We start from the raw sequence: 72,089 nt of genomic DNA on the forward strand, positions 1-72,089 counted from the left end.
TTTTAAACTGTCTGGAAAATGCCTAAAATATGCCATTAAAATACAAAACATCAGGGATATCGGCCTGTAGTTTTCTTTTCTCGTGGTGTCTTTGTTTCCTTTTGGTATTAGAGAGATATGAGCTTCATAGAAACTGTTTGGGAGAGTTTCCATTTTTTCAATTTCCTGGAAAAGCTTGAGAAGTACTGGCAATAGATCCTCTTTAAATGTTTGGAAAAATTCTCTAGTGAATCCATCTGGACCTGGGCTTTTGTTTTTGGGAACACTTTTGATTGCAGTTTCTATTTCGTTGATGTTAATTGTTCTATTCAGATACACCAGATCTTCTTGATTCAGCTTTGGGAGATTATAGGAGTCCAGGAATTTGTCCATTTCTTCTAGGTTCTCTTGTTTCGTGGCATACAGACTTTCAAAGTAGTCTCTGATGATATTTTGGATTTCTTTGGTTTCTGTTGTGATAACCCCCTTCTCATTTCTGATTCGGTTTATTAGGGTTCTCTCTCTCTCTGTTTCTTTGTGAGTGTTGCTAGTGTTTTATCTATCTTGTTTATTTTCTCGAAGAACCAGCTCTTGGTTTCATTGATCTTTCGGATTGTTTCTTTGGTTTCCATGTCATTGATTTCTGCTCTAAGTTTTATGATCTCTTTCTTTCTGCCTGATTTAGGCTATTTCTGTTGATCCTTTTCTAAGGTCTTGAGCTGTGAGGGCGAGTTGTTTATGTGGGTCCCCTGTTCATGGATCAGGAGAATTAGCATTGTCAAAATGGCAATACTTCCCAAAGCACTGTATAAATTCAACACAATCCCTATTAGGATACCCATGACATTCTTCAAAGAAGTGGAGCAAACACTCCTGAAATTTATATGGAACAATAAGACCCCACGAATAGCTAAAGCAATTCTTGGGAAAAAGAAATTGGGAGGAATCAACCTCCCTAACTTCAAACTCTACTACAAGGCAGTAATAATCAAAACAGCATGGTACTGGAACAAAGGCAGAGCTGTAGACCAATGGAACAGGGTTGAATATACTGACATCTTCCCCCAAGCAAACGAGCATCTAATCTTCAATAAGGGGACAAGAAAAGTGAAGTGGAACAGGGAAAGCCTCTTTAACAAATTGTGGTGGCTAAACTGGACGCTACATGCAAAAAAAATGGGCTAAATCTCTGCCTAACTCCATGTACAAAAGTAAGATCTAAGTGGATTAAAGACCTCAACATCAGTCCTGAATCCATAGGTACATTGAGGAAAAAGTTTGCAAAACCCTCCATGACATAGAAGCTAATGGTGTCTTCAAATATGTCACACCGCTGGCCAAGCAAGTGAAAACAGAGATAGACAAAAGGGACTATCTCAAACTAAGAAGCTTCTGCACCTCAAAACAGTGACCAAAATACAAAGACAGTCTACAGAATGGGAAAGGATATTCACCAACTACACATCTGATAAGGGGTTAATGTCAAGGATATACAAATTACTGGTTGAACTCCACAAAAAGAAAACATTCAACCCCATCAAAAAATGGGGAGATGAAATGAATAGAAATTTTCACAAAGAAGAAATCCGAAAGGCTCAAAGGCACATGAGAAAATGCTCCACATCATTAATTATCAGGGAGATGCAGATCAAAGCCACAATGAGATATCATTTCACACCACAGAGACTCGCCATATCCATAAGAACAAAAGTAACCTGTGCTGGCGCGGATGTGGTGAGAAAGGGACACTCCTTCACTGTTGGTGGGAATGCCGACTGGTTCAGCCCTTTTGGAAAACAGTATGGACGATTCTCAAAAAATTAGAAATTGAGATCCCATTTGATCCAGCAATACCATTTCTGGGAATATATCCCAGAGAGGCAAAAAAGTATAGTCGAAGTGACATCTGCAATTGTTTGTTCATTGCAGCACTCTTTACAATAGCCAGAAACTGGAAGAAACCTGAATGCCCAAGAACAGATAACTGGTTGAAGAAACTTTGGTACATTTACACAATGGAGTACTATGTAGCTTTTAGAAAAGAGGAAGTCACGAAATTTACATACAAGTGGTACTACATGGAATGTATTATGTTAAGCGAAATGACTCAGAAAGAAAGGAATAGACATAGAAAGATTGCATTCAACTGGGGAACATAAAGTACCAAAATAGGAGACTAACTCCCAAGAATGGCCGAGATTAGTACCAGGAATTTTACTCCATGGCTTGCAGGCCAACCACACATACTAGGGGAAGAGGAAGCTCAGATAGAGAAGGGAACACCAAATAAAGGTGTTGAGAGTATTCTCCCAGGATGGGAGAAGCATGCGGAAAGTAGACTATAGACTAAACATGATTTTCACCCATTGCCTCTTGCAAACCACAACACCCAATAAGAGAGAGAGAACAAAAGGGAATGCCCTGCCACAGAGGCAGGGTAGGATGGGGGGGATGTGGGGTGGGAGGGATACGGGGATCCGTGGTGGTGGGAAATGGGCACTGGTGGAGGGATGGGTATTTGATCATTGTGTAGTTGAAACCCAAGCACAAAAATGTGCAAGTCTGCAACTGTACCTCATGATGTCTCAAAAAAAAAATTAAAAAAATACAAAACATAAAAATTAAAATACAAAACGTTTTCCTCTCAACTCTAAGTGATAAAAAATACTTTAAAGTATTTATTATAAATGTATGTAAGATAAAGTTAATTGCAAGTATAAGTAAATTATTTAGAGGTGTAAATAAATAAAATAACGTCAATGACATAGTAATTGGAACCTGCAATTTTTGTATCCATTGACTGAAAAAAAATTGTTTTATAGTTGAAATGTGCTACATAAATGTAATGTTAAGTTAAAGGAAGTATATGTCCACTCGAGGAAATCGATGAACAATGGGAGGACAGTGCTACAGTGCAGTGCTATATTATAATACCAAAATATTTCTGTGTGGCTGAAGAGGTAGCATACGTGTTAAGACTTTTGTCTTGAATGTAGCTGATCTAAGTGTGATCCTGGCACTACATGTGCCTTCAAACCAAGAGAGTGAGAAGTACAAACAAACAACAAAAAAATTTCTCCTTTATAATCATGATTTGTTTGAAAGATAGTTTAGCAGTAATGTGCTTGCTGTGTATGCAACAAACCTGGGTTCCTTTCCACATACTATATATGGTCCCCTGAGCACTGCCAGGACCAAAGAACCAAGAGTGAGCCTTGAGAATCCTCTGGTATGATACAAAAATTTAAAAAATGAAATAAATAAACAAAATAAAAGCAAATAGCTTCAATTTACTACATGATTTATATGTTTGAAAAAATGTGCATGCAATATTAAAAGTGCTCATTCCAGATGATTTTCATTCTTTTCTGTGTCACTGGATATACCTCTGAATAATTTGTAAATATTTCAAAAGTTATACATAATTCAAGGAATACCTGTATTCAATATTAAGATGTAATATTTGCAATCTCAAACTTTAAATTAACCTACTTCACCATCATTATTTAAACTATGATTTTAAATGAGATTTGGGAGGGGCTGGAGTGATAGCACAGCAGGTAGGGCATTTGCCTTGCACGTGGCCAACATGGGTTTGAATCCTGGCATCCCATAAGGTCTCCTGAGCACTGGCAGGAGTAATTCCTGAGTACATGATCCAGGAGTAACCCCTGTGCATTGCCGTTGTGGCCCATAAAAAATAATAATAAAATAAACAAATAAACGAGATTTGGAAGGGATCTGGAGAGTTCAGAGCTGGATCTGGGCGCCACTTTCAGAGATGTTCAACCAAGTTCCAAAGTTGGAGACACTCAAGTGCTTCATCCAACTGGTACCTGGAGGTCACCAAGACCACACTCAATAGTGCTCAGGGGTCATGTGATGTTGGGGATTCAACTCCTGACCTTGTGAATGCAAGTGACATTCCTATGACCCTTGAGGCACCTCCCCAGGTAGTAAGTAGATCTGTAGCTGATTAAAAAATATTGGGAATATTGCTGTAAAATTAACTTATCTCAAATAATTTACTATAAATCATTCTTTTAAAATATGACCAAAATATAAATTTTTTATTTATTTCTGGTAATTGTATTTGGTAGATAATATAATTTTGTCTTTACACAGAGATATTATTTCCTTAAAATGATTGATTTAGAATTACTCTCTCTCTCATACATGTTTATGGGCACAAATTATTGCTATCTCACTTTTTCCTCCATTATACACTTTCTTGTTGTTGGAGGAGGCTTTCCCTTAATGCTTAGCAAGATAAAATTTGGATCTGGAAGTGCTGAGGTAATCGTGTGGTCCCAGGTATCAAACTCAGGCTTCACGTATAAATGTCATAGTTTCTACTCCATTGTGTGCTCTCTCCAATTATCTATTTTATTTAATTTTAAAGTAATCTGGAGTGGCCAGAGGATAGTATAAGGGATAAGGTGCTTGCCTTGCACACAGACAATCTGAGTTCAATCCCCTGCACCCCACATGATTCCCCTAAACCAACCCCCTGCCAGGAGTATTCTCAGAGTCCAGTAGGTGTAGCCCCAAAACAAAGTAATATTTAAACATTTAGGCTTATTTAATCAAATCGTATTTTCCAATTATTTAAAAATAAATCTCAAAGTATTTGATTTCTCTAAATTCTCTATACTTCTAGCATGCATTGTTATTATTCTGAATTTTAGCATCTGTGTGAGGTCACACCAATGAGTAAGTAGTATGTGAATCCCCTTGTATCACTTGTATCACTTGTCATCCCATTGTTCATCGATTTGCTCGAGCGGGTGCCAGAAATGTCTCTGTTTGTCCTAGCCCTGAGATTTCAGCAGCCTCTCCTTATTCGTTCTTCCCAACGCTGCACATTGGGGACTCTTTTAGGGTCAGGGGAATGAGATCCGTTATTGTTACTGTTTTTGGCATATGGAATACATCATGTGTTGCTTGCCAAGCTCTGCTATGGCTAACTGATACCATGGGTAAACTTCTTCCACCAGTTACTATCTCAGAATATGAGGGAAAGAACAAACAAAATGTGTTTTTAAACTTATTCCATACTAGAAGAATTTCTAAAAGTGGTTCCTTTAATAAAGGTAAACTTTCCCTTGAAGGGGGAAGTGGCAGCCCTATATTTGATTAAGATGCTTTCAAACTTATGTATCTTTGTTCCATTTATGCCCCTGGATGTTACAAGGTGAAAATAAGTGAAGTAAAATGTTTTTTACTGAGACACTTGCCTTGAAATTCTTGAAATAAGATGGGCTGACATGAAAATAGAGATGAAAACACATTTAGGATACAAAGACAAAATTCTGGAGATGCACTAAAAGTGTGTGATCTGGTTGGCAGAACTGAAATATGAGATAAAAAGATGAAAAATTGCTGAGAAGATAAGTTGGGGTCTTGAGCTTTAAAAAGCCGAGTGTGATAAAGTCTTTCTAATATTGCATTTTGGTTCCTCTTCCTCCTCCCCATCTCTGCTGAAGGAGAGATTAATCCCTCAAAAAGAACATTGCTAACACTTCAGAAATCCAATTTGTGAACAATGTTCAAGTGTCTAAGAATACACATTTATAATCTTAACAACCTAGTCACTCTAAACCTGGAGAAACCTGTCATTCGTTTTCAAATATCCGAGGATGTCATATCCTGAAGAGAAAATTAACATCAAAAAGAAAGAGAATTTTTATGGAAAACTGGAGAAATAGCAGTAAAATATATATGTAATTCTGTCTCTCTGAGACAGGGGCAAAATATTTTCGATTTAATATTTTGGTAGGAAAAGGAGATGGTGACCTTTTCATGCTCTTTATTAAATACTTAAGAAAATGGAGATGGTCTACTTCAAGAGATTTAAAAGCAGGAGGAGAGATGCCTCAAAAGAAAAGTAATGAGCATGTTTAATATTTAAAATATGGTTTTGCATACCAGAATGCAGCTTTTCTAAAAATAAAATTAAGATTCTTAATCGAAACCTTTTAAAATTTTTAATAATGTCACTTTTCATTTTCTCATCAGCAAAATGATAGTAACAGTTGTCATAGTTGCTATGAAGATTAATAAGAATCCCTGCACATAATAGGTGCCTGGTCAGTGTCAGCTTTACTCCTACAACTAAATTTTTAGACAGTTATATTAGTAAGGTCTGTTGACTATTGGTATTATATTAAATATATTATTAACATGCCTTTTTGTTTGCCTTTAAAAATAATATAAAAATAATATTTTATAACTTGCCTTGTTTTCTTTTAAATTAACAACAATAGCATAAACATAGCACAAACACAACAAGAAATTCTATTTAAAAAAACTAAAAGAAGAAATGATGAATCACTTTATTTTATTAAAGGAAAGACAGACATAGAAATTTTTGGTGAGATAGTTCTCTGGAATTTATGTTAGCATATCTGGAAAAATTTTGACTTGTGTCATGACTATTTTATTTGACCGCAAAGGGTTTTAGAAAGCTACAAATGTTATCTGCTGTTGGTATTTTTCACACAAGTCTCAAAGTGACATTAGTTTTTAATTCCACTCTCTTTTCTATATGATTTAATTCTACCACAAAATCTAAGACACCTGGAGATGCATAATATGTCTTAATTATCTGTTGAAAGAAATTATGGTGCACATTAAAATAATGTAACTGATTTTTCTTATTAAACTCAAGATAATAACTAGAACAGCATGAATAAAAAATGGAAGGACAAGTGAATGATAGAAACTAGAAAAGGGAGTAATTGTTCCTTCTGAAATATTGGAAGGAACAAAAATCTAAAATGTCAAAATGAATTTCCTCAGAGTCAGACTTGCTTCTCTCTGATACCTTAGTTTTAATGTTCTAAGCTATATTAACCCTCACTTTCACTGCTGAGAATGGGCACCCCACAGATCCTAAGTTTACCATTTATATTTCCAATTGAGAGAGAGAGAGAGAGAGAGAGAGAGACTAAGCTCCCAATCCAATGTTCATAGGGGACATAAATGATTAGCACAGCGGGATGCATTAAAGTATCTTGTCTGATTAGTTGTGGCCAAAATGACAGTATCACATTGTACAACAATAGCACTTAATCTCTGGAGGTTAGAGAGGCAATTCTCAGGAACAAGAGGTCATTTTAAAAAGAAAAATATCCGCAAATGTATCTTTATCATCTAATATCATTCTTGACGCTGAATACCCCGTAGGTTGTGCTATACTTGCTACTTTCCAGAAATACCTATCCATGCCAAATGAATTTTTTAGTCTATACTTCCTTTGAAATGAGACCTACAACCACACTGCACATGGCAACCAACCTCCCTTTTCCCCACAGTCAAATAAATATTTAGAAATATTTTGCCATCCTTCGTGTATTCAATTGAGTAAAAGCAAACTGGAAAATAAAACTAATTTCTCCTATTTGTAGTTCTGTACTTGCTGTTTTCTAATTATAGTTTGTAAATGCCAATTAACAAGGTTATGTGTCTTTTACAGACAAGATTCCAGTTATGCTTCAGGCACAACAAACAATCAGATGATTTGGTTAGCCTAAAATGTTAGTCGGTGAGAAATATAACAAGCAGTCAAGCTAGTTGTATGCTATTCTATGGAGAGAACAGAATCATCAACAGTTCAAATAATCAGCTAATTGACTCAACTTCTATCATATGTAATGAAGAGGACTGAAGTAGTAGCAATAATAGAATCAAAGAATTTCCTGGTAGTTAAAATGCTCACTTTAAATTCCACTTAGTTAAAATGTGTGATATCCATCACAAGAGTCCCTCTCTTGGTTCCATGATCTCTGTGCAGGTTTTTGAAGCCCTCCATTTCTGTTGTTTGTTTTTTGTTTGGGGGCCACACTAAATAATTCTCAGAACTTACCCCTAGCTCTGCCCTCACGGTTGCTCCTGGAGGTTCTCAGGGGTACCATCTAGTGTGCCAGGAATAGAACCTGGGTCCGTAGCATATAAGGCAAGCTCTCTACCCTTTGTATTATGCTTCCAGTTCCAGTCCTCCATTTCTTTTGCTCTTGGTCTTCTTTACTTCAAATGGAGGTAAAAAGAAGTAAAACTAAATTAGATAATATGATCTGGTTCTTATGATGTGTCCCTTCAGTTTGTAAACTAAGTCATGAGTTAGGTCATTGCTTGCCTCTCAGATGGAAACTATGGGAACTGATAAAGATAATACAAAATCTATGACAGAGCCAAAGCAATAGTACAGGTTAGGGCATTTGTCCTGTATGCTGCTGGCCTATGTTCAATTCACGGTCCCTGGAGCATCGCCAGGAGTGATCCCTTAGCACAGAGTCAGGAAAAAGTCCAGAGCACTGCTGTGTGTGTCCCCCAAAGCAAAAATATTCAATTTATAAAAATCTGAGAAAATTTGAAATGGTTGATACTTCTGGTTTGAGGCAATTTTTAAATCTACTACAAAGCTTCTGATAAGAATTAAAATTTAAGGTTTCTATGAGAACAGAGGGATAACTTACTGCTTATATAAATAGTAATGCCTAAAAATGTGTATTTATATGGAAATAAATGGTTTACTCAAATTCACATCTGCATTTACATTATCTCCTAAATCTCGTGTATGAGAAATCAAATTATTCTCAAAATAAATGTTTTACCTGTAAAAGTTGTCTATAAGGTTATGCTAAAGAAATCTTTGTGGATGAGGTTTATCATAGCCTTTATGTCCAGTTTTTATTTTTGTCTTTGTAACTTTAAGTATTGGTGGTGCTCGGTTCTTATTCCTGGCTCTGTGATTAGGGATCACTATTGATGGTTCATAGGGGACCGTTTGTGATTTCTTGGACAAGACTCAGAGTCAGTAGCACATAAAGTAAGCACTATAACCCCTATACCATCTCTCCAACTCCAAACGCCTCTACTTTTGACTCCAGAATTAGGAAATATTTTATAATGTTTCCATAAAAACATTGTGGCAGTTATCCAATATATTTTTTCTCAGTGATAAATCAATTCTCAGATGCTTATTTTAGTGATGGTTCTGGAACTGAATACAATAAATATTGCTCCTTTGCTAACTAGAGCAGTGTCACCTTTCATAGAGTATGAAGGGTCTTTGGAAGTTCGTAGTAAAAGTAAGAGCTTTTGCTCTCTCTTTAACTTCTACCTTGTTCACTTTCAAATCCAGATATAATTTGAGTACCCCAAATTAATTGTTTTGGTATTCCTAGAATTCCAGTTTACAGTTAGTCTTTTTGAGATTTAGTAATAATTCACATTCCATTTGCCTGTTCAAATAGCCTATTGTGAACAAAAATGCATAGTGATATTTGAATAAGCTATACTTAAGGTTTAAATAACTATAATAAAAATAGATTGCAAATAAATGCTCATTTAAATTAACTTAATTGAAACTATTATTTCAAGTAGGTAGGATTGTTTGAATTAATGTTTATATTTTAGATCTCAGGGAACATTATAGAAAGGAAAGAATAGACCATTATAAATATAAAATATGTCCAATTAACTGTTATAATCTTTATTTAACTATGATAGAAACATCATGTCTATGCACAAATGGTTTCACGTACCGGAGAATTTTGAGCTTTATGTTACTATAAAATCACCCAGTGATATTCATTGCCATTATTTATGTATTGACTTCTGAAAAATAAAATCATAGAAATAAAACAGTTTACAGTTAATAAGATATTATTACCATGAATATATAACTTATAGATAGAACCTGTTAGACACTCCTGAAACTTATCAAATTTTTGTTTGATTTCTATTACTTCCTATATCATCACAGTATCACATAACTACTTTGGGTAGCTTTAAATCAAAGGTAATTTCACAAGATGTGAATAGCCCTTTATAGTAATGGAAAAGCTGCTTAAAGATGATATAATAAAATAACCCATCCTTCTCTGAAGGAGAAATCACTTACATTTAACAAATACATAGCAGTACTAACGTTAAAGTTCTCCTGAAAGGAGTTTTCTTAGAATTTATAGCTTCCATATATCTTCTCAACTCTCACTACTTGATTGTAATTGTGTTGTTCTCTAACCCACTCATATCATAACTGAATTTGGAAAATCTCCTTTTTTTACTGCAGGTGGCTGTTTCAGACCTATATCCTTCAAAATCTATCTGATGTCCTCATAGCCCTCTGAGGCCATTTCAGCAGGTAGTTGTTCTTCCTATTTTCCAGAGTCTGCTCCTGTTAGTTATTCATGTCTGACTATATAACTCCACCTTCTTCTCATTGCAGCATTCCCCAAAATCCCCTGCCATTAGTCATTAATCAATGCATAAAGTCAGTTTCCAAACTAAGCTTTACTATTATTCTAGCCATGAACATAACCATAAAATTTCCATGAAAATGAACTTTCTAAATGCATGAAAATATCTTTCTGAAGAATGCTAGCAAGTCAGTCTCTCTTTTCATAAAGAAAAAAAACATATTATACAATATTCTCTGCCAAGTCACATTTTCTTTATAATTCTTTTTTATAGGCAGGGATGCTGTCTCATTTGCCAACGCGTCGGAAATCAGATGGGCTGGACACATAACAAGATTTGGAGATGACTGCAGGACTACAGCATTACTGACTTGATTCCACAGGATGTCAAAAGATTGCATGGCCGCCCACCTATGAGATGGTCAGACTTCTTTGTCAAGACCCTGAACAATTGGTTTGATGCTCTTCATGTTCCTAGAACGAGTAGACACCACTGGGCTACACTAGCATGCTATAGGGACGAATGGAGACATTACTGGTATTCGATCTAACAAATGGATGAGTAACGAGATGCCAAGTGATTAAGTGATTTTTTTTAAGAGGCTGGGGGTGGGATGGGCACATCACATCGCATGGTGCTAAGGATTTATTCCTGGCTCTTTATTTTACTTTGTGGACTAGAAAAAAAAAATAAATCATAAGCAAAAGATATTGAGCAATTTATTGAAGGGATTTAAGGTAATTTGTGCATCAGAAACATTAAAATTATTCTAATGTTAGCATTATTGTAAACATATGACCCAAACTGAAATAATCTTTTTAAAGTTTATAAAAGGAAAGGATTAGGGTGGTGGTCAAAAGAAAAGAGTTTTAGTTAGCGTATGCTGAAACTGGTGGTGAATGTGGAGTAAAAGCACTGTTTAACTGAAACTCTATTAAGTACCATAATTTAAATGACTGTGTCTACATTTAAGAAAAATGAATTAAAATAATACATATCTCTGTGCTGCCGCTTTTGATCAAAACACATGGAAAATCCTGCATCCAAAGGCAACCCAATCAGAAACTCTGTTCATGAATACAAAACGGTAGCTGGACATTTTTGAAGGAAAATCACATCTTTGAGAAGTTTATCATATGTGGTTTGCAGGTTTATAAGGAACTTCAATATTGCCCAGAGTTCACAATATTTCTGCAGTAGCTTAGCTCTCTGTCAACCTTTGACTCCTTATATCTTTTTCCTCAGAATATTACTTTTCCTTGACTGCACTGATAAAAATAGAAGTTTTTATCAGATGCAAACCCTGCCAGCTTTCTTTCTCATATAAACAGAACTATATGCACTAATTTATTTTCTATCCTGAACTTACAATGTGTAAAAAAAAATGTCTTTTCTTATTCAGTTGTGCTGCCACACTCTTTGGAAATCTGAGGATTCCTTTAGTACTGAATTTCCTATCTTTCAAAGACAATTAAGTTCCATCAGCTTCCTTCCATAGAATTTTAACTTACTTTGCCAGTAGTTTTTATAATTCTGCATCTAGAATAAACATGAATGCCACTATTTGGATGCTCTCTTGAAGTTCTGGTTAATGGACCAGATATATCTTATATATCTTGGACCTTTTCAAAGGTCGAAAAATGTTTTGATCATCACACAATTAAAACTACCCCCACCCAGTATTTTGTGTTTTTCTTTCTATCATTTGATTATTTTTTTATCTATTCACAACAAAACTTTTCAAAAACCGATTTATACTACTTATCTAGATTGTGTCTATTATCATTGACTAAACTTTTAAACTCTTCACAAAGTCATTCTTACTAGGCACAGAATTGCCTGTCAGTAACTAAAATCAATGAGTACTTTTAGTCTTTATTTTACTTATTTCACAGCATTGGATACATGTTACTATTTTTGTAGTCACTATTACTTCCAAGAAAAGAAAAAACATATTTACCCTCTAATCCTATCTACAATTCTGTAAAAAGAATTGAAACTCTGCTGCCATTGGTGCTCTTCTAAATAATCTTTCACATTAGCACATGATTATGTTTTTAGAAATTAAAATGGGATGATTAAATTTTTCATAAAGTGTGACGTGGAATAACAATATAGCATTCAGACAGACTAAATCTAGCTTTGGGTTAAAATAACAAAGTTACATGTATCTTGTACGCTTCATTATCACCATCAGGGAAGGAGAAGATCACCATAGCATGGAAAAGATCACTACATGAGACTGGCAGATCAGGTACTTTTAAATGATTGCTTTGCATTGTGCCAACCAAAAATAGCTCCTACTTACATGTGACATCATTTCTGTCTTTGGCTCAAAGCTCAATAAGGCCATCACATGCATACATGCACACTCACACATACACACACACTCTTACCTTAGAACTGAAAATAAAAAACCTCATAGCACTAAATAGCCACTGAACAAGAAACATTGTAAAAGGACCCAATGCTTTATTTGTAATACAAAGTACATGTAACAGTTCTCAGAAAATCTGTGTATACGCTAAAATTTAATGACCTATATCATATGAATATGCCACAGGTAGTTACCCGTGGCATATTTGATATGCCAAAAACAGCAACAATAACAAGTCTCATTCCCCTGACCCTGAAAATGCCTCCAATATGGCAGCATTGGAAAAGGAGAAGCTGCTAAAATATCAGAGCTGGGACGAATAGAGATGTTACTGGCGCCCACTCGAGTAAATTGATGAACAATGGTATGACAGTAATACAGTGATCTTATGAAGTTCACAATAGACTTCAGAGCGAGACTAAAGTATGTATGGATGTGTATTATAATGATTGCAATATAGTATCCCAAAACATTACTTTTGTATGAAAGGTATGCTATTATTATTTCACTGGGAGTGAGGCGTGAACTAGTACTATTCAAAGTAAGCTAGGTTATAAGATAATTGAACGCATAAGCAATAAATGTTCAGGATTTTTAATGCCAGGTGGCTCATTTGTTTTAAAGACAAGATGAAACAGGTCTCTTGACTCCAGAGACTGTTCACTAGCCCTAATCTATATAAAATCTGTTTCTTAATTGTAAATAAAGATTTTATCATATTATATAGTATTCATAATCTATGCAAAACTCCTATTTTCTTCACTGTAAATAAAGTGTTCATTGTATTATATAGTTATAATAAAGACTTTTTTCCAAAATAAGAAACAGCTTTTATTTTAAATTTTGCATTGCAGACAGCAATTTGTGATCCAACTTATAATTTTAATGGCCATATGTTTCTAACCTGGCCTTTGAAAATGAAAATTTTTAGAAGTTAAAAAAAATGCTCTCAGAATTTCTCCTAGCAACTGTAACTATCCTAATAACACAAGGGCTATGCTGAAAATTCAGTATAACCCACAGTTTTATTCCACTATGACATATTCCAACTTCACATAGAATAGTGAAATATTTAATTATATTAGATTCAAATTATATGATAGAGAAGTCTGAATATTTCAGAGAATTATATACATTTTATAATTTTGTTATTCTATAATATGCTAGCACGTTTTTTTCCAGGTGGATGCTTTTTATTATTATCATAGACATAATGATTCTGATTTAATCTCTGAGTCAATTGAGTTCATGATGAAAGAACATGTTGTAGCAAAGAGAATAATATAAAAAGTGTTCTTTTGATGTATGACTATTATAAAAATACACGCAGCGGTCTGTAATCAGAAAAGAAAATAATGGTCTAAGCATCTGAACTGAAGATAAGCATCTGCTTATCTCTTCCAAAGAAGATAAGCAGATGGTTATATTGACCTATGGAAAAATTCTCCATATCAAAACTCATCAAAGAAATTATAGTACAGCACTTCAAATTAAGATCTGTTTTCCAGAATGGACAAAATCTATTGTCCAAATAGATTTTGGCAACACCAAATGCTGGCAACACAACATGCTGATATGGATGTGGTGCAATAGGAAACAAGACCTACCACTCAGAGGAACTGTGCAATACTCTAGCACGAGGTTCAACACATTTTAGTGCCAAAAAAAAAGTAATGAGAGTAGTCCTGACCCTACTTGACACTGGCACTGTAATTTTGGAGAGTTCAGGACAGAAAAGTCAGAGAATTAGTTACCTATCGTGAGCTTAGTCAGGCTGGGAAAATCTTTGCTAGCAGTATGGAGACAATGATTAGATTGTCTGTTCCTCAGTTGTACTTGATTGGCTTGGTCTGGAATGAAGTCTCTCCATTATTTTATTGTACTATTCATTGCAGAACTATTTAAAAAGTAAAGTAAAGGCCCTCCCGTTGATCATTGATTTGCTCGAGTGGGCCCAGTAACGTCTCCATTGGAGACTTTGTTGTTACTGTGTCTGGCATATCGAATACTCTCGGTAGCTTGCCTGGCTCTCCGAGAGGGGCGGAGGAATCGAACTCGGGTCGGCCATGTTGGCTGCGTGAAAGGCAGACGCCCTATCCGCTGTGCTATCGCTCCAGCCATTATTTGCAAATAATTGTTAATAAAGGTCAATAAAGAAATCATGGTATATATTACGTAATGGAATATAGCTCAGCTATAAGGAAAGATGAAATCCTGCAGATTGCTGCTAGTTGGATGGAACTAGAGGGATTGTGCTAAGTGAAATATGTTATATAGAGAAAGACAAACACAGGAATATCACACTTATATGTGTTATGTGATAAAAGCAATCTTGGAACCAAAAAATATATAATTAAAACAAACCTTTAGTCTTTGATATCAGGCCCAAGTTTACCAAAGAGGTGTGGTCATAGATGTGAAGAGGTTCTATAGACACTGATGGGAAGATATTGTCATATTAAAGTAGTAGGCATTGAGTGGTAAGATTGTATTGCTGACATGTACATAATTATATTATTATCAATCAATGTTACACCCACTAATTAAATATGCATAAATTAAAATTTAAAAAACAAAAATTTAACAAAAATAATTGATTCAACTTTTTATTCTTTGATCGCCTCTTTTCCTTGTGTGAGCTCTGATAATGACATACACATATTTTCATGGTCCCAGGTTTCTACTTAATTTACATCCTTATAAGAAAATGTTCAACATTACCAAGGTGCTTTAAAGAATTGGAACATTTGTTTTACATGTAGGATCTCCACGTTCTACCTCTGGCACCATATGGTCCTCAGTAAACTACTGGAGGCAATCCACAGCATCCTCAAATATTACTGGATGTTACCCTTAAACAAAAGCAAAGAGAATATTCATGTTAAATTTTCAAAAACATTAAAGTTTTAAATTTTTCCTGAATCTCAACATTAAATACTAAATGATACAGAGTGCATTAAATTGTAAGTCAATATAGAGGGATTAAAATATTTTAAATTATCAAATATTAATGTGATTAGTATTAAAATATTAATGTATTAAATATTAAAAATTATCAAATATTATTCTGTGACTATTACTATCGTTTTTCTCCTGGACAGAGCTGGTTTACCACTGTTTAGCCAACACTATCATTAATACTGCACTATATGAGAAAACATAGCTAAGAATAATAGAGCTGTATATATTTCTATAAACATTTCTCATATTTTACCTTATATTTTTGTTCTTCTATGGATATATTTCTACTATTAGATTTGTTATGATAGTTAAGTAATTTGAAATTTTTATGTATTTTTAGTTTTTTCACATAATTTATATTTTAAAATTTTACCACACTGAGAATCATTTTCTCAGCCCTCCAGCTGGTAAAGTTAGCTTCTTTACTAAATTGTTTTACAGACTGATGCATATAAATATCACTAAAGTACTTAAATAGAATTTATTTATTATTATCAAACTAATTTTTACATGTCTCTTATCTATTTGAAAATATGCTTCTCACAATTACTTACTCAATATTAGGCATATTTCTTTTTTGTGTGGGATAATCACAATTTAATTAACATTCCAGTTACTCCTCCTGTAATAAAAGGTGTTTAGCTTGGGATGATGACTGAGGGCAATACAACCTTGGTACCCATCCATGTAACCAGGGTTCATCGTTTTTCTCCTGGACAGAGCTGGTTTACCACTGTTTAGCCAACACTATCATTAATACTACACGTTTCACCTTTAACATGTGCTCCCTTTGGGCGAGAAATTGCATCTTTCTTTCTTTCTTTCCTTCCTTCCTTCCTTCCTTCCTTCCTTCCTTCCTTCCTTCCTTCCTTTCTTTCTTTAAAAAAATTTTTATTAGTGAATCACCATGGGGTACAGTTACAGACTTACAAACTTTAGTGCTTGCGTTTCAGTCATACAATGATGAAGTACCCATCCCTCTACCAGTGCCCATTCTCTACCACCAATGATATCAATATCCCTCCTATCACCCCTACCCCATCACCCCCTCCCACCTCGCCTCTGAGGCAGGGCATTTCCTTTTGTTCTTTCTTTCCTTATGGGTGTCGTAGTTTGCACTAGAGGTGTTGAGTGGCCATTGTTTGATCTATAATCTACATTCGGTTCACATCTACCAACCCAGGCTGGTCCTCCAAATACCCTTTACTTGGAGTTCCCTTCTTTATCTGAGCTATTAGGCATATTTCTATACTAGTTTTTTGCTGTTGATTTGCAAAGAGCTAGGAGGTTCTTATGTAATCCAGTATCTAGATTGTTATCATTTGATATTCTTTGGACTGAAGAATATATGTTTTGTTTCTAATCATATATCTCTTTAATCGTTTCTAGGATTTTAGTTTTAGTAAAATATTCTTCATTTGCATTTAAGCAAGTATAGATTTGGATTTTATATGAAAATAATAGATTTCTCTACACTTTATTTTATAACATGTACATGTTTTCCTCTGAAAAATATGTTAGTTCTTACTATCGTGTAGAAGAAAAGTATATAAGATAGATGATAGATAGATATGGTAGATAGATATATAAAACTCTCCAAGTCGAAACATTGAGACATATGTCTCTCACTGAATGAAATAGCACTTTATCTTATTTTATTTAACAGATTCGTTAGTTATAATATTGTTAAAATGTATAGATTTGATAAACAAAATTATTACACCACCAAAGTGCTCATGACCCTCCACCACTGTTCTAAAATAAAGCTTTTCATCTAATGTATCTTTCTAGAACTGAGATCTGAACTGCATATGATATTTTGTGGGTTTGTTCTATTGAATTCCAAAGCAATGCAATTCCAATTAATTAATTCCAATCAAATAATCATGTCATTAATTAATAATTTATTGACACTTATTGCTTCTCTTTTAATCTTTTTATCATACTGGAATATATTACTCTAACACAAATATTGAAGTAACTTATTCAAGGGGAATGGAGAAATTATTTTGTGAACCTACAATAAATTAGAGAATTTGTATATCTAAAAGAATGTTTTATTATAAACAGTATCTTGTCATATGTTCAGGCATCTTTTATATTCTTTACTAAAATTTTTAAAAGACATTTCAAATCTTTTTATAACAGATATTTAAATTTTGAGAGTTTATGCTGCATTGTAAATGGAATATTTTCAGAATTTTTATTTCTGATATATTTCTCACAAAATTTAATGACTACATTTACTTTAAACACTTGAAAATTATCAACTTATTTTATTTTTCTGGCAGCATTTTTGATAAAATTTCTCGTTTTCTAGGAATTTGATATAAGGGATGTAATATTAGTGGATAAACTAGGTGTTCCTTCCCAATATTGATGCTACTTATTTAGTTCTCTTGCAAATGCATCTGTTAGAATCACTGGGACTATATTAAGTCAGTACAGGTGGCGTCATTGGAACGATTCTGATTTTAATTAAAATAATTTTGAGTACTCAACATTGCTGGAAGAGCTCCATAAATTAATTATAATAATATTATATTACCTTTTCTTTATACCTATAGTGTTTGATATATATTTTAAATTTTGAAAATATTTTATTTTTTTATATATTTGCCCTTTGTGTATCAGTCTATTAGCTTTCTTTGTGTACATGTATCCTATTTTAAACTTTAAACATTATTTACAGAAGGATTAATTATATGCTTTTTTTTTTACTTTTCACACAATTTTTCTTACTCTTCATAGAAATCCTGCTTCTTAACTTCTTATCTGGTATTTAACTCAAGCACTAAATTTCTTAGCTTAACAGAATAATAGTAAAAATATCTCAGGAGTAAAGCTAAAAGTTGTACACTGCTATATGGCTCTTGCATTCAGTTATAAGATATGCACTAATGTCATTTTTTTTACAAAATAAGTAAATTATTGACGGCATCTTCCCATGTTGCTGCAACAGAGCCAAAGAGTTCCCAGTTGGTGGTTGTTCTGGGAGTCTTCTTCTTAAACCTTGCATTCTTTTCTCCTCGTTCTGTGAGGTAGAATTTTGCACGAAGAAGACGGTGGTCTGATCCCGTTTGGAATTTTGGGACAACAGCAACATCGGTTAGGCAAAACCGCCGATTGAATATGATGTGGTCTATTTCATTGTGGAACCGTCCATCGGGAGACTCCCATGTCCAACGTTTAGATTCAGCCTTTTGGAATTGTGAGTTACCATGGAAGGTTTTGGTTGACATGATGAACTCAGACAGTCTGTCACCTTGTTCGTTCCATTCCAGGCCATGGGTTCCGATGTGGAGTTCATCGACTGATCTTCTTGGTCCTATCTTGGCATTAAAATCACCGACAATGATCTTGTAGAAGGTGTGATCTTCTTTATAGAACTTCTCCAGCTCCATGTAGAATTTCTCAGTTTCTTTTTCACCATAACTGGATGTTGGTGCGTAGACAACAAAGATAGAAACTGCCGGTAGTGAGCCACATTTATTCAAGTGTAATCGTCCGATTCGGGTTGTTAGGCATTCAAATGAATCAATGCTTGTGACTAAGTTTGTGTTGACAAGGATACCGACACCACCGACGCCTCTTTTATCACATGTTCCAAGGAACAGTTCTTCTCCAGTGTCGAAAACAGCATGATGGGATTGATGTCTTCTCGTTTCGGTCAGACCAATGATGTCGTACTTGATCTTTCGTGCTTGTACCATAAGGTCTTCAATGGATGCAGCAGATGCCAGCGTACGAGCATTAAAAGTACAGACAATCATTTTTGTTTTTCTGCGTTTTGGCAGCCCATGTCTGCCTTGGTGTTTTATCAGCTTCTCCTTCCATATCCTTCTCGACTCTGCATAATCAGGGCTAGGGGAATGAGATCCATTTATTACTGGATTTGGCATATCAATTTGGTCTATTTGGCATAGATCACGGATAGCTTGCCAGGCTCTGCCGTGTGGGTTGGATATTTAAGGATATTTAAGGTATCCTGAAAATTATTAAATAAATAGTCGCGCGGCCGCAAATGCGGCCGCGTGCTCCCGGGAGCTTGTTGTGATAATCTTTGGATCCTGGCCTTTGTTGGGGTTACACGGCAGTTGGAGGGTGTAACTGTTTAGCTACTGACAGGTCCAGTCCCAAACCGTGTAGGCTTAGAGATCTCAGTCCCGGGTCCCACACACCTGGGTTCCTCTGCCAGTTCGGTTATGTCTGAGGCTTATCCAAGTGTGTGGAGAGTGGCTCCAGTAAGGCCTTGGTTGGGGCCTGGAAGTCTTCAGCTGTTGGGCCCTGGCGAGGATAGTCAGACACAGGGTAGGAGACTCTGCCTTGTGCTCTCCCGGGAGCTTGTTGTGATAATCTTTGGATCCTGGCCTTTGTTGGGGTTACACGGCAGTTGGAGGGTGTAACTGTTTAGCTACTGACAGGTCCAGTCCCAAACCGTGTAGGCTTAGAGATCTCAGTCCCGGGTCCCACACACCTGGGTTCCTCTGCCAGTTCGGTTATGTCTGAGGCTTATCCAAGTGTGTGGAGAGTGGCTCCAGTAAGGCCTTGGTTGGGGCCTGGAAGTCTTCAGCTGTTGGGCCCTGGCGAGGATAGTCAGACACAGGGTAGGAGACTCTGCCTTGTGCTCTCCCGGGAGCTTGTTGTGATAATCTTTGGATCCTGGCCTTTGTTGGGGTTACACGGCAGTTGGAGGGTGTAACTGTTTAGCTACTGACAGGTCCAGTCCCAAACCGTGCAGGCTTAGAGATCTCAGTCCCGGGTCCCACACACCTGGGTTCCTCTGCCAGTTCGGTTATGTCTGAGGCTTATCCAAGTGTGTGGAGAGTGGCTCCAGTAAGGCCTTGGTTGGGGCCTGGAAGTCTTCAGCTGTTGGGCCCTGGCGAGGATAGTCAGACACAGGGTAGGAGACTCTGCCTTGTGCTCTCCCGGGAGCTTGTTGGAAGATGGGAAGATGCCGTCATTGACAACATTGATGAGGAATATGATCGAATGATTCAGCACCTCCATGATTGTGCAAGGAATGCCAAGAGAGAGATAACCACAAAAAACCGTCTTTCTTCGAACACTCTTGAACTTATTCGCCAACGTGGCGTGGCACGTGCCTCAGGCAACCACAAGCAAACGTCCGAACTGGCAAAACAGTGCAGAAAAGCCATCAAGGATGACCTCAAAAACAGGAGAGCAGCAGTACTGGTAGATGCAGCAGAAGCTGGGAAAAACATTCGTAATGCCCGCCTGTCCTTCACCAACTACAAAACCAAGATGACTGCCCTCCAACATCATGATGGATCTATCACATCTTCCAGAAGGGCAATGGAGAAGATTATTCATGAATTCTACTCAGATCTCTTTAATAGCCACATCCACTTGCCCACATACCACATACCACATGATGGATATGTCGTTCCCAATGTTCTCCCTTCCGAAATCCAACATGCCATCTCGTCGGTAAAGAAACAAAAAGCACCTGGCCCAGACAAGATCAGACCTGAACACCTGAAGAACTTACCATCAGTACTCATCAATACATTAGCTCGACTCTTCACACGCTACCTGTCTGAATGCAAGGTTCCATCCCAATGGAAAACCAGCAAGACTGTACTACTATACAAGAAAGGAGACATCCACGACATTGGCAACTATCGCCCAATCTGCCTATTGTCTGTCATCTACAAACTATTCACTCGAGTCATCCTGAATAGGATTAGCAGAACACTAGATGAAGGACAACCATGTGAACAAGCTGGATTCCGAAAAGGATTCAGTACCATCGACCATATCCACACAATAACCAAGCTCATTGAGGTATCTCGGGAGTTCAAGATGCCGCTCTGTCTAACGTTCATTGATTTAAAGAAGGCCTTTGATTCTGTTGAGACGGAAGCAGTCATGGAAGCCCTAGCCAATCAGGGCGTACAAACTCAATACATCAGGATCCTTCGTAAGCTCTATTGCGGATTCACTACCAAGATCTCACCATTCTACAAAGAAGTAATCATCCATATCAAGAGAGGGGTTCGGCAGGGTGATACCATTTCACCAAAACTCTTCAGTGCCACCCTCGAGAACATCATGCGACGACTAGAATGGGAAAACATGGGAGTGAAGATAGATGGTCGGCAACTACACCACCTCCGCTTTGCTGATGACATCGTTTTAATAACACCAAACATCAGCCAAGCGGCACAAATGCTTGCGGACTTTGACCGTGAGTGTGGAAAGGTTGGACTACAGCTGAATCTTACGAAGACAATGTTTATGAGAAACAGCCTTGTTCCTGACGCTCCATTCACTCTCAATGGAACCACCATGTCCGAATGCAACAGTTATATATACTTAGGTCGAGAAATCAACATGATGAATGACCTGGCACCTGAGTTACGCAGGAGGAAGAGAGCGGCTTGGAATGCCTTCAAGAGCATTGAAGAAATAACTAAAAGGACAAAGAACCTCCAACTACGAGCACATCTCTTTGATTCCACTATTCTTCCTGCATTAACATATGCCTCAGAGACCTGGACCCTACGAAAATAGGATGAGAACACTATTCGGGTCTCTCAAAGAGGAATCGAAAGAACTATGCTTGGAATATCACGATTCACTCAAATGAGAGATAGAATCCGGAGTTCTGATCTTCGTCAACGCTCAAGAATCAGAGACGCTGTCTCATTTGCCAAGACATCAAAAATCAGATGGGCTGGACATGTAATGAGGTTTACAGACAACCGCTGGACTAGAGCCATTACTGATTAGATTCCACGAGACATCAAAAGATCACGTGGACGCCCACCTATAAGATGGTCAGACTTCTTCGTCAAGACCCTAAATGATCGGTTTGAGGCTCTACATGTTCCTAAAACGAACAGATACCATTGGGCTACGCTAGCACGCAACCGGGATGAATGGAGACGTTACTGGCACCCGCTCGAATAAATCGATGAATAACGGGGATTAAGTGATTAAGTGATTAAGTGAAGTAAATTATTTGTAGGAACAATAACAGCAGTAAATCAATACATGGTATCAACTAAAACTGGTTATCTGAAGATTACAGTGGTTTTTCTTCACATAAACCAGCCATTTTTTTCAGTTATGTCCTTCAACTTACTTATCTGAAGGTATCTCTTACAGTTCATTAGTGATGGCAACATACTATTCTATGAAATAGAATATACTACCTAACATATTTACTCCCTTTCCAGCCTTCTCCATTTCCTCTTATCCCTTAGGAATTTCAATAATGACAACCTGTGCTCTAGTTAGCACAGGTGTCACTCCAGCAGTATCTAGTAAATTATTTCTCAGAATGTTTGTTGAAATGATTTCCTTTGCTATCCTATTCACAAAATCTCCAGTTAAAACATCATAAACAACTTCTTAAGAATTCTTCAAAAACTTTCCCTATAATCAATAATCCTTCAACACCTGCATTCTTAGCATAAGTGATTGCAGAAATCTTGAGAGTCCTTTTAATAACTGGTATGCCAATTTTCTGATGTTCATCAGTGGCCATTAATGAGTCTGGAATGCACTGAAGTGGGGTAAGGCTCCCTTTAGAACAATGCCTACATCCATAGTAATTTGTGTAGCATTGAGTTTATTTGTAACACTTTTCATTCAATTCAACATCTTTTTCCCCACTAACCTTTGGCACAGCCATATCAGAGAGTTTTGCCAGACTTTTATTTAGATTTTTTGTTTCCATATTCACTATTGGAATATATCTAACTGCTTGGTGATCTCTTGAATATGTTTTCCTGTTTGAGTCTTACAAGCTTATTCTGTCACGAGTATGGCATCACCTTTGATTACAATGACTTCTCCAACTTTTGTTTTTTTAAGTCATGTGGCTGACCATCCCCAATATTGAGAGACTAACCTTTTATGAATACAGCACCATACATAGAAATAGCCGTGTCTTTAGACTGATTCTTTTTTTGTCACCAAAATTTGGAATTTGGGTTACAACTTGAAGAGCAACTTCTAACCTGTTTAAAACAAGTGTAAAAACTGAAGAGCTTCTCCATCAAGGTCTTCAGCAGTTATGACCAAGGGTTTACCATGAGTGTTGTTGGTTTCAAGAAGAGGTATAATGGATTAAACACTATTTCACTCATTGGAACAGGGGTATCTTGGAACTCACATTTCTGACATTTTGAGTATTAATAAAATATGGGAAAATATAGCCTTGGTCATACTTCATTCTATCAGTAATTTCTAACTCTTCAATTCTTTACTGTGGTGACACCCTTCCTTTCAATCTTTTTCATTGCATCAGAAATGATGTAGCCAATTTGTTTGTCTCCATTTTCAGAAATCATAGCAACCTGAGCAATTTCTTCAGGAGTTGGTTATCAGTGGTTTAGATGTCTTTGAGTTCAGCAGTTGTAGCATCAACAGCTAGCATATGAACAGAACCTCTTCTGTGCCCTCTGCATTAGCTCCTTTGTTACTCTTTTCAAAGTCCTTTTTGGAAATATATCATTCCAGGAAAGTAGCAGGAATGGCAATATCCCAATCTCTTCCTCTATGTTATTGGCAACATCTTGACCATGTTTGGCACTGTTTTTATATTTGGTATTATGGACTTAGCAGCAGTCACACCATCTTCGGTTTCTCTAGGACTTCCCTGATTCTGCTTAAAATCACTGTTCTTCTTTTCGGACCTGTCATAATGGCTAGGCATCAGCTTGAAGTTTTGTACCTTGAAGCATTAGTGCCCACATATCTGAACCACCTTTGGCCAATTTACATGAGGAGCCAGTGCCGTGGACCCTGATCTGATGTGGTGAAGAAATGTAGGTCACTGAAGAACTTCAATGGGACAGCGGCAGGGTCAGAGGGCAGCAAAACAGGCTGTTGGCAGCAAGTTAGGGGCATACACATGGACTTTTATGATAATATCCACCCATTTCCAAAATTAAATATCTTCTTCAGTGTATTATTCTTAATAAATGACTTTCAACTTTACCACCTTCAACATTTCAGGAGTCATTAAGGTCAGTGTATTTAGAATTTATTGATTCTACTTGGTGATTCCATAGTATATAAACCCAGGATCAATATACTTCAAAGCACAAAAGTTTAAAATTCAGTATTAAAGCATCCTCAAAGTATTCAGAGAAAAATCAGACAAATAGATATGTGAAATCATTCATTATATTATTGTTGACAAAAAACAAATAGGGGGAGAAAAATGTAAACAATGATGATGTGATTTTCAAGGTGCTTTGAAGTGTCTCTGTCTTCTGAACTATATATGTTCAGGTTTAGTACCTGACAAAAAATAGGGTGTCTATGACATTGTTCTACCATCATAGCTGTCATGTTTTATAATTAGATAGCTACCATACTCTATCAATATTTTAAAGACCTTACTGATAAGTGCCTTCTGACAGAGAATTTCAGTAAAGAATGAAAAGGGTATAAAATTACTGATTTTTAAAAAAATATTTAAGTGAGTAAATAAATCATAAAATCAGGAAGCATATTGAGAAATTATTAAAGTAAAGAACTCATTTAAAATTATGTTTATATTAATAAATATAATTTAATAAAATATTCCCTAAACTTTAATTTTATAGCAAGATATAAATCCATGCCCTTTTATGTCTTGCTACTAGAAAAATATATGAAAGGGATAATGCTTCTAAACCATTTACTAAGAAAGTAACTTCAAAAGAATCTCAAAAAGATTTCCAAAGCAGAGAAAATATTTCAAGTATCATATTTGGCATTCCAAAGTTTATCTCTGAAGTTCTAGGATATAAGTTATCTTTCATTACATGAGAAAGATGTTATCATTTTTGAATTATGCATATTCATATTAGGAATATTTGTTCAAAAATTTTATTACAGAAGCTAATTAATTTTTTTAATTATACATCACTGTCATCCCATTGTTCATAGATATACTCAAGCAGGGTCCAGTAACGTCTCCATTTGCACCAGCCCTGAGACTTTAGCAGCCTCTCCTTACTCATCTTGTCCAATGCTGCTGTATTGGAGGCTCTTTCAGGGTCAGGGGAATGAGACCCATTGTTGTTGCTGTTTTTGGGATATCGAATATGCCACAGATAGCTTGTCAGGCTCTGTCGTGTGGGCAGGATACTCTGGGTAGCTCACCAGTCTCTCTGAAAGGCATATATATGTATATATTTTTTCCTCTATGATTTGTTACCTGCTGTCTGAACCCCATCAATATGCATATGTAAACAAATATTTTGACATACAGTTTATTACAAAGTTGATTATTCATTATTTTATAGATATTTATGTGTAGTAGTATTATATTTATATAACCCATACTTATAAATATATGATCATTTCTTATATAAAATAAAATAGAAGAGTATTAATTGCTTTGTTATTTGATAGGTTCATAGAAATTTTAGTTATTTTTTATGAAAACTCTCAGTTAGGGACTAGGGATGCATTTTATTGGTGTAATATATGCTTGACTTGTCTGAGTTTATTCTCCAGGACCAAAAACAAACAATAAAGTCATCAATCATACTGAGTTTACTTAATAGGACAATGTTGAGATTATTTTAAAGAATTTATGTAATTATTACTACTTTTTTAAACATTTTCTCTTTTTGGGAATAAAAGGTTGGTTGACTCTCCAAGAAAGATATAATCAAGAAGACTGTGACAGATCTCATAGTTTCTTTCTTTTGGGTACTATTTGGGAAATTGCCAAAGAGAATATATTCATAGCTTGAGTAGCATCTCAAAATTAAGTTACCAAAGTATCTCTAGATACTCTGGGAAACATTGAAACTGACTACTTTGAGCAATTAAAACCCTTAACTCAGATGAACAGAGAGAGAAAAACATGCCTCTGGAGAAATTGGAGGAAAATGGTAATTTTTTATATTGCTTTAATTTGGGTAAGTTTGCCAAACAAAAAATATGGATCTTCTTCAATCAGCAATGATGCTTCTTTGGCCTTTAGGGCCACACAGGTCCCAATAGGTTAATAGATTTCTCTATAACAAAGAGAGACTGAAATCGATTAGAGCACTTCATCATGTCAAGATTTTTTTTTCCAGTGAAGGAAGTATAATGATCATTTTTTACATGCCTTGCCATTCCTTATTAAAAAAGAGTTTATGAACAGCTGAGTTCCTTCATGAAGATGAAGGCTAGCAAGTAACAGCTTTGATAGCATAAAGGACATGAAGATAATCATTTCATTTATCAAAACGTCTGTTTTTTCACTTTGTAAAGAAAATTGCATGACTTGTCAGACATTGCACATAGTTTGCAGACAAATGTCAGCATTGATTTTATTCCTAGGACTCTCTACTATGGCATCAGCAGAACACACATAGTTACAGGAAACAAATTTAAGACTATAGATGAGATGAGTTTGCAATTTGTTTCTCACTAGACTTTTTAAAAAAAAATACTAAAAATGAACTTTTAGGTTTTCTGTGAGTTAAAATGAATGAGAGGATTGAAGACTGAGTAATATTCCATGTTTGGCAGCAGGAAGCCACATAGAGATTTTGTGTTTGACTATAGTTCTTAACTATCAGTTTATTATGGTTCTATGTACTTTTTTATTGGAGAAAGACAGCATAAAGTGAAAGTGAAAACAGCTTCATGGGCACTAGGACTTCAAGTTACCTCCCTGATTTTGTATTTTGAATTTGATTTCATAAAATATACTTATGTTGCATGTCACTGTCATTGTCACTGCCCTCCCATTGTTCATCGATTTGCTCTAGAGGGCCCAGTAACCTCTCCATTGTGACAATCGTTACTGTGTTGGTATATTGAATACGTCTTGTGTAGCTTGCCAGGTTTTGCCGTGAGGGAGAGATACTCTCGGTAGCTTGCCTAGCTCTTGAGACGGGCGGAGGAATCAATCTTGGGTCAGCCATATTGGCTGCTTGCAAAGCAAACACCCTACCTTCTGTGCTATCACTCCAGCCCATGTTGCATGAAAAGCAACACTTTTGCAATCTTGCAACAATCTGGATATTCCTCCATAATTTAACTAATAGATATCTGTTTTTGTTTCAAGGTTTGTTGAGTTCAGAATTATTTTTTATAAGAGTTTGACTTTATTTTTTCAAAAACTAGACAATTATACTAAAATATGTTACATAATAAATAGCCCCATTATTTTGATAGCTTTTATATATTTATAGCGCTTATTTTTATTCAAAATTCTTTATTTTAAGATATTTAAATTCTTCATTTAAATATATAAATATATCTATATATAACATATATAGATATATAATGGTTATGATCCAAGCATTATACAATCTTTTCTTATAAAGTCAAGTTTAAGCCATTTCAGATAAGAAAGAAAATGAGTTCATTTTGAAAGTATGTAGCTGACATAATTTATTTTCATACACATTTTCACTTACTTATCCTATATATGACTGCATTTGGCACTCTTTGTCTACAGTAATTTTAGTAACAACCCATAGACATATATATTGGAAAGGGAATGATTAACTCAAATCTGTATGTGCTCAGGAAATAGTTTTCTGCCATATTTTGTGTACTTTATTTCTAAAACAATTATAGTATAAATATAGGGTTTATGCCCGTATACATGTCTTTTATCCAACACCTGATAATAGTTTTGATTTCATTTATGGTAATACTTATAACAATTCTACCAGGTAGTATATACTTAGTAACAACAAAAAAATCCATCTTGAAATCTTGTTTTCTTACTTCATAACATATTTTGTTTTGCTTTTCATTCTCTTTTCACTATTGACAGCTTGGACGAAAGTCATATATTTGGAAACAAAAAGTAATGAAAATTATGCAATACATACCAGTAAATGGGTTGAAAATGGTTTTTTGATTGACCCTTTCTTTATAACTATGACTTGGGATTTCAGTAATGGTATACTGCAAATGCCACCCAGAGCATTCAGTAAATGTTACCTTCTCTCAAAGAAAACAACTCAGGATTTAAATGTAATTCAAGTAAAAGGAATTGTGAGGAAATATCTTATAAATGACACTTTAGCATTTCACTCTTGATTGATTTCAATTTTGAGTTTAAGAACAATACTAATTCATTTGCAAGCAAAGTTTATTTCTAGTTTTATGCAACTATGGTTTTCATTTTACACTAAAAATTACAGTTTCTTCTAGTAAAGCCTGACTTTTTTTTTATTATAAAGGTAAGGTAAGGTAAGGTAAAGGCCCTCCCGTTGATCGTCGATTTGCTCGAGCGGGCCCAGTAACGTCTCCATTGGAGACTTTGTTGTTACTGTGTCTGGCATATCGAATACTCTCGTAAATCTTAAACTTTGGATAAACATCTCTGAAATCTTAACTTTTTCTGTTAAGATTTTTTATGCTCTTTATCCTTCCACGTAAGCAAGAAAGGTATCTGGAGATTCCTTTAGCAAGTTTTTCTTCCTTTCCTAAAGAGGTATTCACTTAATCACTGTCACTGTCCTCCTGTTGTTCATTGATTTTCTCGAGTGGGCCCAGTAACATTGTAAGACTTGTTAGAGTGTTTGACATATCAAATACGTCATGGATTGCTTGCCAGGTTTTGCCATGAGGGTGAGATGTTCTTGATAGCTTGCCAGGCTCTCTGAGAGAGGCAGAAGAATCGAACTTGGGTCGACCATGCCGGACGCATGCAAGGCAAACGCCATACCCACTGTGCTATAATAGAACTTATTATAGCCCATACTTTCAAAGAAGGAAAAAATCCACTCAAGTTTTCTTTTAATTTTCTCTTTGGCTCTATTAATACTTTTGTAATAACAGGGAACCACAATGATAAAATCTGCATCTATAATATTTTTAGACATATATGTATATTATAAATGTATATAATTATAGAATCTCAGTGAACTGAGCAATAACACAGAGGGTAGGGTGGTTGCCTTGCACATGGCCGACCCAGGTTTGATTCCTCCATCTTTCTTGAAGAGCCCGGCAAGCTACCAAGAGTATCCTGCCCGCACAACAGAGTCAGCAAACTCCCTGTGGTGTATTCAATATGCCAAAAACAGTGACAGCAAGTTTCACAATAAAGATGTTATTGGTGCCCACTCGAGCAAATCGATGAACAACGGGGTGACAGTGCTGCAGTGCTACATAGAATCTCAATAAGCTAACCATATAACTCAAAATCACATTCTCAACACAGCCTAAAATTATATTTACTTCCATTGATCATCTTTTTTTGTTTTTTTTCTTAGTCACATTCTCTTATCACAGTAAACAAACATTAATTTTTTTAAATTGCACTGAGATTTGGAATATTCTAATCTAAATTTTGGCAATGATTCAATGACCTGAAAAAGTTTAGCTAACCAAATCAAGATTACCTTATGCAAAGTGTTGTGCTATGGATGGATTAGGAAAGGCCAAGGAAGGGCACTCAACAAAGATAACCACTGAGCTTCTGAAAAATTTTTCAGAAGTTTCTGAGTCTCTTGTACAGTGACTCTTATAAATTCAACTACAACATCTACAGTCTCTAAATATTATATGGTTCTTGCACAGTGCCCTTTCAGATTTTGAAATCAGGAAAAAATACAATGTGTGAAATTCCTTGGTTTTGAATACCTCTGACTATCTATTTGCATACCAGCCAGAATGAATAGATGAATTTAAAGATTCGTGCAATTATATCAGACACGTCATTTCCCGTGATTAACTCAGCCAGTTGATGGGAAACATTACATTGCAAAAACTGATATTGTTAAACAACATCATATAATCGTGGGTAAGATGGTTTCTTTTATCTATGTGGTTGAAGGTTATGTTAAAAGGTCTTGGAGGACAATTTAGAGTTTGTATAGCACTGGATTTGACTTTCCCTTCCCCACATAGTATAAACAGCCAATATCATTCTACAAACAGAATTATATGAGTGTGCTTCCTTACACACTCAACCAAAGATGCTAAACGTGCTCCATTTCACCTGACAGAGTTCTGTCAGAGTTTCAGCAGAGATTTGGTTTGGCAACCGAAAAACACTATAGAGACTTGAAAAAATGGAAGAAGATGGGTGTATGAATGATCTATGAACCCTTTCCAAGTTGAAAGCAGAGTTTGGCGGGATCTTCCACCATCCAGTAGCAAAATATTTTGTCAAAATGTGTGAGACAAGCACTCTTGTATTCACCAGAAGTGATACTAGTTGTGTTGGAGCAATAGTACAGGAGGGAGTTTGCCTTGCACGCAGGTGACCGATTCAATTCCCAGCATCCCATATAGTCCCCCAATGAATGCCAGCAGTGGTTCCTGAGTGCAGAGCCAGGAATAACCCCTGTGCATTGCTGGGTGTGACCCAAAAAGAAAAAAAAAAGTGATGTCAGGAGAACCGGTGAAGTACTAACTTTGAAAGAGGGTAACTGCCTGCTGAAAAAAAAATTGCATATGATGTAGTACTTTTGCATAACATAGTACCCCAAATATTTATAGTATTTTCTAAACACATTTGTGTTTTACATGCGTGTACACACACACATACACACACAAGCACACACATCCACAATGTATGCCTGTAATCAGAAAACTCACAACTTTCACATCTTTTAGTGAAAGATCCAAACACAAGATGCATTTGGCTGATTGAAAGTATGTTTCCCAACCAAAATTTTCAAGTAACATCATAAAAATGCATCGGTAGGTAATTATAAACCTTGTTGACACTAGTGAAATAATAGGAAGTGATAGCAAAAAAATAAGATCATTAAGAAGAATATAAAAAACAATCATGTCTGAGAAATAGAGTAAATCATATAAAAAAGAAAACCACTTGTGTCATTGAGCCCAATAGCATGGTAGTAATGATAAAAAGTGAAAAATAGATGAAAGAGAAGAGAGGAAGGAGGGAGGGAAAGAAGGAAGGAGGAAGGAAGGACGGCTCTAATTTTGGATTGACCAAATTAAATCCTACAGAGACTTTGCAATTTCAGGCATCACCTGCAGAAATGTTTTGAAAGACAATATATAAAATGCCTAGAGAGTAGACTATAAGGACAAAAGAGGAGAAAAAGCATATAAAGTGTCAGCATCTAAAAAATAGTTCAGTGCTTTTGACAGGTTAGTCAATGGCGATACTCACCTTTTGCCTATCAGACTTGAAAATACCTAGAGTCAGCAGGTTGACAGTTCTCAGTGACTATCTAAGTCAATGAGAAAAGAGGAGAAATGTGGTTTCTGGTTCGTTAAATTGGGCTTTAAAATTTCAGACAGTATTGGAACAACTCAACCTAGTGTTCATACTTTCATTGTTATAGCAACAAAAACAACCAAAAAAATAGAACATTTGGTTTTAGCAGTTTAAAATAATAACTTTGCAGTAATTTAGCAGTGATGAATAACTCAGAAATCAGCATATTTTAACTGAGCCGTGATGCCATTTTTCTCTACATGTAATTTCTGACTACTTTGTTTTTTATTGGAAATATTTTAAAAATCTTACTATAAAAGGCATAAAAGCCTCTAATTTCAGCAAGGCGATTTAGAAAACCACATTATGATCATACTTAAATCGCAATATATCTTTATTTTCTCAGATAAAAATCTCAGAGGATAAGCAAGGAAAACTAGGATGAAAAAGTCTTTAGATGTACTGTTAAAATGGTAGCTTTGAGAATTGCACAGTTCAAATATCACCAGTCTCACATGAGTTGTGCTTAAGTGAAAATAAATATTTCCAATGTAAACATTTTAATAATTGACAGTAATCAAGTTTGAATTTAAATTAACTTGAAGATAATGAATTCAACCATATATATTAATGGCATTATCTTCACTTTCTACCAAGAACTAGAATCTAGAAAATATTAAACTGTTTTGTGATTCATATTAAATTTCTATTGTATTATATTCATCTTTATAATACTCACAGTTATTCCATTTACCAGACCCTTTGATCTTGTAGAAACATAAATTTGGTAGTGAAAGTTTATATTATCAGAAGGAGACTGCCAAACAAAACAATAGTCACTTTTCTCAGTACTCTGGAAGTGAATCCTAAGAACTAACTCTGACAACCTCATCCTAATCACCATCACCTTGGAAAATTGTGAGCAGGAAGAACATATAGTAACTCTATATATTCCAACTTCGATTTTCTATAGATATTGTATTTTTCACTGTGAACCTTTTTGGCCCCTACATTTCTAAAACATATTATTGATTAAATACTAGGGGAAAGGAGAGGAACTGACACAGAATAACCTTTAACAGCCTTCATCTTCATCAAGTCTATGACTCTACCAGTTATGCCCACATATTTCATCCTCACACACCGTAGAGGAAAATAGAGAGCCTGGAAACAGCCAAAATCTTTAGTTGAACAACTGGTAATAAAAATGCCAACAATATGCCAAAATACTTTAATAATCTTGTCCCTTCTAGAAGATTAATGACTACTTATTAAATAGTATCCTCTTCCACAGTTTTTAATTATGCTTTTTTTGGGAGTTCCATAGCAAATGTTAAATTGTGTCATACTGTAAGTAAAATGAAACATTTACTCTTGTCTCTTTTTTTTTTAACTCTAAGTCTGCTAATAAAAACGTTGATTGCCTTCCTCTGAGCTAGAACAGTTAAAATTGATAAGGTCTTACTGTCTTCTGTTTACAATTATTTAGTCATAATTTAACTTGCCAACTTGGTATCAATAGAGCCTTTTTGTGAACTGCTTTCATAAGAACCAGATCAGAAACAAGAGTGTGAGGATCAAAAAATTTCTGTGCATGCAGTCAACCTGAGTTCAGTCCCCAGTACCTTATATGGTATCAGGTATTAAAGACTGATTCAACATATGAAAATCAAGTAATATAATCCATCACATCACACAAATAAAAAGAAAAATCACATAGTAATATGAATAGTACAGAAAAAGAAGCATTTGACAAAATCCCAATATTTAATCATTATATATATATATATATTTAAATATATATATATATATAATATGTGTATAGGAAAAAAGGGATAGTATCATCTGCCCTAAATCCTATGAGTGGCATCATACCTAACAATGAAAAATTCATAGCCTACTTAAAATCAAGTATTGGGCATGAACATTCCTTGTTGCTATTTATTTTTAAACTTCAGAAAAACTAGCTAATGCAAAAACCATTACAAAACAAAAAAAATATACAAATTATGAAACAAAAATAAAAACTTATTTCATAGATGACAGGATAATGCATGTAATAAATCTAAAAAAAAAGTCTTCTTGGAATTGGGCCCCAAAATAGGAATCAGTGGTAGAGCAAGTTTCTTGCAGTTGTAAGACCCTGAATGCAGTTTTTGATGCTGCATGATCTCTTACCCTACTCAGAGAATGACCCCCAAGCTCTGACCCAGGATATTACCAGATACAGTTTTTTGTTTTAATAAATAAATAACAGAAAAGAATTACTTTTGAAACTAATAGAAAATGATAGCAAGTTTTCAGAATACAAAATTTCTATACAAAAATAGTCCATCACTTTTGTAAATATCAGCAATAAAAATCAGAATTTTAACTTAAAATGTAAATGTGTATATTAACACATGCAATGGTGAAATACCAATGTACAAATTCAACAAAATGTGTATAATATATGTTTGCAATATAGATATTGTTAAGGTGGAAGGTCTTCCCAAATCCAGTATTCCCAAACTGATCCATAGATTCATTATAATCCCAACCAAATTTCTAGTCATTTTTGTGAGCATATTAACAAACTGATTCTAAAGTTTATATGTGATTCAAGTATTAAAGCACATGCCTTACATTTGTGGTCCTGGTTGGCTCTCTATTGTGTGGTCCTGGGTTACTTTCCTGACACCAAACACATTTGGATGTACCAGTTGCATTATCAATAGATGTTTTTCCCAGAACTGCAAGTTTGTCTTTATGTTCATTTGTTTTTGTTTTGTTTTGTTTTGTTTTGGGTTGTTAACAGAATCCATCATTTTAGAACTTAGTAAATTCTAAAAACAGAAACTTAAGTGTTCTTAGTGTCACTGATATATTTGACTATTACATTTCTAGGAGAAACTAAAATAATGTTTCCAATTAGACATGGCAAAATCCTCTTAACTTGATCAGCAACTGCTTCAGTTTTTATTTATGTAACCGCATCCTGCTGTGATGAATATCCAAAGATACCCCATGCCTTAGGCACACACACACACACAAATACTATTCAAATTCCTATAGCATTCCCTTCAGTTATGTGGAAAGTGCTATTTCCTGCAGAAACTAGCCCCACTTTCGTTGAATGTAGGTATATTTCTGTTGACATTATCAAATAAACTCTTTAAAAGTGTAGCAGACATCTGTCAATTGTCTCACCTCTTCCACTTCTCCTTTTTCTGTCAACACGATTCAATATACCCATCTTCGGCTATTTTATCTAAGAGGGGTAAATTACCTGAAAAGCTTCCTCCTGGCCACTGAAATTTAACTTGAATCAATCGAAATAAGGAATATAGAAAATTTGAATATGTATGAACAACCATATATGTATATATGTATATATATATATGAAAAGATACAAGCTACTTTTTCCTTTACTATAAAGTACAAAAATGTGTGTCTTTATAAGATAAGTAACTTTGCTCTAAGTCTCCTAAGAGGACTCTTGAATGAATACTGGTCATATTGAGCTCAATGAAGAGTCAGAGACATTGGTTCCTGGGGAATATTGTGTCAGTTACTGAATCTTGTTTTGCCTGACTAATTTTCATGTGAGTAAACTGATAAAATTTCTCCTTTATTTATTTATTTTTAAAAAAATTTTATTAGTGAAACACCATGAGGTTCAGTTGTCACTGTCACTGTCACTGTCCTCCCGTTGTTCATCGATTTTATCGAGCGGGCCCAGCAGCGTCTCCATTGGAGACTTTGTTGTTACTGTGTTTGGCATATCAAATAGATCATGGGTAGCTTGCCAGGCTCTCCGAGAGAGGCAGAGGAATAAAACTCGGGTCGGCCATGTTGGCTGCGTGCAAGGCAAATGCCCTACCACTGTGCTATCGCTCCAGCCCGAGGTTCAGTTGTAGACTTAAAAATTTTTGTGCTTGGGTTTTAATTATTTAATTCTCCATTATTTATTTCAATTTGAACTCTACTTGTATTAAACTGAAGTTGAAAACCTCCCGTTACAAATAAGATCTGACCAAAGGACATAGAAAATAAGGTAAAAATTCAGAAGAACTATCATTTTGCTGACTACATAGTCACACCAATTCATGACTATTCTATTTCTGCCAACTTTGGCCCAGCCACGTGACAAGAAAAAGACCTAATAGTCTGGGAGATGTGGACTTGACAATATTCATACATAACATCAGAGTCAGGCATGGTGCTCTTCAAAGGGCAGGTCTTTGATTGAGAATGGAATGAAAAAGGCTAGTCCAGAGGGTATTAGGAGGTTTGAAGTAAAATAAATAGAATTGAGAACTAAGAAATGTTTTTCTCTGCTGGGACAATCTCAACTGTGAGAGCAACTAAATCACCAATTTTCTTGCTTGTTTAGGGTATTTTCTAATACCAAAGAAAAACATTTGAAAAATTTGTAAATGTTCTGTTTGAAAATTAAGGAAATATGAGCCTTTTAAGAGATGATGGTAGCCTGTCTGCATTATATGAAGGAAACACTAATAGCAACATTTTATTGCTTACTGATTCTGTTTCAGTGCTTATGTTTATTTTATCCCACTCTTACAAGTAGCACTGTAGCAATGTAGCACTGTCCTCTGATTGTTCATCAATTTATTCTATTGGGCACCAGTAAGAGACTTGTTGTTACTGTTTTTGGCATATTTACTACACCAAGGGGAGAATGCAAGGCTCTGCCATGTGGGCAGAGCACTCTCGGTAGTTTGCCAGACTCTCTGAGAGGGACGGAGGACTCAAACCTGGGTCAGCCACATGCAAGGCAAACACCCTACCTGCTGTGCTGTTGCTCCAGCCCACTCTAATAAGTATGCATAATTATTATCATTTCAATACTTGGATTAGAAAGAGGTATGAAAGATGACTTTCTCAATTTCCCCCAATTTTATTGACAAAACGAAAGAAGATTTGAATCCGTATCTTTGACCTTTCATAAAATGTACATAAGTACTAGTCCAGAGTCCAGAGATCATCAGTATTTCTGAAAAATGGAATCTAAGTATCAGTTTGCTTCTCAAGTATTTGGAAATAGATAGTGAAAGGTGTATTGAGGTCATGAGTGCATTGAGATAGGTCAGAGAAGGACAAACAATATTAATAGACTGACTGGTAGCGAGGCTCTAAGCCAGAGAACAGATCCTAATTTACGTGGTAAAGAGGCTTTACAGGAGTTTTTGAATAAGTTCTCTCTTGATGTTAAAACCAGTAGGAGCAAGCATTAAGTCAGACCTGAGACCACTGAGAGAACTCTCCCTCATTATCTGATCATTATAATTCTTTACCTTATCACTATCACGCCCAGCTGCTCCATGACAGTTCAGAGTTTCCATGGCAACTCAAGAAAGAGGCCAAATAGAATCTGGACTTTAGATCCCAACGAGTGGATGAGTGGGTGAAAACAGAAAAAAAAAAAGGAAGTCTGAAAACATAAAAAGAGGTAGAACAAAGAGAGCCTGGGTGTACCCCTTTGGACACCATCTCTCTGTAGCAACAAGTACTTGTTTTTGATATTTTTTTATGTTCTCCATAATTTTGGTGGGAAGGGGATGAAATGATTAGGGCAAAGGAAGCAGTAAACACTGGAGCTCCAGCCCCCGAGGGCATTGTTATCAAGGAAGCTCTGAAGGGGAAAAATATGTATGTATATATATATGCATATGCACATATATATGTATATATATATATATATATTTGGTGAGTAGCCAGTGATTTGGGATTTTTGCATAAATTCCTTCTCTGAATAGATATTCAAACCCCACCATACCCATAGATGTGGCCATTAAACCGCACCTTAGACATTCTTAATATGTGCTTCTGTGTAGAGAGTGGTTCTAAAGAGGAAGCCTTAGTCTCCTTTGCCAACTGATGTGGATAGCCCCATTTTATTAGTTATTTTCATGTTAAGCATTCCTCTGAATCTCTGGACTCTTTCTGAGAATTACGTTTATTATTTCCCTAAAATCATAAATCTTGCCCCAGACTGGGTTTCAAAGAATAAAATATAAAGGACAATTAGAAGGCTAATGGTAAAATAGATAATCTAAAAGGCCCTAAACTAGAACACTTGATAATTAAATGAAAACCTTCCCACTCTTTAAAAGTGATTGTACGTTAAGCACACAAAGATACAGTTTAAATACAAAAACCCAACCCAAACCAAAACAAACAACAACTGAAAGGAAACCAACCATATCTATATTAGTCTTATACTAAGTTCCTCCCTGGCTGGGGAGTATCTTTCTTTTCCTTTCCAGTGAAATCCTCACCCACCCCCTGCCCCGCCCCCACTATGTCAAACTCTGACTTTGAGATCTTTATTATACAACATTTACATAGTTGAAAATATCAAAGAATCTGGGACCCTAAATAAACACCTTCCATCACCGCTCCTGCATTGCTGCCTACCGCCCAAATGTTCTTGCTTCTCAGGCTAAAGGGAGATTATGATCTTCACAGAAAAAGAAAACATAACTCCTAATTTTGGAGAGCAAGGAAAGAATATGTATTTAAGAGAGAACATGGGCTTCAAAACAGTGGATAAAAAGCCTTCTCAAGGTTCTTTGTCTTTATACACAAAAAGGAATTTCAGTATAATGCAAAATTGTGCAGAGGTCAAGTTTTACTAAGGGATAACGAGACAAATAAGAGAACCGGGCACTCATTTGTGGACTATAAAATAACATATGAGACTAACACCCAAGGACAGTAGAGACAAGGGTCAGAGGATTGCTCCACAGTTGTAATCCTGCCTCATGAGCTGGGGGAGAAGGTAGCTTAAGGATAGAAAAAGGATCACTAAGTCAATGACGGTTGGAGTTCTCACTTGGGATGGGAGATGTGTCCTGAAAGTAGATGAAGGACCAAACATGATCACCTCTCAGTATCTGTATTGCAAACTATAATGCCCCACAGTAGAGAGAAAGTAAGAAAATTATCTGCCATAAAGACAGGGGGTGGGATTAGTCGGGGATAGCGGGAGAGATACTGGGAACACTGGTGTTGGAAAATGAACACTGGTGGAGGGATGGGTATTCGATCATTGTATGACCAAAACTCAATCATGTAAGCTTTGTAACTATATCTCTATAACTATGATTCAATTAAAAATTAATTGATTTAATTAAGTGGACACCAATAACGTCTCCAATATGAGACTTGTTACTGTTTTGGGCATATCAAATATGTCATGGGTAAGGTAAAGGTAAAGGCCCTCCCGTTGATCGTCGATTTGCTCGAGCGGGCCCAGTAACGTCTCCATTGGAGACTTTGTTGTTACTGTGTCTGGCATATCCAATACTCTCGGTAGCTTGCCGGGCTCTCCGAGAGGGGCGGAGGAATCGAACTCGGGTAAAAAATAATAATAAAACAGCACTGTATCACTGTCCTTCCCTTGTTCATCGATTTGCTAGAGCAGGCACCAATAACGTCTCACAACAAATTGTGAGACTTGTTGTTACTGTTTTTGACATTAGGAATACATCACAGGGAGCTTGCCAGGCTTTGCCGTGCTGGCACAATACTCTCGGTAGTTTGCCTGGCTCTCTGAGAGGGGCAGAGGAATCAAACCCAGGTCAGCCGTGTGCAAGGCAAGTGCTCTTTGACATGTCACCCCATTGATTGCCAGGGTTGATTTGGCTAATCTGACTGGCTAGACAGGTGTCCTTTTCTTCCCTCACCACTCCATGTGTGTCCCTCCCAAAGCTGCGTGCTCGATTGCAGAGGACAGTGTTCCCCAAATAGAGACGGATCAGTCTTTGGTTGAGATTATACAAATAGCTGTGCTCCCCTGCTAGAACCTCCAAACAAAATGTATGTAGCTATTTAAAAAAATTATTAAGGACAAAGCCCAAAAGAGAAGGAAGATGATGCCATAGAGTATGGTTTACAAAACTGATGATTTAGGAGTTTTCCAAACTGCCATGGTCTGTACATCTTTGTAGAAACTGTTGCTTGGGCATTTCAAGGAAAAAAGCCTACAAACTTTGAAAATTTTCTTCATTAAGTCTAACCCCAAGTTTTGTTCCTGCTGACTCCTCTCTTGATGGTCTTAGGACCTGAGTTGGGGTCTGGTCTGAAGGAAGAAGCTCCGCTTTAGATTGTATCTTGGCTTTTTTTTTTGTAACTTGGATTTATGACTTCTAAATTAAAATATAAAAATCCTCATCAGAAGATTTATTTTGTAACTTATTTAAACTTGCTCTATTTTAAGAACTAATATTTGTACTGATAATACATACAAGTTTTTCATGAACTTATACTTAATGGTAAAATAGGCAAATAAATAAATGTATAATATTAGCATACTTATGAATGGGATAAAATGGTGGACAGACAGCAATGACAAAAATGTGAAAGGAAAGTGATCAAAGGTTTTATTTTTTAAGATCTAAATTATTTTTCATTTTTATTAGTGAAACACCATGAGGTACAATTGTAGACTTACAAAATTTTTGTGCTTGGGTTTCAGTTATACAATGATTGAGTATCCAATCCTCCACCAGTGCCCATTCCCCACTTCCAGTGCTTCTAGCATCCCTCCCACTCCCCAACCCCCCTCATCCCAACCCACCCCTATGGCAGGGCATTCCCTTTTGTTCTCTCTCTCCTGATGGATGCTGTGGTTTGCACAAGAGGCATTGAGTGGCAATCATATTCAGTCTATAGTCTACTTTCAGCATGCATCTCATCCTGGGAGGATCCTCCCAACAGCCTTTACTTGGAGCTCTCCTCTCTATCTGAGCTGTCATTTCCCCCAACATGTGTGGTTGGCCTCTAAGCCATGGAGTGAACTTCCTTACTTATCTTGGCTATTCTTGGGTGTTAGTCTCCCGTTTTGTTACTTTATATTCCCCAGATGAATGCAATCTTTCTATGTCTGTCCCTCTCTTTCTGACTCATTTCACTTAGCATGATACTTTCCATGTAGTACCACTTGTATGTAAATTTCATGACTTCATGAGATCTAAAATTGAGGAAAGATTTAACCAAAACAATAAAACCTTTAAAATATGTAGAGGATTAAAAATCATGAAATACTATGTTTTTTAATCTTTAAAACTGACATTAATAGAACTGTAAATAAAAACAATATCACAAAAGAATAAGTGATGTGAAGATAGAAGATGAGATTCAAAAGTTGATAATTTAGAGGGACAAGCAAAGCAAGTAAAATTCTTACCTTGTAAATAGCCAACGCGGGTGAAATCTCAGCACCACATATGGACCCCTGAGCACCTTTAAGAGTGATCTCTAAGCACAGACCCTGACAATGGCTGGTGTGACTCAAAACAAACAAAAACCTTATAACGGAGATTTGTATCATGCATGAAATTGTAAGATGTATTTATGCATTTAGAATTTTTTCAAGTTTTTGTAAAAAAAAGTTTAATTAAGTGTGCCAAGATATTAAAAGTTTTTCTGTAGTTTTTAAAAATGAGTTGCCAACGTAATCAATTTGAAAATGAGTATAAAATTTTAAAACTTGTTTTCTTAAAGGATATTTGTTAGTTTCTAGTAAATGCTGATTCTTTAAGACCTATTAAACTGTCATGCTACTTTTATATATTTGAGAAATTTAAATTCATACAACTTTCTACCACACGTTTTTCTGGACACGGTCATGAGTGACTCCAGAGCACAGATCCAAGTATAGTCACTAAGCACTATCAGGTATACTTTTCCTAAAATTAGCTAAGATGTGAAATAAAAATTGGGGCTGGAGCAATAGCACAGTGGGTAGAGCGTTTGCCTTGCATGCGGCTGACCCGGATTGATTCCCAGCATATGGTCAGGTGTGACCCAAAAAGCAAAAAATAAATAAATAAATAAATAAAAATTACTTTTTAGAAATCACAGTGATTTATATCATTCAAGGCAGACAATGTAAAGATAAAATCCTACCCTTTATCAGTATCCACAATGAAAGATACTATATATATTATATATTTTTCCTTTTTGGGTCACACCCAGCAATGCTCAGGGGTTACTCCTGAATTTACACTCAGGAATTACTCCTGGCAGTGCTCAGGGGACCATATGGGATGCCGGAGATCGAACCAAGGTCAGTTGTGTGCAAAGCAAACGCCCTACCTGCTGTGCTATCACTCTGGCCCAAAGATACTATATTGTTTTTTAAAAAACTTATTAGACATTATAAACTAACTTCGATGAAATATGTTTTCCTTTATATTTTGATTTATTCAAGCAAACTCTTCTTTTAGAAAATATAACTATCATCTATTTCATATTTACCTCAATATGAACAAACTTATTTTTTCATATTGAGGTAAGAGGCTCATGGGGTTGTATATACTTTAGGAGTGTAACTTGACAGCTCTTCAAATTGTATGTTACATACTTAGTTCACCACCCAAGTACCAATACCCCTTCATCACTTTGCATTGCATCCTCCATTCTTCCCCCAATCTTCTTATTTTGAGAACCAGAATTCTGCAGTAGGAACCTGAATATTAGTTTTTATTTGGTTTTATCTGAGCCCTTGAATGTTTATTTACATTCATATAACAATATTTTCCCTTTTTTATGTTCACAAGTACTGATTATGAATTAAGAAAAATAAAAACTATCTGTATATTAAATATGCATATATGCTATAACATACTGAAGGGCTATGTTCATGGCAAAAACATAATAACTCAAATCATGCAAATATCTTCCATTACTAATGATTATAAAATCTGATTAAGGTATAGAAACAGTACTTTGATGGCAACAAAAATTAAGCACATTAAGGGGCATGTGGTTGCCATGCATGTGGTCGACCCGTTTAATCCCTTGCATCCCATAGGAACCTCTAAGCACTTCCAGGAGTAATTCAGTGCAAAGTCACTCAGGCAGAGTCAGGATGTTACTCCTGAGCGTCACTAGGTATGACAAACAAACAAAGCAAACAAACAAAACAAAAAAAAACAAAAAGAGATGAAATATATTAGTCAATATTTGTAAGGTGACAATTCTAAAGGAAAGGAAATACATTGATGTCTCACTCTGATAGTGAGACAAATTTGCTATTGAGGTCAGACAAATAATTTGTAACTTTATAGATCAATATGCAGAGATGAAAATGAAACAGAAGCACAGAATTTTGAAAACAATTTATTTTTTTTGTTTGTTGACTCTGACGATACTCATTCTTCTGGTAATACTCAAAAAAACAATTATATAGCAGATTCCAAATGTTAAGCATAAATTTTAGCATGCCTATTATAATAGGGTGGTGAAAGTTATAGTTTAGGACGTTTAAAGTATGGAGGAGCTGAGTAAATAATATAACCCATCAGTTCAAATTTAGAAGTTAAAAAAAATAGAAGTTTTATGTCCTGGGTAGGGGTTGGAGTATGGAGGGTGAAATGAACTGGAAATTCACCAACATTTCCTGGTGAACTTGCTCCCATAATGTATTATTTTTGTGTAAGTGAAAGTTTATATTATAAAAGAAAATAAAATCAAATTATTTAAAAACAAAAAGAAAATAGAACATTGAGCTTTGTAATCCCAAGGATTAGCATGTTTATTAAAATATATTTTAAGGAATTTTACAATTATGATGAATAAATAAAGATTACAAAAGGAAATCCTAAAAGTGAAACATATGACTGTAGAAAATAAAATTCAGTGCATAGGTTTAACATCTGATTATACACAGCAGAAAAGAGAATTTATAAACTAGAAAGCATGCCAGTAGAATTAGTAGAGATTAAGGCACACAAAACAAAAACAGGATTAAAATAAAGAAAAAGACCTGATAAAAAGATATCTGTGATTGGGGTCACAGAAAAGATTAAAGAAACAAAGAAGCAAAGTAAAACTAATACTGGTACCGCAGAGAATCTCCTATATTTGAATAAGTGAATTGTGGTAGCTTGCCAACAAGATTATTCCAAGTAATCCTACATTCCTTGATATTGATGTCCTTGTGTTGAGTGTTAGCTGATGGCAGTGATTGATTTCTAACTACGAATGAAGATTTAATGGTTTCTGACTCTAAATTAAATCAGGCCATATAAAGTATTATGATGTCCTGTTCTCTTTTTTTATTGATCACACATCGTAGAGAAACCCAACTATACAGGGAAGTTTATAGAGAAGGAACAGAAAGCCCTGCCAGATTCCATGTTTGTGAGTTTGAAAGTGTGTCCTTAATTTCTTCAGATAACGCTGCCTTACAAGCAGCTTAAATGCAAGCTCATGAGAGAGCCTCAGTCAGAATAACCCTGCCAAGACACTCCCAAATTTCTGATTTTCAGACACTTTATGAGATAATAAATGCTTATTTTAAGTAACTAAATTTTGATGTAATTTGTTACTGAGCAACATGCAATTAACACAATCTCACAATCTAAAATAAAGTTGATTGATGTATTTACAAAACCCTTCAGTAAGACTTCAGAAAGATCCAAAGTAGTGCCTGAAAGTACAAAGATATTTCAGTTCAAATAGACAAAGACACTTTAACAATTTTAGGAAGTATCATTCACAGATCATCTCAATAAAAATATAGCAATGCTAAGAAAGACTTTTCTCCTTAGAAGAAATAAAAGTTAGAAGAGAGCCTATATTAGGGCTGGAGAGACAGTCAGTGGGTATAGTGATAGCCTTGTAGCCACACAACCAGGGTCCACCCATGTGATCCCCTGAGGCACATTAGGAGTGACCTGAGAGCACAGAGCCAGGAGTAAACACACACCTTGGTGTGGCAAGGAAGGGGAATGCAGTGAAGGGAGAGGAGGGGAAGTGAATGGAGAGGCCAGAAGGTACGGGAAAGAAATGGAAAGGGAGGGGAGGGAAGGAAGTAGAAGGGAAGGAAAGGGAGGGAAAGGGGAAGTAAGGGGAGGGGAGGGAAGGGAAGGGAAGGAGAAGGGAGGATGGGGAAAAAAAAAGATGAAAAGAAATCCATGGCTATGGCTAAGTGGGGTGAATGGTTTCTTTTATTTTTCACATTCTAAATATATAATTTAATTTAAATTTAACAAATACTGAAAGTATTTTACAATTTAAAATATTACTAATTTAAAATTTATATATATACATATATATCTTGTTATTACTTAATACAGTTCAGGTAAATCTATTGGTTAATGTAAGATTGCCATTAATTCTATTGAAATTCAGTAATTATGATTCAATTGTATAAATAAGCAGGGTTGGAGAGCTAGAACAGTGGCTAAGGTGCTTGATATTTATGGGGCCTACCCAGATACAACCCCTGGTATCCTTATTATTACCGAAGCCTATCAGGAGTGATCGCTGAGTGCAGGTCCAAGAAATAAGGCCAGCACCACTCTCAAAAAGCAATAAGCAACGATAAAATAAAAAAATCAAACTTTCTATGTAAAACCCATATAGCTTTTTAAACTCTACATTTACAGCCCCAAGAAAGTTACGAAAATGTATATGAATTGTTCTGAAGGACTTAAAAGGTTGTCTACATATAAACAAATCCATTTTGGCATGAAAAGTGTGCACGCATAAACATGTATATACAAGTTACTCAAAGTGTTACTGTTGCATTCACTTATAGCTAAGCTCTATAGAAAATTGCATGTTTAAAAGTGTGATTCTATTATATCTGGAGATATATAGCTAGATGGTAACTATAAAGGTAATAGAATTTTCTGGTGGGTTTTTTTCTCTTTTTTAATGATGGAGAGTTATACTCCCAAGCAGTTCTTAGAAGCCCAAGGCCTGGGTGACACTTGGTGATACTTGTCCAACCTGACCAGTGACTTAATGTAAAGGCTCAAGGTTGGGGAGGACACCACAGCCACACCCAATGTTTCTGGAGCTTCCAGGTTACACTCAGCAATCCTCAGTTAGGTCATGCAGTGCCTGGATGCCATAGGTCAATCCTGTGAGACCTCATCTACCCTAAGTAAATACAGAGTCAATGACATCCATATTTAGCAATATGCCAGTTTCAAATGAAAGATAAGAGAAAAAGTAAAAAGCAAAAGAAGCCATTTGAGCATCAGAAACACTACTGAGAGTAAGAGAATAGAAAACCGTTTATATACAAACACATGATGCTAACTTTGCTGACAAAGGAAATATGACATAGGATTTGGCTTGAGACCTAGAGAGCACAGTGAAGGGACAAGAAAAGTCACTGCAAGTATAATTGAAAATGAATTGCAAAAAGAGAAAACTTTCAATATTTTAAGTTCTGATTTATAAATTTGATTTTTATTTTAAAATCTTGATAGAACTAACAACAAAAATATTTTTCTCCTGATATTCAAAAATATTTTACCTCTTTGAGGTATATATGTTTGATGGATTTATATACAAAGAAGATGTTAGAGATTTGCTAACCCAACATTTATCTAAAATCTATAGATTTTCTTTTTTTTTACATTTAACATTTGTATTTTATTGTTTCTTAATATTTAAAATTGAGATAACATTGGTTTACAAGTTCCCACAGATTCAAGATGAGAACTCGGCAATTTTGACTATGTAAATTTAATATATGATCCCCTCATTCTACTACTGTAAAGCCTGTTTAACCTAGTGTAAATTCAATTAAATCATATCATTTTTTCACATCTATATAGGGATATTATAATTTGCTATTGGGCTGGAGCAATAGCACAGTGGGTAGGGCATTTGCCTTGCAAGTGGCCAACATGGCCAACCCGAGTTCGTTTCCTCCGTCCATCTCAGAGAGCCCGACCAGCTACCGAGACTATCTCACTCACATGGCAAAGCCTGGCAAGCTACCCGTGATGTACTTGATATGCCAAACACAGTAACAATTGTCACAATGGAGACATTACTGGGCCTACTCGAGCAAATCGATGAACAACAGGAGGACAGTGACAGTGACAGTGATAATTTGCTATTAGAAAAGAATAAAATATCTGAAAATCTTAAAGAAATTTTACTACATTTAATTATTTTTTTAGAAAAGTTATAAAATAAAAATAGAAATGTAGGGCCAGACTGGTAGTACAGCATATAGGTTGCTTGTATTTGCATACAGCCAACCCTGGTTTGATTCCCAGCATCTCATATGGTTCACCAAGCCCATTAGGAGTAATCTCTGAATGCAGAGTCAGGAATAGAACCCCAGAACACTACCAGGTGTGGCCTCAAAACCAAAGAAACTAACAAGCACAAAACCCAGACATGTACATAATTAATTGCCAGTGTTCTGAAACACCAAAATGGATGGATAATCATTTTATGCATACTGCATCTTCATTGTCAAATATTTACTGGGAAAAATGTTGATGTGATTTTTCTTTAATATCACTAATAATAAATTATTTAAATTCTATAATTCGTTTCACTTATAAGTAAAACAGTATCATATTTTGACTGATTACAAAGGATAAAAAATTGTTGACAGACTCCATAGCAGCCTTAACAAATAGCAACCTGAAAATAATCTGCCTGCTTCCACATCTTAATTTTAAGAGAACTTTGGATCATCTTGCTATCTGAAACCTTTCTCTTGGAGTTTTGAGCTAAAAGTTTAGAAGTTTCCGTACCTTGAGGCTATCATATTGAGGATGTCATGAAAGAAAACTACATAGAGAAATAAAAGAAAACAACATAAAAAGAGGTGTCTAAATATGTCCCAGTTGTCCCAGCACTCAGTTGTTTGAGTTATCCTAGTGGAGAACCTATATATTATGGATCAGAGGAAGTCAGTTTTTGTGTATCATATGTTCCCTAAATTCTCGAGCTAGAAAAATAGAAAACTAATAGCAATATGGGTATTGTTTGTCTCTGCATTTGTTCCAAATATTTTGAGCCACCATAAAGAACCAGAACAATTATCATTATAGTGTCTGGAACAGAGAATTACTCAATGGTAAGTATCTATTTTTATTCTCTTAATAGCATTGTCCTCCAATTGAAAGGAATTTTAAATATATCCTCAATTTATGATAAAGCTATAATTCCAGGATCATTATTTGGAGACATAGGTGAATCAGCAAACATAAGTACAAATAAAATGGAAATATACTTAGAAATTTAGCCTCTTTCTTACCGTGCGGGTTAATATTTAGAAGATATAAACTAAACATTTTAAAATATTCTCCCAATCTCTATTTTATGAGAGAATGAGAGATAATTTATTCAAAATGTCTTTAATAATAATTCATTCAGTAAACATATATTTCTTGTTAATTTTTCAGCATGGTAGAAGCCATTAAAGATAAAATATTAGAAGAAAATATCGTAAATCAGGAAAAAGAATATTGACATCCTTGAATAGACTGATAGACTATTCTAAATGAGAAGACAAACAACAATATCAAAAGAGGAAAAAATAGAGGTAAGAAGGATGAATAAATTAAGAAAAAAACCTTAAGATTGATGGAGAGCAAGCTATTGTAAAATAGACAGTCTTAGAAGAGATGTGATGTGAAACAAGACATTGAAAATGAAAATAAGATTATCAAATAAATAAGTTATAAGCAAATTTAGTTTGGACAGGTATCCATCATTTAGCTTTCTGATTAAATAAAAATAACAAGACATAGTCTAGATATGTGGTTGAAGAAGAAAATAGGGGGTAATACCTATGAACTGAGTTAGTTATTAAGTAGAGGAGGTGTGAAGTGGGCCAGCATTAGTCCCATGGGGAGCTGGCTAGTTCAATGTCTGTATCTGAAGATCACATCACTGCTTGTAAGCCAGCCTCACATGCTGGGCAAAAAGGCAGCTAGGATGGAGAAGGGACCACTAAGTAAATGATGCTTGGAGAGCTTGTTAGGGTTGGGAGAGGTGTGCTAAAAGTAGACTATGGACCAAATGTGATGGCCACTTAGTACCTGTATTGCAAACCATAACACCCAAAAGGAGAGAGAGAGAGTGAAAGGGAATGTTCCTGCCACAGAGGTAGGGGGATGGGGTGGGGATGGTGGGAGGGATACTGGGAACATTGGTGGTAAAGAATGAGCACTAGTGGAGGGATGGGTACTTGATCATTGTATGACTAAAATATAATCATGAAAGTTTGTAAGTCTTTAACTGTATCTCATGATGATTCATTGAAAAAAAATCTGAAAAATAAACAAATAAATAAATAAAATGCCTGACAGCTGAGCAAGTCCCTGTAACACAACCAGCTGTCCCCAGATTGCTTATGTTTCACTGTCACTCCAATCTGCTACTCAGTTCCAAGAATCAGCCCAGTCAAACTCTTCCTGTGATTGACTTAAAATATTTTTTGTACATCCATTCCCTTCTCATGAGTGACTCATTGCATTTTATATATAATTGATTCCCTTCTTGGTATTATTTCTTCTTGGTATTATTTATGCATTCTAGTCTCTCACTCACCCATTTCCATTTCCTGGAATTAGCTCATCCAAAGCAAGCCAGAGACACACAATCAAAGATTACCCAAGACCGTGTTTATGGAGATAGCCCCCTCTGGAGGATTCCATTCTCTTAGTATGACACATATATTCTTTCTTTAATAAATTTGCTTTGCTCTGCCCCAAGTTACCTCAATGTTTTGGTAATTTCTTTTACCAGCCCAGCATTTCAAACAAGCAAGGCAGGGGCTAGAATTTAAATACAGTGATGGAAGGCGAACCCAGCTCTAAGAATGTCAAACTTTATACTAAGAATTTGTAGATTCAAAACAAACTTACAGTGAAACTATGTGTCCCAAGTACATTTATTAAAGATTATTTTTATTGCTATCTAGGAGAAATAATTAAAGCAAATTGATGGAATATAAACTACTTCAAGTAAGAATTAATATAATTATAAACGCTCAATTCCATGGAGACTCAAGTACTAGTCAATTGAAAAATTTGGTGACAGAGTTTTTTTGACAAGACAGCAGGTTGAAAAATGACATACTTGTGGTTTCAAAGCAACCATTCTGTCTTCACAGTCACAGAAAACAGTTTATTTGCTTGTTTGTTTTATTGTTGTTGTTTTTTGTGTTACATCTGTCAGTGATCAGGGTTTACTCCAGGCTCTGTGCTCAGGAATTACTCCTAGTGGATTTGGAGGGCTCAGGAACCATACAGGGTGTCGGATATTAAATCCTGGTCAATTGCATGCAAAGAAACCATCCTACCCATAGTATTATGTCCCTGGAAGCACATTTAAGAAAAAGCAGGGTTCAGACTTGTGAACAGAATGAGCATACAATTTTCTTGTGGGCTGGTCCCAAGGCGCACTCCAACTAAAAACATAATGTTAGGGTAAAGATTTTGGAAAAGGGTAAATTGAGGCTGATCTTTAGACTATGGGAATGATAAAGTAATGACAATATTGCCTCTTAAATTTTCTTTGGCCCAGTTTTAATAGGAATCTAATTTAAATATAGGGAAAGAGTCTAAAAAATAGATTTATTTGAAATATCAAAATACATTTTAATATGTAATAAATGTACTTCAGAGATGTTATCAGTATGACTTGCTAATGAAGAAAAAGTAAAATTAACAGAAGCAATAACTAATATAGTTGACAATATAAATTATTGTTAGTAATGATAAAGGTTAGTCCTGAATTCAAGATTTCAGGTAAGTGCTACAGGCAATTTTTTTAAAATGTCCAAAATAATGTAAAAAAAATTGGATAACTTGAGATGGTTTCTTCAAAGATTTCCATCTATCAAATATAAAATTAAAGTAGACATCCAATAGTCAAAAGCTGTGTGGAAAAAACAGAAATATATGGAGTATATGGAGAGGAGAAACTTATGGTGAGCCTCCTGAGATGATGCTGTAGGGAACGACACACTGCTTGGGGGGGGGGGGGGGCGGGTGCTTGAACATGGTACGTATAAAACCCAATTAATGACAGTATTATAAATCATGGTGACTAAAATAAAGTTTAAATAAACTAAACAGACCTTCTTCCAAAGATCAGTGAGATACTAGGGATCAAGTTTCCAACCCCAGATAGCAATAAACCAAAGATCTAATTTTGAAGTAGAACATACCCCACACCCTTGGAGGTACCTGAAGATATAGACCAGTCCCTAATACCTTCGAATATCATAGTCTATGTAGGTATGGAGGGTTTACCATATAACATCACAATAGAAATACCTGAATTGCAGGTGAAGAAGAAGAATTGAAGAAGATTGAGATGGAGATAATTATTGTTTGGGAGTTGAAATACGTCAAGATTTATATGTAACACAAATAGATATACCCAAAATATATTGAAATAAAATTGATAGTGACTAAAGATAAGAAGATGCACTACAAGGTTCTAGAGAAAAGCTTATCACAAATAGTAGAATCCCCATAAGATTGTCCAGAAAATAAAACCAAGATATATTCAAACTTCATAAGGGAAGGAATTTTCACCTGAAAATACTCTAACCTAGCATGCTATTATTAAGGATAGAAGAAAAGATAAAGATTTTTACAGGTAAACAAATATCAAAGCAATTTATCATCACCAAACTGGCCTTGCAGAAGTATTAAAGTGTCTCTTATGAAACAAAAAGCAATCTCACTAAGAAGTAGCAAGACATAAACACTACATAATCTGGGGGAGAGGTGAAATATTGAATGCAATCCCACTAAAATTAAAGTAGAATCAGTTCTATAATGGTTACATTATAGAACTTTATGAATAAATTTCAAAAAAAATGGAAACAAAATATATGAAAGATAAAATATAAAAATATGGAACAGAGGTCCCTAGAGATAATTCGGTGAGGAATGCTCTTGTCTTGCACATGGCTAATCTAAGTCCAATACTTGATCCACCAGAAGTGATCACTGAATGCACAAACAGGAGTAAATCCTGAGCATTTCCTGGTGTAGCCCTGAAACAAAAAACAACCAAAAAAAATGGAGTAAACAAAATTCAAAAGGAATGCTAAACAAGTAGAGGAAAACAGTTATAAAACAAAAGAGCTGGGCTGGTGCAATAGCACAGCGGCTAGGCGTTTGCCTTGCACAAGGCAGACCCAGGTTCAATTCCCAGCATCCCATATGGTCCCCTGAGTACTGCCAGGAATAATTCCTGAGTGTAGATCTAAGAGTAACTAACCCCTGTGCATGGCCAGGTGTGACCCAAAAAAGCAAAAAAAAAAAAAAAAACCAACAAAGGTAAACGTAGGAAATACCTGGAAACAAAATAGCTCTGTATACTCATCTTTCAATAATTTTCTTAAATATTAATATTAAAGCATAAATTCACAAATTAAAAGAAAAACTTAGAGAATGGCTCAACAAAAGTCAGTTTAACTACTGCTTACAGAAGTAGCTTAGTTTTCAAGAGAAATAAAGTATTAAAATTAATTGTCAAAAATCCTTTCACAAGATAGTCTTTATGAAGGCAAAATAATTTCACATATCTCTATCTATCTATCTATCTATCTATCTACCTATCTACCTACCTATCTACCTATTTAAATCAGATAACAAATTTTTCAGAGCTCTAAAGAGATTGGGATAGGCATCATTTCAAAATTAAAATCTAATGCAGCTATAAGAAATTACATGAATCAACATATAAATATAATCACACTGTATCACTGTCCTCCCATTGTTCATCGATTTTCTAGAGCAGGCCCAGTAACGTCTCCATTTTGAGACTTGATGGAGAATGGGTATTGAATTCAAATGACAATGAAAGTTAGTATTAGGGAAATCATAGCAACAGTATAGAATCCTATGCACCCATATAATCCCCCATCACAAAGACAGGAGAAAGTCCAGTGTACTGCAAGATGTGATTCTGCCCCTCAAAAAAAGTAATAAATGAATAAATAGATTTTTAAAGTAACTGCAATATGTATCAATATATCATTTAAATTATCTTTTTTAGTGGCAGAGATTAGTACCAGGAGTTTTTCTCCATGACTTGGAGGCCAGCCACACACTCTAGGGGAAAAGGGAGCTCAGATAGAGAAAGGAGCACCAAATAAAGCGTGTTGGGAGGATCCTCCCAGGATGGGAGAAGCATGCTGAAAGTGGACCTCAGACCAAACGTGATTGCCACTCAATGCCTCTTTTGCAAACCACAACACCCAAAAGAGAGAGAGAACAAAAGGGAATACCCTGCCACAAAGGCAGGGTGGGACGGGAGACGAGGGGTGGGAGGGATACTGGGACCCGTGGTGGTGGAAAATGGGCACTGGTGGAGGGATGGGTGTTTGATCATTGTACACTTGAAACCCAAGCACAAAAATTTGTAAATCTACAACTGTACCTCATGGTGTTTCACTAACAAAAATTAAATGGAAATGATGGAGAATGGGCACTGGTGGAGGGATGGGTACTGGATCATTGTATAACTGAAACCCAAGCACAAAAATTTGTAAGTCTACAACTGTACCTCATGGTGTTTCACTAATAATTTTTTTAAAAGTACAGTAGAAATGACAAAAAAAATTATCTTTTTAGCTTTTTAAGTCCTTTGAGAGAATTTTACTTAAAGTGTATATTGTTGCCAGTAATTTGTGATTTTGTTGTAATCACGTTTAAATTTTGGTTATGAAACTAATAGTAGTGTAGCATAAACACTTTTAATGGTGTCTGAACACCTATATTTTATTAGAGGAAAGAGATACCCAAAATATAAACTAAATACTTAATACCCAAATAGAGGAATTTGAAAACTCCTCCTTAGAGTAATAGGAAGCAGGAATGTGTCTGGCTCAAAATTAATTGCTAACTTCATTCCTCCCAAACCCATATGTAAATAATTCTTATTGATAGAGCTCTAATAATCAAACACAAGGTAGATCAGTTATAGTGCAGATGGAAAGGCATCATTTTGATCAAAATTTTACGAAGTGAGGAGAGGTTAACAAATAAACTAATTAGATTAGAAGTTGTATGATTTCTGAACAGGACATTAAGCCAAGTCTTGTAAATGAAGTTAACATAAATTTTTGAGGAGATAATTCACAAGTAATAGTTCTTCATTTTGGAAAACCAGTAAATATATTTTAAGTGTAAATAGATTATATTTGGGGAGCAATAAACTATACCTGCTATAATAATTTTTATGCTTTTATTTGCTATATATTTACATGAGGTGCAAACGGAAAACAGAAGGCATCCTTCCTTTTAAATTTAAAAGAGAGAGATCATCACAAAGTTCAAACATGAGTTTGATGTTTTATTTAAACTTTCTTTTTCTTCTTTAGAAAAATTGTTTTTATACTGATTTGTGTTGTTCTAGTAAATGACCTGGATTGGCATCACTGTTTTCAGGTGAGATTCTTAAGATTGGATTTCCAAGTTATTTAACACTGAATAATTTCCAGCCATAGTTCTAATCTGTTTAGACTTGTAAAGTCTTAAATTACCATCTAGGTATAAATGAGCAAACATTTCATTAAAAAATGAAGAGTTTTATGACAATAACTTTCCTTGGAAAATGGAGCCACCTGAGCTTTTCTAATAGCTGGTGACATCCATTAGTGGTTTTCTCTGAAATTGAAAACATTTTCCATCTGTTCATACACACTCATTACAAAGTAGTTAAGAGCCTGTGGGATCACAAAGGCACATTTTGGCAAATTACAAAATATCAAAATGAGTTATTGAAGAGGCAGCAATGACTATATAATAAGCTGCTCAAACCTGCATTGTCTGGTTCCATATAAGAAAAGACATCTATATGCTAAAATCTAGTTTACTTTTAATACTTGGGACTATTTCATTTGAAGATATTCACGTCTGTGCTTCTGACACAAATACTTTCCTTTAAGGGAATTTGTGTAATTTTGTGAATTTTCAAAAGTAACTATTTTTTGTTTTTGTTTCTGAAGAAAGTGCTAGTTAGTGATTTCTCTTTAGAATTTTTTTTGTCTTCATTATCTTATTTTTAATTGAATCACTGTGAGATATACAGTTACAAAGTTGTTCACATTGGTTTTCAGTTATGCAGTGTTCCAACACCCATCCCTTAACCAGTGTACATTTCCCACTACCAATGTGCCTTGTTTCCTTCTGCTCCCACCCCCAACCTCCTGACGCCATGGCAGGTACTTCTTCCTCTGTCTTTGTCTCTGTCTCTGTCTCTGTCTCTGTCTCTGTCTCTGTCTCTGTCTATGTCTTTTCTCTGTCTCTGTCTCTCTGCCCCGCCCTTTCTCTTTCCAACCTTTTGGGCATTATGGTTTGCAATACAGATACTAGAAGGTTATCACGTATGTTCCTTTACCTATTTCAACACTCAGTTCTTATAGAGATTAAATGATTACCTTCAACTGTGGGTGATTTTTTTTGGGGGGGTGGTAATTAAAAGCAGAAATGCTGCATGTGTACACCAGGAAGAATATGATTGTCAGTCTGCTAAATAGTGAAAAATCAAGGCACCAGTTAAGAGGAAATATATATATATATTTTTTTTAATCTGAAAGTGAAACATGAACAGTTCTGTGGGATCCTAAAGACATTGTGTAACAACAAATGGAGGAGAACATTCCAGATCCATTTAATCTTATATAAACTTTAGAAATTTTTTTCTGTCCTTATCCAATAGCATATTACCTTTGATCAACTTGTTTATGTGTCATCTAGGGGTTGTGACCTAAGGAATGTATTAAGGTGGCAGTCCAACCCAAGGCATATGTATAGAAATAAAACGTTATTTATATAAGAGTGACAGTGAAGATGTAACACTGACAATAAACCAGAAAGAACAGCAACAAAAGCCCTTGCAAAATAAAACCTTATGAAGTTTTCATTCTTACCAAGACTTGTCTTTATCAATGTCGACAAAAACCACTGAAATTTTCTCATTAAAAAATAATACACACCTCTTAATTGACATATATATTTAAAAGTAAATGTAACCAAAGCATTATATATTATATATAATTATATATGTATATATAGGATAAACATTATATAGGATAAATAGTAAAACTATAACAAATAAGAGAAATATTATTTCCGAATTAACCTCTCTCAGGTAATTATCAATGCAATTTTATTACATTTAATAATTATACTTTAAGAAATTTCATATCCATTATATTCTAATTTCCCAAGATTTTTAAATTAAAGAAAAATAAAAAAACGTGAAAGATGTAAATTAGGGGAGGAAAAGGAATGATGGAGGAAGATAGGATCAGAGAAAGCTGAAGGGATTAAAGATAGAGAAATGCAGGTGCCCTTTGAACTAGTACTGTTGTAGTACCACTGTTTCTAGCTTTTCACTGTATTACATTATATCCAAGCTACTGTTCAAGTATTTGCAGAGATGTAAATCGAATGAAACTAAAAGAATCAAATAATTTTTGAAGCATTTTATGGTGTTTGATTGTTTGGGGAAATAAGTTATACAACTCAAACCTTATTAATTCTAACAACCAAAAATTGTTTTGTAACTATCATAATATTTATAATTTCCTTGCCAGTCAATAGATTGCCATGCCCCTCAAGAGTATAAAATTAGTTCAAACTTGATGTAATAGACAATCTTACAAACTCTTCCTAAGAAAACAGAAAGTAAAACAACAGCAAAATACACACACACGCACACACACACATATAACACATATATGTGTTTTTAAATGCATAATAAGTCTCATCAGAAAACATTTGCAAGTTTTGACAAGTACAGGGAATCTTGATTCATGGAAGTGTCAACATTTTCTTGTTTCTTTTAATATCCCTTTCCTTCTCTACATTAAACATTTGAAATTTCTATTTCTGCACATTTTCACACTAATTTAGTATATAATTTTCTGCCACACTCTTTTACTATAATACTCCTGAACTATTAATAAAAGGAGAAAGAAGGAAGCCAGATGCTTGATTACTCATTAGTGTATCAATATTTGTATTACACAGTCTAATCTATATGGTATTTTTTCGGAGCAAGAAAAAAGTCATCACTTATTTGAAAGTTACTATATGGCATATATAAATAAAAATAAATATTTTCTGGTGACATCTGCTATGGCTATTTCCTGGGAAATTAGCCTTTAAATGTTGAGTTTTGTAGTATTGAATCTTAAATCCTTAAACACAGGTAAGACTGCCTCTATCATGAAATAAAAAAATTAACTTTAATAGAAAGTAGAACATTTACCAAGTCTATGCTAAATGCTTTATGAGTTTTTGTAATGCTATTATCAGATCTGATCCAGCAGAGAATGATTCATTCACATTAAAGATAGATAATGACAAGGACTACAAATTTGTATTTTAAGAACAATATTCCTTTGTATATTTATATTTTATAGTAGTTTTAACTTCAAGTTGAATTCAGAAGTAAAGTTGAAAAAACACAGTATTATCCTCTAAGTACTGCCTTTATCAGCTATGATGACAAATGCAGTCTATATGCCAAAGGCTTACATGAAATTAAGTTGAACTTGATGCTAGCTAGGCAGAAGTCTAATCAGAATAAAGTAGTATGCCCCAAAGAAATTCAAACCATTTCTAAATCCACATTTTATTCACTACTTGTTTGGTTTTCATCAGAATGTGTTAGTGCATCACATGCATATTTGCTGCAGACAGATGCTAATGTTTTCTTAGCTTATTGGAACAAGGAACAGCAGGAGGTATGGATTAAGAGAAGCTATTGATAAACAGAAATGAGGTGAATGAATTTTTAGCAGGCCGAATACACAATGTGGATCTAATGTACTAAGAATTTTTAAAGCTGTATCTATGTATGTATGAATATATGCATATACATATCTATGGCAATTTCATTAGAAGAGTATGCATTCCAGATAAAATAAATGATACATTTTAATGAGTACACATAAGCCAGAGATGTCTAATATCAAATATGTTATTGTGAATGTTACATAAATATACATTAAAATATATTTTTTCTCTGATATAATTGGTTCTATTAAATAAATCTCAGATTTATGATATTTACTGTTAAAACACCTGAGTTTTAACTTCAGTGTTCTTCAAGACAACAATGCGTACTCACTGATCAGAGCATTTTTGTGAAGATAAAGTATTAAAATGCTGTACCTTATGAGAATAAGGTGTACAAATATATTTTACAAATTTCTAAGTTGTTCTTTTCTTTATTGCATTATTTACTTTCACTTTGTAGATGATTTCTGTTTATAGTCTCTTTTTTAAAATCAATTTATTTGTTTATTTATTTATTGGGGTGGGGCGATAGCACAGTGGGTAGGGTGTTTGCCTTGCATGCGGCTGACCCAGGTTCAATTCCTCCATCCCTTGGAGAGCCTGGCAAGCTCCCTGTGGCATATTCGATATGCCAAAACGACAAGTAACGACAAGTGTCATAATGGAGATGTCACTGGTGCCCGCTTAAGCAAATCGATGAACAATGGGAACACAGTCCTACAGTGCTATTTATTTATTATTTTTATTTTTAAAATAAAGTTTTTCACAATAGTTAATTACAAATAATGTTTAAACACCAATTCAACCACCATGCACCTTCCCACCACCAGAAGAGGAAAGGTGTTAAGATTGTTGTATTTCACCTTGGATCCATCTAAGCCCTTATATAAGAAATTACAAACATGTATATTAAAACTAAACAAATGTGTGCTACTTATGGTACACCAGTGGGCTAGAGTGTAAGAGCTTTATTTCGTAGTCTCTGTGTCTTGGCCACTGATGAAATAACATGGTGCCAGGGGCAGTCTGTGGGAGTGACTGCCAAGGAACCAGAAAACTAGGGAGCTGGAGTGAGGAGGCCCAGTCCCCTTCTGAGTGGGTTGGAGATCTCAGTCATGGGTCCCGCATACCTGGGTTTTTCTGGAGGTTCCCTCAGAGGTGAGGCTTGTCAGAGCTGGAGAGCGTGGTGGTAGTTGGGTTCGGGAGGATTTGGGCTGCCAGAGTGCTGCTTGGGATGGGAAGAGAAACTGAACCCACCCCACTCCGTGGGGCCCTGGTGAAGACCTATAGTTTCATTTCTTTATGCTTGCTCTTGTGTCTTTTAACAATGGAGTTGAGACTTGAGATACATCACTGATGTTGAGGACCTGAAGCATAGCATCAATGTTTTTTCCTATAGTTTTAGGCTTGCCATCAAAGTTTTAAATTGATTTTGAGTCCACTTTTGTATACAATATTAAAGAGTGATCTTATCCACCCACCCCAATGCAACTTTACTTTATCCAACATCATTTGTTGTAGGCTTAACTCCTTTGTCTTATTTTATGTCTTTATACATGTGGCATCATTTCTGTTCTTTTGTACTAGTTCTTTGGTCTGTGGTCTTATTTAATTCTAATACCATGCTATTTTAATTATAATAGTTTATACTATTGTGTAATTATTACAATATATAATTTTAATATATCAAGCAATGTGACATCTTCAGTTTCTGTTGTTCTCTCAGAATTACTCCATCTATACAGTGGATTTCCTTTTGTATACCATTTTGAGAGTAATTTGTTATATTTTCTTAAAAAATGCCACAATAGGGGGGACTCATGCGTCAGAGAACCTGGTAAGATGGGGCTGAGGACAGAAGCTGAGAGAATAAGGGTGCACGTGCTTGGGGACTCCTGAGGCCTCCATGACATACAGTTCTTCCATGTAATAAACTGCTGCTAAGACCAACCAGCTTAGCCTTCGTTTCCTTCCTTCGCCTGACCATCGCCATCGACCTCCCTGGAGTGGGGAAACGGCCTGAGACTACTGAACACAGGCGGCGGTAGAGGTACAGCCCGCCCCCAAGAGCCTGGGTCCCTCTCTGGGCACGCGCAGCTAGAAACAGCCCCTAGACAGCCGGTTTTCAACCCCTGATCTGCGTGGGACGGGCACAGAGGCCCAGCTCTGGGCAACAAAGCTGAACGGCTCCAATTCCAACAGGTACAGCCTGCCCCCAAGGGCCTGGGTCCCTCTCTGGGCACGCGCAGCTAGAAACAGCCCCTAGACAGCCGGTTTTCAACCCCTGATCTGCGTGGGATGGGCACAGAGGCCCAGCTCTGGGCAACAAAGCTGAACGGCTCCAATTCCAACAGGTACAGCCCACCCCCAAGGGCCTGGGTCCCTCTCTGGGCACGCGCAGCTAGAAACAGCCCCTAGACAGCCGGTTTTCAACCCCTGATCTGCGTGGGATGGGCACAGAGGCCCAGCTCTGGGCAACAAAGCTGAACGGCTCCAATTACAAACAGGAGACGTTCCCAACTCCTCGCCCAGTCCCAGGGACTCTTTCCGGAGCTGCGGCCGCTAATGCAGCCGCGAAATATTTTCCCACTACGTATGCCATAGGAACCATAAGCTACCTTCTTAGATGGAAACTTCTCTAGTTTAGCTCAGCCACTAGAAACACAGTAGCCAATAACTCTAAGCCTATCTTAACTCACACTGCATATCAAGCAGAATAGTAACAGTGAACGTGAAGGACTAAACCACACCTCTCACAATGGTAAAGCAACGCAAAAGCCCACCAAACTTTCATATTGAAGAGTCTAGCCCAGATGACACCAACAGTACTGTAGTGTTAGACAACCACTCTGACAAGGAATTCAGAAGGGAGCTACTTAGGATGCTTAGGGAATTAAAAGAAACAATGGAAACCAATGCCAATAGAAGACAAGAGGATCTGAAGGCAGAAATGAGGAAAATGCAATCAGAAATGTCAGACCTGAAAAATCTCGTAGGCGAATTGAAAAGCTCAGTGGAAGGCCTCAGCAGCAGGGTAACAGCGGCTGAGAACAGAATCAGTGAGCTCGAAGATGAAGTTCAGAGACTCTCCAGAAAAGAGCAGAAAATGGAAAAGAGACTCACAATTCGGGAACAGATGGCAAGAGAAGATCGTGATGAAGCCAAGAGGGGTAACATAATTATTGGAGTCCCAGAGGGACAGGAAGAAAACCTCGATGAAGAAGAAACTGTCAAAGAAATCATTGCTACAACATTTCCAGAGCTGAAGAAAACTTGTGACCACATTCAGGAGGCCCGAAGGGTACCAGCTAGAAGAAATCCGAATAAAAATACCCCAAGACACATTCTGATCAAAATGACCAAAACCTTAGACAGAGACAAAATTCTGAAAGCAGCAAGATCGAAGAAAGAAATCTCTTACAAAGGAGCATCCTTAAAATTTTCAGCTGATTTTTCTGATGAAACCCTCATGGCCCGAAAACAGTGGTGGGACATAGTGAAAAAACTCAATGAAATAAATGCCTCTCCAAAAATACTTTACCCAGCGAGACTCTCATTCATAATAGAAGGAACAACACACATTTTCACAGACAAACAACAGCTCAGGAACTTCATAGACTCAAAACCATGGTTACAAGAACAACTAAATGGGCTACTTTAAGGCAAGAAAGGGCCCTCAAATACACCAAATTTTAACAGAACAATGGGACAAAATCCCATAACAATAATCTCTCTCAATGTCAATGGGCTAAATGCACCAATTAAAAGACATAGAGTGGCAGGATGGATTAGAAAATTGAACCCAACATTCTGCTGCCTGCAAGAAACGCATCTCAATAGTCAAAGCAAACACAGACTCAGAGTCAAAGGCTGGAAAACAATCCTACAGGCAAACAGCTCCCATAAAAAAGCTGGGGTAGCCATCCTTATATCAGACCACATCGATTTCAGAGTGAGGAAGGTCATAAGAGACAGTGAAGGCCATTTCTTATTGATCAGAGGATCTGTACAACAGGAAGAACTTACAATAATAAATGTATATGCACCTAATGAGAGACCAGCAAAGTACTTAAAACAACTACTCATAGATTTGGAAAAAGACATCAATAGCAACACAATACTAGTGGGAGACTTCAACACTGCTTTGTCACCTCTTGATAGATCAACCAGACTCAAGCTTAGCAAGGACATACTTCACTTGAGGGAAACAATGGAAGAAAGGGACTTAGTAGATATATACAGGACACTTCATCCACAAAAAGCTGAATACACATTCCTCTCAAGCGTACATGGAACATTCTCCAAGATAGACCACATGCTGAGCCACAAAACATGCCTCCATAAAATTAAGAAGGTAGAGATTGTATCAACAATCTTCTCAGACCATAATGCGCTGAAATTAGAAGTAAATCACACACAAAAACAGAAAACTAAATCAAACACCTGGAAATTAAACAGTGCACTATTGAACAACGAGTGGATTAGACAGGAAATCAAAGAGGAAATCAAAAGATTCCTAGAAACGAATGAAAATGAGAACACGAGTTACCAAAACTTATGGGACACAGCAAAAGCTGTGTTAAGAGGAAAGTTTATAGCTCTACAAGCATTCCTCCGGAAGGAGGAGCGAGCACACATAAGTAACCTAACCTCACAGCTTAAGAGCTTGGAGAAGGACCAAAAAAAGGAGCACAACCCGAACAGGAGAAAGGAAATAATAAAACTCAGAGCAGAGATTAACGAGATGGAAACCCAAAAAACAATCCGAAAGATCAATGAAACCAAAAGCTGGTTCTTCGAGAAAATTAACAAGATCGATAAGCCTCTAGCAAAACTCACAAAGAAAGGGAGAGAGAAAACCCTAATAAACCGAATCAGAAATGAAAAGGGGGTCATTACAACAGAAACCACAGAAATTCAGAGGATCCTCAGGGAGTACTTTGAGAAGCTTTATGCCACGGAACATCAAAACCTCGAGGAAATGGATAAATTTCTAGACTCCTACAGACTCCCAAGGCTGAACCAAGAAGACCTGGAATACCTGAACAGACCTATCACCATCAAGGAAATTGAAATGGTAATAAAAAGTCTCCCCAAGCACAAAAGTCCTGGCCCGGATGGATTCACTAGTGAATTCTTCCAAATCTTTAAAGAGGACTTACTCCCGATGCTCTTTAAGCTTTTCCACGAAATTGAAATATCAAAAACACTTCCGAAGAGTTTCTACGAAGCAAATATCACACTGATACCAAAAGCAGACAGAGATACCACAAAGAAAGAGAATTACAGGCCGATATCCTTGATGAACACAGATGCAAAGATCCTCAACAAACTACTAGCAAATAGAATCCAACTACTCATCAAAAAGATCATACACCATGACCAAGTAGGATTCATCCCAGGGATGCAAGGATGGTTTAACATTCGGAAATCAATCAACATAATCCACCATATCAACAAAAGAAAAGATAAAAAGCATATGATCATATCAATAGATGCAGAGAAAGCATTTGATAAGATCCAGCACCCCTTTATGATGAAAACCCTTGCCAAAATGGGTATAGAGGGGACCTTCCTCAACATAATTAAAGCCATCTACCACAAGCCTACAGCAAGCATCATCCTCAATGGCGAAAAACTGAGAGCCTTCCCTCTAAGATCAGGGACGAGACAGGGATGCCCACTCTCTCCACTGCTGTTCAATATAGTACTGGAAGTACTTGCAATAGCGATTAGGCAGGAAAAAGATATTAAGGGCATTCAGGTAGGAAAGGAAGAAATCAAGCTCTCACTATTCGCAGATGATATGATACTCTACTTAGAGAACCCAATAACTTCCACCAAAAAACTCCTAGAAACAATAGACTCGTATAGTAAAGTTGCAGGTTATAAAATCAATACCCAAAAGTCCATGGCTTTCCTATACGCAAACAGTGAGAGAGAAGAAAGCAACATGAAAAAAACAATCCCGTTCACAATTGTGCAACAGAAAATCAAGTACCTAGGAATCAGCTTAACTAAGGAAGTAAAGGACCTGTACAAAGAAAACTACAAAACGCTACTTCAGGAAATAAAAGAGGACATGAGGAAATGGAAAGATATCCCCTGCTCATGGGTCGGGAGACTTAACATTGTCAAAATGGCAATACTACCGAAAGCATTGTATAAATTCAATGCAATCCCTATAAGGATACCCATGACATTCTTCAAAGAAATGGAGCAAACACTCTTGAAATTTATATGGAACAATAAGCCCCCACGAATAGCTAAAGCAATTCTTGCAAAAAGAAAATGGGAGGAATCAACCTCCCGAACTTCAAACTGTACTACAAAGCAGTAATAATTAAAACAGCATGGTACTGGAACAAAGGCAGAACTGCAGACCAATGGAACAGGGTTGAATACACTGACATCTCCCCTCAATCATATGCTCATCTAATCTTTGATAAAGGTGCAAGTAATGTGAAGTGGAGTAAGGAAAGCCTCTTTAATAAATTGTGTTGGCATCACTGGACGGCTACATGCAAAAAAATAGGCTCAGAACTCTGCCTAACACCATGTACTAAAGTAAGATCAAAATGGATTAAAGACCTCAACATCAGACCAGAAACCATAAGGTACATTGAAGATAAAGTTGGCAAAACCCTCCATGACATTGAAGCTAATGGTATCTTCAAAGATGCCACGCCACTGGCCGAGCAAGTGAAAACAGAGATAGATAAATGGGACTATCTTAAACTAAGAAGCTTCTGCACCTCCAAAGAAACAGTGACCAAAATACAAAGACAGTCTACAGAATGGGAAAGGATATTCACCGAATACACATCTGACAAGGGGTTGATATCCAGGATATACAAAATACTGGTTAAACTCCACAAGAAGAAAACATCCAACCCCATCCAAAAATGGGGCAATGAAATGAACAGAAACTTTCTCAAAGAAGAAATCCGAATGGCAAAAAAGCACATGAGAAAATGCTCTACATCATTAATCATCAGGGAGATGCAGATCAAAACCACAATGAGATACCATCTCACACCTCAGAGACTGGCCCACATTCAAAAGAACAAAAGCAACCGATGCTGGCGTGGATGTGGCGAGAAAGGGACACTCCTTCACTGTTGGTGGGAATGTCCACTGGTTCAGCCCTTCTGGAAAACAGTATGGACGATTCTCAAAAAATTAGAAATTGAGCTCCCATTTGACCCAGCAATACCACTCCTGGGAATATATCCCAGAGAGGCAAAAATGTATAGTCGAAGTGATATCTGCACTTGTTTGTTCATTGCAGCACTCTTTACAATAGCCAGAAACTGGAAGAAACCTGAATGCCCAAGAACAGATGACTGGTTAAAGAAACTTTGGTACATCTACACAATGGAGTACTATGTAGCTCTTAGAAAAGATGAAGTCATGAAATTTACATACAAGTGGTACAATATGGAAAGTATCATGCTAAGCGAAATGAGTCAGAAAGAGAGGGATAGACATAGAAAGATTGCATTCATCTGGGGGATATAAAGTAACAAAGTATGAGATTAATACCCAAGAATAGCTGAGATCAGCACCAGGAGGATTACTCCATAACTTAGAGGCCAGCCGGGTATCCTAGAGGAAAGGGCTGTTCAGATAGAGAAGGGAGCACCAAATAAAGGATGTTTGGAGGATCCTCCCAGGAGGGGAGATGCATGTCGAAAGTAGACTATGGACTGAACATGTTTGCCACTCAATGCCTCTTTTGCAGACCACAACACCCAAAAGGAGAGAGAGAACACAGGGGATTGCCCTGCCACAGAGACAGGGGGGATGGGGGGATGGGGGTGGGAGGGATATTATCCATTGTGGTGGAAAATGGGCACTGGTGGAGGGATGGGTATCTGATCATTGTATAATTGAAACCAAAGCACAAATATTGTAAATCTACAACTTTAAAAAAAATAAAATAATATAAAGGGGAAAAAAAAAAGAAGTCCTCTAGAAATAAAATGTTATGAATTTTATATGATATAGAATTAATTCTATTTTTCTAATTTTAAGACCTTTTATCCTATAGATGTTTGTTGCTTCATATTGACATAATGGGCATATTTCTATTTAATATATTAATTTTTAACTTTTTACTTATTGTGATTCTTTAGTTTACAATACTATTAATAATGGTTTTCCATGTATATAATTTCAACATCACAACCATCACCGGTATACCAGGATCTCTCCAAGACATATGAATTTTAAATATATATTTTTATTTGTATTTATTGGTAAACATATTTCAAAGCTATAACAAAAGTGAATTTTATATTTTTCACTGTTTTCTTATAATAAATGCAATAAGATATATTAATTACTATCTTATATATAGATGAAGGCATTAATTACATAAAAATCTGTTTTGGAACCTTAATTTCTTTTACCAACTTAATTAACGAACATAGTACACCACAGTGTGTACTATAACGAATATAGTACACACATCACTACGGAGCGATAGCATAGCAGTAGGGCGTTTGCCTTGCTCACTGCCGGCCTGGCCGACCAACTTGGGTTGAATTCCTCTGCCCTTCTCGGAGAGCCCAGCAAGCTACTGAGAGTATTCTGTCAGCACGGCAAAGCCTGGCAAGTGAAGTATTCAATATGCCAAACACAGTAACAATGAGTCTCACAATGGAGACATTACTGGGCCCTCTTGAGCAAATTGATGAGCAACGGGAGGACAGTGGCAGACAGGGACAGTACACCACACTTTAAATAGCATAATATTGGCCAATATAATTATCAGAACTTAACCAATTTTTTTAAAAACTAAAACAAATAAAAAATAACATTTGGGAAACTCAAGAGGATGTACAGCAAGTAGGATTCTTGCTTTGTATGGTGCTTGGCTGGGGTTCAATCTCAGTCACCTTAAATGGTCTCCGAGACCTGACAGTAGACCTGACAGTAGACCTGGTTTGTTTTCCAGCATCCCATATGATCCCCTGAACACTGCCAGAAGTAATTTCTGAGTACAGAAACAGGAGTACCCCATGTGCATTGCCAGGTGTGACTCAAAAAGAAAAAAACTACAATAGGAGAAAGGGTTGAAACTCAACTCCATTTTTTTAAGATTAGATAACCAGGGAGTATGATTGGTGGGGAAGTAATTAGCTGATGTAAAATTATTAAGGGTAAAGGTCTTCTTACTAAACAGATTTAGGATATCACTGAAGACAGGCTAAGGGTTCATGCATGAGAGGCAGGAGATGAGGTATTTGTTCAGATACCAATTACTTAGAAGTCTCTTTAAACTGGCTTAGTAGTATTCTTGCTAAAACTGGACATATCAGTGCAAACAGATTAGGGCGTCATTTCCCAGGCCAAGAGAAAAAGAAAACTCAAGATCTAAGTGATGATTATCACTCACTGGATATGTTAGAGTCTTGGTTGTCACTTAGAAATTTCATGACATTGTTAGTCTGCCGAAGTTTTTAAGACTCATACGCTATAGAGACCAAATTTGAATGATATTGATCTCTTAAACTTATTATAAGGAAAACGTTCTTTGATACTTATGTTGGCAGAGCCAGTCTGTATAAGGGTACAATTTTCATCCCTAGATTACTCAGATTCTTATATAGACTTTGAGTCAAGAGAAGTGTTACTCTTCTGACCATAGGCCCTCTTGCAAGAATTTCCATGAAACACTTTTTACTTTCTGTCTTTAGCATTTTTTAGCTGCTAATATTTTCAGAAATAAAATAAAACAAAATATTTAAACTCCAGAAGCTTAGTATAGTTCCCAACTGCCTCAGGTAAAGGGAGCTAAGCATTTTATGAATTAGAAAAGACAACAAAATTATATTAGAAAAAGAATTATGCCTCACGGCCACTATTTATCATCTCATTTTCATGAGTTTTTAACTGATTTGAGCACTAAATTATAATAAAAGCAGTACTATGTCAGCAGAAAACATGTCAGAACAAGCAAAAAAGTCTGTCTAAAAAAATTTTCTTCCTGAAGGCTGATTCTCACCGATTCTGTTGCCTTTGAACATTTGTTATTCTTCTACTACATTTTTCCTTATAGTACACATCTATATTACTCAAATTTTAAATAAATACATATTTAATAAATATTGTATTTGATAAATACAAATTTAAATAAATAGATATCTAAATAAGTAAACATTTGAATATCTATTTAGTGTTTTGCTTTTTAAATTCATTTATACCCAAAATTATTAAAGCAATAGTAGATGTTTTGATATTACACATGTAGACAATATCTACTTAATGCAAATTAAAAAATTGCCCCACTCTGAAGAGCTACCAGGTAGCAAAGCCAAGATTTTCACTCATGTTTTCACTCAAGGCTTTTGCTATTACTCTTGATTTCCCACTTTCCCTTATCAAATTTTTTATAACTATAATTGTCCAGTGAATCCAGTTCGCTGAAAAATTGCTAAGTGTCTGAGAAAACAGTGTACATATTTTCCTTTGAAAAGTTTTGTTTCTGATTTTTCTTTTTGAATCTTTGTTGGGGGATGGGGTTAATTATTAAAGGAAATAAATATATGGCTAGAGGCTGCAAAGAAATTGATATCTTGTTTCAGAATCAAAATAAGAGTGCATATTCTCCCTTTGTTGATATGTGCTTTAGTACAGCTTTCTGGAGCAAAATTTTACAAATAGTGACGTGTCCTGGATAAAATTCTAACCTTCAGTGGTTATTCTGATCTACATAGAACTTTGGGCCTTATCTGTGCCTGGAGAATTAGATCAGGAGGTTAGACTCATGTAATGATGCCCAATTAAAAGATTATTGATGACTGCAAAAAAAGTAATTCATAACAATGCATGCTTCAAAAAATGTTTCACACCACCTCCACATGCAGGCTAACATATATTCCCTAAAAAGCCAAGGCTCTAAAATTCATTTCATGAGAAAATGTTGTCTTACTTATGGGTGAATTCCCAATACCGAAGTCACATTATATTTGTATACTAATGGTTTGTTTTTAAATGGTCTAAATTTTAAGTGGTGGGGAAAAGTAACAGATTATTCTAGTTTCTATGAGACTATGGTATTGAAGCAAAGTTTTATTTGAAAAATTATTTTAATGATATAAAAAGCAATGAAAACAGACTATTACTCTTTTCTCTGTAAACCAAATCATTATAACTATCGACATTTACATAGGTTTCTAACCTCTCTGCTGGAAATACTAAAAAACGATACCAAGAATGGGAAATTAGAAGATCCCAAGCACAGGGTTCCAAGATAATTTACAATTATATTTCTCACCCTTTGTACATTAGGCAGGCAAAAATTAATAGTAGAAAACTTTAGTTTGTGAATACATGGGAATCAGTGGAGTAGAGATCTGAGCATAGCACAAAGCTTTGACAGTAAAAGCGCTCTGGTCCTAGGTCCAGCATTTAAATTTCTCTCAGAACAAGAAGCCTGAAAGAACAAGGTTACCTTTTGCAACCAAAAGCATATAAAAATTTCATCTGTCCCACAGTAACTGAAAAAGAAGACAGCTCTGTCTCCTAGGTGAGATAATTTTTACTACAGCTATTATGAGATGCCTTTTGCAACAGGTGTTCTGGATCTATTGTTTCTAATCTAGCAGCACCTTTACAAAGGTGCCATCTCTATCTCTTTGTCTCTGTCTCTGTCTGTCTCTATGTCTGTGTGTCTGTGTCTGTCTCTCCCCCACCTCACCCCCTCTTTCTCTTTCTCTCTCCTCTCTCTCTCTCTCTCTCTCTTTCTCTCTCTCTCTCTCTCTCCTCCATAAAGAAAAAGTCCAATACTGCAGTAAATGGTCTAGAGCCACACAAAGATGGAATCAAAAACTTATTATGCTTGTATCATTTTAATACGCCTTTTCCAATTACATCATGATGTTTATGAAATATATGAGTGTTTGTAGAAACAATTCCAAGGTGTTAACAGTCTTCAAAACTGTAAGGCATCTGTTTTTTTCTTCTTGAAGTCCCCGGTGGGGACAGCCTGACACAGGGACAGGACATTGTTTAAAACAAAATTTGTAATTATTAAATACAACTAGAATTTACTACCTAGCTGTAAGGTGGTTAAAAAGAATGCACTAGCAAGTCATTATTATGTTCTTCTTCCCAATAATTCCGTTAAAATTTTGGCAACATTGAAGACTACACAAATAAAAGTGTGTTAGATGAGTAGACAGTGGAATTTAATAGCTCTGTCTTTCAACATAGTTGAAAGTAGTTCTTGTTGAACAACTTCAAAATTATAATAGTGCTCAATTATTTAAATATTTTATACATTCAACAGTGTTTCTCAGTGTTGATTATGTCTTTTTATTAAAATATTTTTGTTAGTATTCTAAAAAATGTGTCAAAAATACTTTTAATCATTCTCCTTGCCAACTAAAACTACTCTTCTGTGTACCCTTATACAGGGCCCCTTATTCCTATGTAAATTAATCCCAGAAATTGCTAAATATAGTTAATCAATAATTAATTCCAAAAACTGTTTTTCCTAGATTGAAAGTTTCTCTGAACTTCAAAGCTCTGGATATAGTTAACTCGGGTTTTCAAATGAAAAGTCAAGGTTTGTCCTTAATTTTTCCCCTTCTTGCATGTGTTACACTTAAAATATGTACAAAATATACTCAACTAAACTCTGAAAATTGTTATTAATATGGCTTTTTTTAATAAATTCATTGCTTAACCCACTACTATAACTTTCTAGATCATTGTAGTTCTATTACAATCAACTTCCACAACTGGTTTTCTATAATACTGTCTTTCTCTTTACTTTAGCCTCCAGAATAATAATTTTAAAAAACATATCTGATTATACTACTCCTCTGATGATTAAAAGTTTGCAAAAAACTTAGTCTTAAACTAAGTTCCTCTTCACCTGGGGAGTTCCTTTTCCTTTCTCTTCTACTTTCCAATAAACTTTTCTATTTTCAAATAAATATATAAAATTTCACAAAAGCATCAGTCAGTACATCATAATCCACTTATATATTTTGTCCTTACATTCTGTCCACTCTTTCTTAAACTATTCTATTTTTTAAAAATAGACATTAATAATATATTGCTCCATTTGTATCTTCTAAGAGCTCTTGTAACATTACTGTGCTCTGGATGCATGTCCTTTATAAATTCACTGCTCATTCCCTTCTCAAAGTCCGTTTCTAGGGAAGGAAACAAAAACATCTTCTATTCAAATTTTAACCATATTGATTTATTTACATTCATTCTAGTAAATAAAGTTCCTTTAGTGACTACACATAATCTATAATCTTCCTTCTCGTTGACTAAGCTTTCTTCATTTTTTTTCTTTTGGGGTCACACCTGGCTTTGCCTAGGGGTTATTCTTGGCTCATGAACTCAGGTATTACTCCTGGCGGTGCTCAGGGGAACATATGGGATGCTGGGAGTCAAACCCAGGTCAGCTGCATGCAAGGCAAACGCCCTACCTACTGTGCTATCACTCCAGCCGCTCTTCATTTCTTTTCATGGCCGTCCCGGCTGAATGGGTCAATATGAGTTTAATGACACTTTCTATTAAATGATTCAGTAAGTCTGGTGCAGATATGTCTTTATCAATCATCTATTTTATTGACTCAACAACAGTATAAAGTTATTGCTGTATCTATATTATTCACTATATTGCAGCAATGAAACTTCTCAATCTAGGAAGTGTTTTTCTATTCTGTAATCTGCAAAGGGAACAATATTTGCAGAAATGTCAAGGAAGATTACCAGTAGATTAAGGAATATTAACTTTATACCTGGAATTAAATCTGAGAGTCAGATCAAGGCATCAAAATTTCTTCCTGAAAAATCCCAATATATATATATATATATATTTTTTTTTTCTGTTTCACTAATTGGTAGTGCTTTTCTATATGTATAAAGTTCCTTGCATGACTGTCTCTAAGTTTAAAAAAATCTCATATTGAGGTATCTGGCTTTTTATCACTCTTTAACCAGTATCAGACATGCAAATATTTGCCCACTTTTGTAAGAATTGCTGCAAAAACATATAAATTCAAATTATCATCTGCATGCTTTTTTCTGATAGTGTTTGGAAATTAACTTTATTTTTAAAAATATGTCAGTAACTAATGTAACCAAAGTAGAAAATTTTTGTGGAATGTAAAGTTGCCATTAGCCCTGCTGATATTTGTAAAGAAGAATTTATAAACAAAAACAAAACACATATATATAATATATAATCTAACTAAATGAGTTACTGATGTGACTGAACTTGATGTTATAGTATATTCTAATGAATTATATTCATTTGTTTTGCTTCATCAAGGATCATATTGACAAATATAAATTAGACTAATTGTAGAATACTCTAGATAAACAATAGCACTGTAGTAATGTCTTCCCATTATACATTGATTTGCTCGAGCGGACACCAGGAACATCTCCATTGTGAGACTTGTTGTTACTGTTTTTGGCATATGGAATATGCCACAAATAGCTTACCAGGCTTTGCTGTGTGGGCAGGATACTCTCGGAAGCTTGCCAGGCTCTCCGAGAGGGACAGAGGAATCGAACACGGGTCAGCTGCATGCAAGGCAAATATCCTACCTGCTGTGCTATCACTCCAGTCCAGAAAAACTATATGTAATTAATATGACAAAATATAAATTTTATGTATGTGTTAACTTTAAAAATAAATTATCAAGTTTAAGCTTCTTGCTTTCTTGAAATATAATTTATTAGTTTTTCCATGTGAACTATAATATTGGGCATAACCATTTTCATGAAAAGTGCCAATGAAACACCACTAAGCTATAAGGAAAGATTAAATGGTGCAAAATGCAATGCAAAAATTTTCTGTGATTGGAGCAATAGTACAGTGAGTAAGGAGTTTTCC

General features: G+C 35.6%; 1 pseudogene; it reads right to left on the minus strand.

The window, feature by feature from the left end:
* Positions 1-22,744: 22,744 nt before the first annotated feature.
* LOC130020600 (60 kDa heat shock protein, mitochondrial-like) lies at positions 22,745-37,000 on the minus strand (annotated as a pseudogene).
* Positions 37,001-72,089: the final 35,089 nt, after the last annotated feature.

The sequence above is a fragment of the Sorex fumeus genome, unplaced genomic scaffold, assembly GCF_029834395.1.
Source record: "Sorex fumeus unplaced genomic scaffold, SorFum_2.1 ptg000013l, whole genome shotgun sequence".
NCBI classification, from domain to species: domain Eukaryota; kingdom Metazoa; phylum Chordata; class Mammalia; order Eulipotyphla; family Soricidae; genus Sorex; species Sorex fumeus.